Source organism: Strongylocentrotus purpuratus, unplaced genomic scaffold (assembly GCF_000002235.5).
Source record: "Strongylocentrotus purpuratus isolate Spur 01 unplaced genomic scaffold, Spur_5.0 spur5_scaffold_8, whole genome shotgun sequence".
NCBI lineage: Eukaryota > Metazoa > Echinodermata > Echinoidea > Camarodonta > Strongylocentrotidae > Strongylocentrotus > Strongylocentrotus purpuratus.
Genome location: NW_022145614.1, coordinates 9300393 through 9372481, shown reverse-complemented (window position 1 = coordinate 9372481; position 72089 = coordinate 9300393). Strand labels below are relative to the sequence as shown.

The window sequence follows — 72089 nt, the reverse complement described above, 5'->3', positions numbered from 1 at the left end:
CTTGATTGGATCTTAATTGAGATTAGAGAAACTGTTCAATTTTAGGATTCAGTGTTGAGAACATTTGTCATCTGATGTCCGGATTAAGAATGAAATCTGTATCCGCTATGTATTGAAAACTATGATAACAGTACGAAATATACTTAAATCAATAATGAAAACAGTTTGAGTGGCTGATAATTCACCAGGTGTAACACCAGGTTTAACAGCGACTGTTGACCCCACTTTACTTCCCGCCTAAAAACAGGACAAAAATAATCACCCTCCCTCACCATCAGCACTGGCACCTGCGCGTCAAAAGAGCGTGAAATCTCATTTGAGCTCGCCAACGAAGAAAAGAAAAATTAATATCTCGTGAGGCTGGTTCAAGGAAACATATCTATCTTTACATCTGTAAATATTACTCTGATTCCGTTTCTTGCTATGCCCGTCGGCCCAGCTGTTCGCACCCCGAGCTGGCCCAAGAGGAAACGTCAATGCGCCTCGAAAGGTTTTCCAATGATTGCTTTGGGCAGACGTTATTATTTAGCTTTAAATATCATTAGTACAAAGCGGGAAAAAGGGCACGCGTTCAGGCAATTTCAGGTTGTTGCTGTACGGGAAAAATTAAAAGACAAAATTATTAGTTTCCCTCTAAATTTCTGTCAAATCTGGTAAGAATTTAGAGCCTGGAGCGGGTACCATCTTGTAATTGGTCTTGTCTTTTATAATCTAGGATTCATTAACAACAAGGATATCTTGTAATTTGCTTCATATTCAGAAACTAAAACTCGTGCTCAAAACCCGCTGCTAAGTTTTGTTTTTAATTAATCAATTTGAACTAATGCGTTTTTGTTTTGATTTCAATACTACAATCAAATGATATTTCTCTGCTTGCTGTTAATCGATCGCTAATGTTTTACCTTCCAACCAGGTTTATCAGGAAACGACTTCCTTGGATTAAAATCCGTTTATTATATGTATTTCGGTATAGATCTACTTCGCGAAACTACTAAGATCGTGGATTAAATATTAATAATGGTTTTACCCGTTTACTGTGTACTGCCTATGATGACAGGGCTTAGGAATGTAGTACATTTTCGTCTCAATGAATAAGACTGCAAGACATATCAATGACTATCTTTGAAGTACGTTATCCTATAAATAACAAGCTTCTTTTTGAACAAATTTATTGAAAAAACTTAAATTCCAGTAGCCTAAAACTGCATCCCCCTGTTTCAATTTCCCTTTTTACATTTATTTTTCTATGCTAAGGCGCTTCAAGAACCTTAACAGCCAACAATGCATTTGTGATTTATATCAATCCCCCGTCATACCTTTTCATTCGTCTCCAGATTCTCCTTACCTTAATGGCACTTCAATGGCCCGAATGTTCGTAATTCGGCAAACATGAACCGAGTTTACCCCCTCAGTCAAGTCTGTTTTCTATGAAAATACAAAGTTTTGATAATTTCAAGCCAGTTCCGTTTTCATTCTTCCTTGCCCATGGAATAGATTACCATGACACTGTCTTGTGAAAACTCCACATGGCCTACACAAAGCCGAATCATATTATTACTAATTCCTTTCGTTATGGCGATTAATCTTTCTTTTCTGTCACCCATATCCTTCGCTTTTCCACTATACCTTAGTTCCTTTCTTCTATTTTGAATATGTCTGATACAGCCAGACCAAAACCACCAACCATAGTCTAATAAGCCTGTAGACGCAGATGGTGGGGTTCAAAGGGCACTACCCCCCCCCCCTCCCCCTACTCTCCCTCTGCTCTCATTACAATATTAACTGGGTATCCCAAACAGTGTATGCTTCCTAATCCCCCCCCCCCAGTAATTTTAGTACGGGCCCCTATGGTGTACTCTATACATAAATAATGTTCCCGAGCAATGTGTCCCCCCCCCCCGCCAACCCCTTCATCTTGAAAATGAAGCGACGCCCCAGACAAGATGGCTGCCTCTGAAGACACCTTGCCCGTCTTCCTCTCGTCCCTGTTAGTAAATACCATACTTCCCCCACCAGACTTCCGCCACTTCTAGCCAGGGTGCCATCTTCAATTAGAAGAGTAATAGGATGGAGAACAGACAATAATGCATGGGATGCCATGGTAGCTGTGGATGAGTAAGTCTTAGAGTGGTTGAAACCAGATGATTTTCTTGTCCTTAGAAGCACGTGGGATACCTTTCTTGAGAAAGGGACTATGAGATTGAATCACCGTTATAATTCTTTATATTTAGAATTCGTGTGACCTTAAAGCTTTCTGAATTGTATTGCCTGACAATGGATGCAAAATTATAATAAATTTACAAGTATTACATCTTCCACAGGAGTATATTATATGCGTATCCAAGGAGGTCCGCCCCCCCCCCCCCCCCTATGATCAAAATATGGAGGGAGGGAAATAAAATGTAGAATTATGTCAGAAATGTTTTTATCCTAACTCTACCATCCCGAAGACTACATGGTGGTGAAATCTAAGAATGGGGAGGTTTGAATAAGCACTGCAGCTCACCACCTTTAAAACAGTTTCTATCCTCACGGCAACACGAAAAGAAAAACTTATCACCAAGTCCCCCTTTCCAAATATTACACGTCAATCCACCATAGCATAAGGTGCAACAAGCAACGCTCAAAGCTCAGAGATTGAATTAGCTTGAATTAGAGAATTTATGCCCTCTATTACCAAAATACTGACTATGACTTCCTGATTGGAATTTTCAGCGACGAAAACTGGATGTGACGAAAGACGGGACCCCGCGAGTGCTCCAAGTCGAACGACAGAGGGTGTTCCAACTGGTGGTGGATAATTAGCGGCTCCTGCTTCGATTGAATGATAAAGGTTTCGGAGTGTAGACCTTGCCACGTATTAGGTACACCATTATATTATAATATACTTTTATCGTTGGCTCTCAGCATTTTGAATCGAGCCTTCTATCTCAATACGCTGGTAAATTATTTGTAAATCGACCGACAAGTTTGGCGATTTTTTTTTAAAATTTATTTTTGTTCAACAAGGAAAAGTGTCCTTATTTGCTTTCTGGAATTAGTCAAGGTTGAGCAATAGGACTAAAATTATCAATTTGCCGACAGAAAGTCACAAATTTGTGAATAATGTTTGGGGCGTCACACCCTATACAATCCTTCCACCCCCCCCCCCCTCTTTTTTCGAACGCAACTATATGAGCCAAGGAAAATACAGACAATTACAATCGGTGTACAATCGTGACTTGATTCAAAGATAGCTTCGTATCTCCACTTTATTACTACCGTTTGTAAAATACCACCATGATTAGAATACCAAATCAAGAAAATGTGGTGTAGTGACGGATTTACAATCAAAGCTGGCATACCTCGCAAAGCGGTGCCCCCTTCTACCCTATGCCCTTTAAAAACTTAACACCCAAAAGTCACCTGAAAATCTACATCAGGGGAGGTGACGACGTACTTGCAGCGCTAAGCTTGTCCGTATACGTGGCGTTGATGCAACCAGGAATGGGAGGGGTCCCGCTCTCTCTCTCTTCTCCCTGCATTGATAGACCGTAAACTTGGTAATAAGTCAACATTTCAACACAATCATAAGCCGAAGTAAAACCCAGTGATCAGGTATCATAATGTGTTGGTGCAACGTTAGCTTGGGGGCAACTGCTTCCCGCAGACGACAGTGGAAGTCACTGTAATTTGTCTGGACGCCTTGGTAATGACCCATTGACAACTAACTTAAAGACAGTCTCCGATAGAGACAATAGAATGTGCAGAACCATTGTATAATTTGTGTTAAACAACAACTACGTGGATCCTTGTCATTTGATTGGAGGATTGTTGGTCACATGATATTCAATAGATGTTCTATTGCACGGGCGTGCATTTTTGGTTATATTCACCGTGCATTTTTCTATTGAACTCATAACCATTATTTGTATATTATTTGCGTATGAAAACTTTATCTATGTCGACGCTGGTGCCATTTCAAATCTAGGATAAGTGCTTGCTTCTTAGGCCTTTCGATGTAGCATTTGATATGCAGTAACTGCTTCTTACCAGCTACTGTCTCTCTCGACTCCGATATAGAATGTAGTTTTAGTAAGGGAAGGGGCGGGAGGGGGGAGGTTCAGGGGGGTCAGTACGAATAACTATCCGAACACCCTAAATTTCACCATCACATGGGGCAGAGGCGTCGCTATTTCTTGATGAAAGGGGGGGGGTATTGGACCTGAACATTTTCCGAATGGTCATCAATGTCGGTGATTTGGTTACAAGCAATATAATTTTAAATCTGCCGACATCTTTTTTATGTGAGGGATGCTGCCCCCACCGAACCTCACCCCCTAATTGATAATATATTTTAGAGAGACTGAGCCAAACCTACTGCTCTCAGAAATGTCATATTTAGGTCAGCGTTACAAAGAGTTCATTACTTTCATTCTGTCTTTCCTCATTATGTTCAATGTGCCGGACCCAAAATGTTTGACAATAGATTGACGCTCATGACCTTTATATATCACAAAATAAGTAAATAAAATGGATCCCCGTGCAGACGCTCCCGATTTGACTGATGTCTCGTTTGATTTAAAACAAGATCTCAGTGATTGGATTGAATCGAAGAGGAAGGCAACACTTGTCACAATGTTCGACGAACCTGAGGCTGAGATGTATTCATAGATTGATCTGAATGACGTGTGACTTCCGAAATCCTCCGGGCACTTTCATTCGTAGTCGACGATACAGAAACCATGATCATGTTTTCGGCAAGCCTACAGACGTGATCGATTTGGTGTAATTTGCTACTAGATCATTCCACTGTAGATATATCCACAGCATAGATTTCGAGCTCGAAAATAAAGTTCGATGGGACTCAAGTCTGATTTAAAGCCCCTCTGCACTAGTTTGACCAGGAGGGATTAGACCTCCCTGCATGTTCACTGACAGGTGGTTACCTCATCAAATCAGCTCTCAATTAACATGGGGGACCAATGGTCACCGATTAGGCATTATTTGCCACATAGAGGGCGCTAGTAGCTATACGTAGTGCAGAGGGGCTTTAATTTTCAACAAGCCGTCGGCACTTTCATGCAATCAAGGAAGAAATGCAGCTATCCATGACCATGGTATTATTTTCACCAAATGTACAGACCCAGTTCGAACTATTTTACTTTGGTTTTAAAATTCGACATTTTATTTTTCTATTCCAGTGCAATCATCCAGTATAAGAAAATTGACCATTGTATTGTTTTCAACGAACCCTTATGCATAGAACCGATTTGATTTTAACCTGGTTTAATTTTCGACAATATTAAGTATTCGGTACCTGCACCTGTAGAGGTGTCGCGGTCTAACGGATACGTCGCCAGACTGTAGATAACGGGTTCCTGGTTCGAGTTCCGTCGCGTCAATATTGTCATTTGGCAAGACATTATTCTACACTTGCCTCTCTCACTCATTAACGAAGAAAGATAACCCTGGTAATATTTTGTTTAAGTTTTCGACAAAGCCTGACTCCGAGGGCCTAGGTGAAGTCTGGTATAAATTCTGCCAAACAATCTGTAGGTATACCATCCTCTTTGGACGCGCATGTAGTCAGTTTAAAGAAAGTTTCCGACCAACCCGCAGATCCAGATCTATCTAGCCGAATCTGGTATAATTTCTACAATTTACATGATTAAAGCTCTCGTTTACGGTTGGAACTTGCGTGCAATAAGTTTAAAGCACGGCAACCCTGGTAATGTTTTCGACGAACCTGCACAGACCTGGATCGATCTATCTCGTCTGGTATAATTTCCTACAATTAAGTCTTCATTACCCCGTGGTACGTGCATGCAATCAGTTTGGTCCATGGAGAGACAACCCCGGTAATGTTCTGGAGGAACCCCAGATGAAAGTCACCCTGCCCGAGGTCTGTCAGGGTCTGTCAGGGTTTCCGACAGGTTCTTACAATCTTACTGCTTGCTGGTTCCAATATCCTGCAGCTGTCCATCCATGTACTAAGCTAGTGGAGGAGGAGGTGTCGACCAACAGGGGGCTCCGTTTAGAGCTGAACATCGGGGAGGGAAAAGAACAGTTTCTAGGAGACTTTTCAATATTTTTTATTTCATCAAAATTGGTCTAAACTGAAAGATAGGGGGATACTAGTAACTATATAAGTACTACCAGATGAAGAATTTGAGTAAGAAGGAAACGCAGAAAATAGAAGTAGAGAATTAAAATGTGATACTAAGTGAAGAGGTAAAAACAGAGCATGACAGATACAGGTGAAGATGGGGAGACAGATAGAGAGAGCAATTGAAACCCAAACTTTCCAAAATTTCGTTAAGTGATTTAGACGCCTTTTTTGTAGACATACAGTAACAGTATAAGCCATACAACTTCCAAAATATCAGTTTCCTCCAGATGATGACGTATAGTTTTATTCTTGTTTCCTATAGAAAACTTATATTATTTCCATTTACCCCAGTCGTAGTATCGCTCACGACTACGAACAACAGTTCGTAGCCATGAGCGATACTATTCAAGAAAACGGTAGCAAAGATACTTTTATATTATTTAACTGAATGAGTCTCAGATTAGGATGCAGCCGTATGAACATTCTTATCCGCAAAATGCCAACCTTGATCAAACTTTCTTATCATATTTCCTCTACTGTCAAAAATTTAGTTTCAGAACTTGGTGTTTTACACGTCAAACATAATAATAAGATGCTGCGACACGATTTGGCAAATTCTCGTTGAAAAACCATTTGCATATGGGCACAATATGGCCTGGGGAGGGTGCTTTCGCCTCTTCCCCCAAAAATCAACCTTCCGGTTTACATACCAAATTGCTGGAAAGCATAAACTATCATTTAAAGATGTTACTATATTCCTAACATTTTGCTCAAAATGCATGATAGTGTTGATCATGTCTTTAGTCTTTAAACGATTGCTCCTGTATTCATTTTAATCCTGAATTATTGTTTCATTTCTCACCAATACTAGATAGCCCGCGACGCCTTCGTGACCAAGGATGTACTCGGAATTTCGGAAAACGAAGAAAAACGAAACCACTTTTCTTTTTTAATTGAAGCGTATAGGAGTTTCAAATCGTCATGTGGGCTTCAGCCCTAAGAGCCCCCCCCCCCCTTCTCCTCCTCCGCATCAATCTCAAGTACGTCTGTTGTCAATGGTTATTCTCCGTCGTGTGGTAATATTTTCCGTTACAAACAAGATAAATTAAATTATTAAACACTTACTTGAGACGAAAATATTTTGTTTCGGAAGAAGGGGGATGAGTAAGGCTGAGCAAATCACCTATGAACACACTGACCTTCAATACATCATCGTGTCATAATTATTCCAATCTGAAGTGTGTCCATTTAGTCGTGATTTACTGCTGCGAGTAATTAAGAACAATGGATGTCAATTACACACACCGTTGAGCGTACATGGGACTACAGAGGAAGATTCGATGACATCATGGGTCAGCCAATGTCCCGACGGATTTTCATATCCATTTTTTTTCTCGATGACCTAGATGATCACATTATGTAGAAGACGTAATATAGTTGTCGTCAACACCAAATTCAATTTGAGGGTGATTTTCGGTGGATTTGGAAAGGAATTCTTGGGAATTGGTAAAGCCTTGAATGTGCCAAGGCTTTGGTAATGTTTGAGTAATGAGTTGTGCTGGTGATTGATTAGTTGGTTGTTGTGTTCTTAGCCATTGCGTCATCCGATGCCCATTTTAAGTACGAAATCATCTCCAACAGATATAGGCCTATAACAGGTGTCGAAAATTCGTTTATTATCTGTATAAAATGTTATTCTCTTCATCATATCACAATATTCATGTTAATGTACTTGCCTAGCCTATACACAATGTCAACAACCCACGTATATAACGAGGAAGTTTACTCCACCAACACATTTCATGACACCATAAAATACAATGATCATACAGGTCGAAAATGCTTTTGTGTTTAAATGTTTCTATCTGACATCCAATTATAGACCTACCGGAAAATCCTTCCCCTCCTCCTCCCTCCCTCTCTCTCTCTCTCTCTCTCTCTCTCTCTCTCTCTCTCTCTTTCTTTCTGAAATAATTATGCTTTCAATCTTCTCTCTTTCTCTTTCCGTCTATCTTTCTCTGTCTTTTTTGTCTACCCCCTCTCTATATACTCTTTCCTTCCCTCCTCTGCTCCTCATTATCTCTTGTATTCCAACGCAAAATTTCATTTGGATCAGTGAAATAAGTAAACGCGAAGCTCGGCAAAAGTAAGACAATATCCTAAACCTCTCAATAGCTTGTATAACTTGTTTCAAAACAATATCTCATTAAGGCATCAGCTTTATCTTCAAGATTTTAAAAAATATCCGCGTACACAGACATGGACAGATTAGCAGCATGTACAACGTCATGACAAGCATGTAACTTTTTATTATAAAGAAGATATAGAAGCTGGCGCTGACGAGGATCGTCCTCTGTATCTTTTTGTCGACGAAGGCGCCATATCAATTTTAAAGGCCAACAGATTCGTTATCAGTGAGTTTTGTTTTAAGTAACGCCTGACCTAGAAAGCTTGAGGTCATTGACAAGTTCATCTTTAACAGGTCGAGAATAAGCTGCGTCTAAACTGTGATAATCTTGTATAATTATAATGATGACGAAGTACCAGATGCACGGTGCCATATTATGGTCTATATCCGAACTAGATACAAAATATAAGTTTCCGCAAACTTGAACAATGCGCAGTTACTTGAATCTAATTTAAATTAATTAACTTGCGAATTTATGTATCAATTAAACAAATACATAGGCCCACAATGGAGACTGAAGACTATCAATGACAATTGTGTTTGGGTGTCCAGTTCACATTTTAATTTCAGATGTGTTGTTTACAAAAAGTGTACGATGTGGGACACAATACTTCTTTCGGAAAATGTATACACATTCATGAAAAAGTATAAAAGTTTAATCATACCTACGTATGATTAAACGAGGTTACACACTATGCATTGTATGTAATTATATTCAATCCAAGTCTCTTCTCTCTCTCTCTCTCTCTGTCTCTCTCTCTCTCTCTCTCTTTCGTCCTCTCTCCCTCTCTCTTTCTCTTCCTTTCTCTCTCTCTCTCTCTCTCTCTCTCTCTTTCTCTCTCTCTTTCACAATTTCCCTCACTAGCCTATTCCTGTAATGCTGTAAGATAATTATGTGCATAAATAATTATTATACAATTGATGTGGAATATTTGTACACAACATTACATTTTAAAAAACACAGAAGCAAGGAAGAAATGTATTCTAGGACAGAAAAATAGAACAATCTTTAAGTCTTACTTCATAAATTTAAAGCATGATCTAGGATTAAACATTGAAAGGTTTGATATACTAACCAATATCGCCGTTTAGAAAAATCATGTTAATGGGTTGTAATAATTGTTATACATTTTCGAAAAGAAAGTTATGTATTCTGAAGCAACATAAGGTTAATGCCCTTTGTTATTGCGTAACTCAATACACGTCTACATTCAAACAATAAGCCCGTATAATTATGCACATAATTATTATACACGTATAAAATATCCCGCATAAAAAATAAATCACATTCATTACACGTACAGGTGTACATTAAAAATGCATTATAATCTACCTGCACATAATTTCGAAGACAAGTAACAATCATTATCGGTAAGGATAAGTACCACTAAAGGCCTCCCCTTCTGATGATTGTACACACCTGATCGGAAAACTGAGTTCAAAATGTCAATCAGACATGTCAAAGGCACAATTGTATAGATATCATGAGAATTGTAATTTGACCTTATTTATAGAAAAGATTATCTACAGTGCATTTACAAATACAATATATAATGAGTGAAATGGTAGGCATGTCAAAGTCTTCTATTGATTTTCTTAAAAATTAAATTGTATATACACTTTTATTGAAATTTTACACCATGACCCATCGAAGTCGTTGTTCAACAGCCATCTCTTGCCTACAAAAATAAAGACTAGTTACATATTGTAGTATACATTTTATGAGCATCTTCTTTATCCTCCTCTTTCGTAAATTTCGATTTCTTTTCTTGAGCTTCAAGTATGGTAATACGATAATATTATAATACAAAATGTGTCATTATAATGTTTTAAACAAAATCATTTGATAATTATGTTATTTTTATTATATGAGACGACACTTTCAGCCTCTGCTTGTGGTCACTAATTATACACCGATACATATTAATACAAATTAAATAATAGGCATATTAAATAGAAATTCATTATTTGTAATTGACCATAACGTGAAATATAAAAACAAATCATTAACGTAGCTATATATGTCATGTGTAATTAACACCCATTACGATGAAATCCCACAATCATTCATTAAGGTGAGAAATTCAACAAATGGTATACCTGACTTTCATTTAAAACGAGTATTTGTTAAGTTAGAGTCTTTAGGTTGTTTAATTATGAAAATTATGAAAAATACAGAAAATTATGCGAATTATCGATCTATTTCTATTGATATCCTGGCAAGTAAAACGCCTCTCGAACTGATATTTCGAGTTTAGAGAACTGTGCTTTTGTACAGGTGTATGATATACATGTGCTAATGATGATTATTCTGCAGGCTATAGAGGAATATCATAGAATAGTCTGATTACGTCATAGCCAGATTACTACGTAATTATTACGTCTTATATGACATCCCGACAAAATTAATGTGACTCTACAATCGGAAGTGTCACTTTAAGATTCATTTCAATTTAGAGTCAGCGGTTAAAAGTTCAAGACTCTTCTGGAAGACTTCGCAAAATATACCAGCGATTGATTTCTACCCGTTATTAGTCCGGGGTAATAATGGTCTCTTGAGATCGTAAAATAGTTCTTGATACCAAGAGGCTCTTCAAATCATCGACTATAGAGTTCGAGATGATAATTAAGATTGAATGCCGTCCCTGACAATCTTTCTCGCATTACGGTCAGACGGGCCTGGTCTACGGCAGGAATTAACTTCGCATTCGTACTCATCAATTTGGGCCTATTAGTATTCAATCCATGCCTTTTTTCAATGATCAAAGTTTAGTTTTAAAAGGGAATCCCGATGTTGACTGACGCGTGGAAGATTCATATCAAAGTTATGTTAATCCGTCATGCTTACATATTTTTGTCCAACACCTCTCCCTGATTTTGCTTCATCTTCGTTGCGAATTGAGATCTCAGGGTCTTTTCACGTCATATCTAGGCCAGAAATGCACCTGGCCCTTGTCATTCAGTTATGCTTCTTCAAATGTTATCATTTTACAGGCCTAGTCTGCAGTGATTAGGCAGATTCCATCTAGCCTAGCTATCTGGTGCTTCACGATACGCTGTCTTCTTCTATTCGTCTTCAAGAAGTCTTTAATTCAACTAGCGACCGCAACTCCGTCATCGCGGCTATTACAGCTAATTTGATCAAGGAATCCTCTTTGCATTTTGTAATTTGAAGATCACCTTGCGAAACGTTTCGACCCTTGCCAAACCGCAGAGAAGATCCTTGAAGATGGAGAGCAACAGCGCCCAAGAACTCTACCGAACTCGCCGCATCCTGGACTCAGTGGTAGAGTAGGGGTCTAGTGACACAGAAGTCCCAGGTTCGAAACCACAGTGATGCGCTAATGTCCTTTGGTAAGGCATTGATCCTCATTACCCACTCTCTCGAATAGATTTTAAAAGTATAGGTACGTCTGATTGCGTTATATTATCCTCTCTTAATCACGTTGATGGCTTAGAGGTCGAGCAGTGGCATTGTAACTGGGAGGTCACGGGTTCGAACCCAAGTTGATGCGCTAGTGGGCTTTGGTCATTATGGTTACGCAGTAATCCTCAGTATCAAGTCATTACCAAGCCCCCGAAGAGGACCGAAACCTGAAGGTCCATCTCTTTGCTTACCTACAAGCATATACTGCTCTCTTAGCAGTCAGATTAACGATGTCATCATTCAAGCGATGTCCGGACCATTATTTGAGAGGCTCCTTCTTGGTGGAGTGGTTGTTGCCGCTGACGATGTGTGTCATCTGTTTGTTGGAGATGATCCTGCGAAGAAATTTAGCAGGTTGGTCGATGTCCGCAAAGCGACACTGGATGATGCAACGGAGGACATCTGCAAGAAGAATGTCAAAGACAAAGACGAAGAAAAAATGTTATCATTATATTGGCACCGATAAAAGGAAGAAAACAGTATTTCAGTTTAATAGGAGTCAATATGATATAGTGATGTAGCGCCTTTATGCGCAAAACATGACCATGATGACGAGATGTTTTAACAAGAAGACAACAAAAAAGAACTATGAATGGACTTAATTGTACCTTTACAGTACACATTGACAAGGGGAAAGAGATATTATTTAAAAATTAAATAAAACACTTCGACTGTCTTACAATTTTGTATTGACGTAAAAATACCGATGCACTTGTGAGGAATTGACGATCTCATACTTAATGTAGATTGATTAGAGATCACTTTGTCAATAACAAACAATTATTATCGTTGACATGATTGATGTCTCAACATGGTCAATTAACCCACAAAGGTTTTCTAAATGAGTCATGACTAGCGTTCAAGTTTAACCTACATTGCTAATGATCTATAACCCAAATAACTGTTTTGACACGGGGGTAGCCATAGCAGAGGAGAAAGTAAATGACCCCCATCACAATTCTGCTTCAGGAAATTCAGTCTGGTTCATAGGGTCCGAGAGATGGACACAAGGGACCAAGGGGCTCTCCGGACAGAAGAGGAGGGGGTCATGGTTGGGCTGATTATGAGATGACCACCTCTAAGAATTACCTCCGAAAACTACTGTGGAGCCCCACAGAATACCCCCCCCCCTATTTTTTTGTATATCTTTGACTATGTATGTATGACACAAGTATATTTCTAGCCCCCATATAGTCCCTCCTCTTAGTTAATTAGGTACCCCCTCCTGCGAGAGTGGCCTCACCCACAACTAACCTAAACACACCAGCTGGGATACCAGGAGTGGCTTCTCACTTTGTTTTGCCATGCATCCTAGTCAACACCCTTCTTATTTTGTCTTCCTTTAATAGGTAAGAAAGAATCTTATATTATTCAATTGTGTTATATTCTTGTTGTTCATAATATGTGTATTTCTAAACTATTAGCTTTACTATTCACATATCTTGTATTACTGTGTAAAAAGAGATATTAATGATCTTTGCCAATGACTTGTTGGATTATATGACATGTGGACTATGAGAGGAGATATAAGAAATGCCATGTGGGAAGAGATGCCATGTGGGGAGAGATAATGTCATTGATGAACATAGTAATCACTTGTAGAAGTGATAGGAAAGTATTATCGTGTGTGTGAGATTGATGATTATGTTGTTTGATTTAGACAACATTTTAAGTAAGTTTTGAGAAGAGAATATACTTTATTACTGTCAGTATATTTGTCTTTTGCTCGATATTCATGTGTATAATTATATATATTCTTAGCCAAGGACATGTGCCATTACTATGCATTATACCAAAGCACATTGTTACCTATTCTAGTTCGAGTTAGATACAGTTTTGATAGCGAAATGAGTGGTTCAAGTCCAGATTATCTTTAACTTTCAGTATTATGGTATGAGTGAGTGTGGACGCACCATGTGTACAATACTAGTGTGTTATCGGGAAATGGCAGTGCAAGCAGTGTAAACACAACTTCTTATCAAAGTTCTTAATCCCCTCCCCCAAGCTTTGTTTGCTTTTTGACCCATGCTGGAAAATGGTATCTTAGGCGGGAATGAAAGTTTGGTAGAGTCAGCAAGATTGCTAAATGAGAAGACAAAGGATTTCTGTTGGGGAATACATTTGTTGAGAAACACATGGTCACACTGTCTAGTAGTTAGCTAGAGTTGAATTGGTTGATGGAATATTGAAGTTGAAGACTTGTATAATCACAGTGTTAAACTCACTGTATTATATTGTTAGGAATGATAATTCAGGTTAAATGTTATTGGGAATTAGTCACTCTCTCTCTCTCTCTCTCTCTCCTCTCTCTCTTTGTACCCCCCCCCCCTTTTTCCCCCTCTCTCTCTCTCTCTCTCTGTATCCCCCTCTCTCTCTCTCTATTTCCCTTCTCTCTCTCTCTCTCTCTCTCTCTGTATTGTTTACCCCTCCCCTTTCACTCCCACTTTACTTTGTATATAACCATGAAATGAATATACATGTATTTAGTAAAACTATTGGTTGTTGATATAGATTAGAATATGAACTATGTATGTGTAGATGAGATTACAGTTAGAGGAAATCGTAATGGGTTGTAAGTTTGCTAGAGCTATATAATTAGTGCAGACTGCAGACTAAGACTATTTGCCAGTTCTGTGAATATTGTAAGGAGTTTAGGATATAAGTTGTTGAAGATGTATCTTTTCAAGCTCAGTAGTCTCGCTGAAAAAGGCAGTATTAGATCAAAGTGATGCAGATGCCTATTGGAAAATACATGAGCTATAGTTAAGGAAGAGTTATAAGTTTATTCAGTATTAATGTGAATACCTAAGACAAGAAAGTGACTTGTGAATTTAGGGATTAGAGAAGACTGAGAGTAGAATTGCATTCTAAGGGTCTATGTGTACAGTGGATCCTCAGTCTTGGAGCGTAAAGAGTAGGAAGTATTAGGCAATAGTAGAGGGATGATTATGCCAACATTCTTGTATTAGGTCTATATATGTGATTTCTTGAAAGAGACGCTAAGTGAAGAGTTATATGATTAGAAGCTAAAGTAGATTGACTGATACCGCAATGTTATAGACATTTGATAAGGGTTAAGTTATTTATTAGTAGCCAAGTTATGATTATGAGATCGATGAAGAGTTGCACTTTTACATAAAGCATGGAAGTAAGGATAGTTTCGTTTAGAGATAGTAAAGTAATGAAACTAACCAGATGATGTTCTTAGTGATATAGTAAGAGAACACGGAGAGCTAATGAATTCAATGTATGCGAACAGGTAGATTTATTTGTGTTTAATACTTGAAGAGTATTGTTATGCCATTTGATCTTATATATGTTATTGTAAGAAAAGACTGTTATTGTAGAAGATTAAGTAATAAAGACTTTGTTTTGCCATGCATCCTAGTCAACACCCTTCTTATTTTGTCTTCCTTTAATAGGTATGCCCCCTCCCTCGGGGTGTGGGCGCTACAAATTTGGCGACCTTGCCAGGACGGCCATCGTCGAAGAGACACGAGGATGATGTGTCGTCCTATGACACGAACAGTTGGATAATCGAAGAAGCAGTGATGTAACGATTAGGATAAAAAGGACCAGAAGTCAGAGAGCCGGAGAAGACCATCCCTGATTGGAAATGAGGTTGGCTCAGCATCAGAGAGAATGGGACAAGCTGCAGAGAGGAGAAAAGGCTACTACGAGCGTGCAGTATGCAGCAGGGTGCTACAGCAAGGGGATAGGGCCCTGGTGCGAAGTCTGGCCCCGCCAGGTGGCCAAGGAAAGCTTCACCCTTACTGGGAGGAAATAGATGGCGGAGAAGTGAGTGGAGTCAAGGATGTCCAGGGGTTCTCCAAGCCGCCACCCTCAACAGCCCAGCCACGGCCTGCACCGTTCCAGTACCGGTATGACCCACCATTCTACCTCCCCATCAAAGGCCATTACAGATGCAGACGCAGTAGCCCACCAGCAACCAACCCACTACCAACAGCAGATGACAAAAGACCAGCTGAAATTTTCCTAGCGAGCGAGTCAATCATTGAGGAATGCCTCAAACAGAGTCTTTTTTTTTTTTTTTTTACAGTAGATGCATCGATGTATAGAATCATGTGTGTTGTTTAGTAAACCAGAAATACAAGTAACGCGAAGGAGTAAGATGAAACAAGTTGTAAATCGTTTCATGAATTGTGGTGTAATATAAGGAAACAAGCGATGACACTCGATAGTGATCAATTGATCTTTGTGATAAAGTCTTCGGGATGAGTCGCGAGCTTCCCAAGAAACCTTCACCGTTTGTCAGGCGCGCCCGTAGAATGGGTTAATGTTTCGCAAAGTTTATTTGTATGGAAGAAAAAGCCACGTAATTCTGATACGATATTATGATATGTAATTCTGAGACTTCAAGTACCTATTAGGTTTCGCTATAACAAGTTGCAACAAGTGTATATATGAACTCGATGTACTACATGTATTTCGCAGAAGAATTGGAGCACGATGATCTGTCAGCGTTGCAAGGACATAGACTTTCATGGACTTTGGTGATAAGTCTCACCTCCCTGATCTGTCCTAAGTTCATGACGACATTGAACAAGAACTATATGAACGTTAGAAATGTTATACTATAATGATGAATTGATGTAAATGTTTGAAAGTTGAAATGTCCAGGAGACATTTATTTTTGGAGGGGAAGGTGTGGAGCCCCACAGAATACCCCCCCCCCCCTATTTTTTTGTATATCTTTGACTATGTATGTATGACACAAGTATATTTCTAGCCCCCATATAGTCCCTCCTCTTAGTTAATTAGGTACCCCCTCCTGCGAGAGTGGCCTCACCCACAACTAACCTAAACACACCAGCTGGGATACCAGGAGTGGCTTCTCACTTTGTTTTGCCATGCATCCTAGTCAACACCCTTCTTATTTTGTCTTCCTTTAATAGGTAAGAAAGAATCTTATATTATTCAATTGTGTTATATTCTTGTTGTTCATAATATGTGTATTTCTAAACTATTAGCTTTACTATTCACATATCTTGTATTACTGTGTAAAAAGAGATATTAATGATCTTTGCCAATGACTTGTTGGATTATATGACATGTGGACTATGAGAGGAGATATAAGAAATGCCATGTGGGAAGAGATGCCATGTGGGGAGAGATAATGTCATTGATGAACATAGTAATCACTTGTAGAAGTGATAGGAAAGTATTATCGTGTGTGTGAGATTGATGATTATGTTGTTTGATTTAGACAACATTTTAAGTAAGTTTTGAGAAGAGAATATACTTTATTACTGTCAGTATATTTGTCTTTTGCTCGATATTCATGTGTATAATTATATATATTCTTAGCCAAGGACATGTGCCATTACTATGCATTATACCAAAGCACATTGTTACCTATTCTAGTTCGAGTTAGATACAGTTTTGATAGCGAAATGAGTGGTTCAAGTCCAGATTATCTTTAACTTTCAGTATTATGGTATGAGTGAGTGTGGACGCACCATGTGTACAATACTAGTGTGTTATCGGGAAATGGCAGTGCAAGCAGTGTAAACACAACTTCTTATCAAAGTTCTTAATCCCCTCCCCCAAGCTTTGTTTGCTTTTTGACCCATGCTGGAAAATGGTATCTTAGGCGGGAATGAAAGTTTGGTAGAGTCAGCAAGATTGCTAAATGAGAAGACAAAGGATTTCTGTTGGGGAATACATTTGTTGAGAAACACATGGTCACACTGTCTAGTAGTTAGCTAGAGTTGAATTGGTTGATGGAATATTGAAGTTGAAGACTTGTATAATCACAGTGTTAAACTCACTGTATTATATTGTTAGGAATGATAATTCAGGTTAAATGTTATTGGGAATTAGTCACTCTCTCTCTCTCTCTCTCTCTCCTCTCTCTCTTTGTACCCCCCCCCCCCCTTTTTCCCCCTCTCTCTCTCTCTCTCTCTCTGTATCCCCCTCTCTCTCTCTCTATTTCCCTTCTCTCTCTCTCTCTCTCTCTCTCTGTATTGTTTACCCCTCCCCTTTCACTCCCACTTTACTTTGTATATAACCATGAAATGAATATACATGTATTTAGTAAAACTATTGGTTGTTGATATAGATTAGAATATGAACTATGTATGTGTAGATGAGATTACAGTTAGAGGAAATCGTAATGGGTTGTAAGTTTGCTAGAGCTATATAATTAGTGCAGACTGCAGACTAAGACTATTTGCCAGTTCTGTGAATATTGTAAGGAGTTTAGGATATAAGTTGTTGAAGATGTATCTTTTCAAGCTCAGTAGTCTCGCTGAAAAAGGCAGTATTAGATCAAAGTGATCCAGGTGCCTATTGGAAAATACATGAGCTATAGTTAAGGAAGAGTTATAAGTTTATTCAGTATTAATGTGAATACCTAAGACAAGAAAGTGACTTGTGAATTTAGGGATTAGAGAAGACTGAGAGTAGAATTGCATTCTAAGGGTCTATGTGTACAGTGGATCCTCAGTCTTGGAGCGTAAAGAGTAGGAAGTATTAGGCAATAGTAGAGGGATGATTATGCCAACATTCTTGTATTAGGTCTATATATGTGATTTCTTGAAAGAGACGCTAAGTGAAGAGTTATATGATTAGAAGCTAAAGTAGATTGACTGATACCGCAATGTTATAGACATTTGATAAGGGTTAAGTTATTTATTAGTAGCCAAGTTATGATTATGAGATCGATGAAGAGTTGCACTTTTACATAAAGCATGGAAGTAAGGATAGTTTCGTTTAGAGATAGTAAAGTAATGAAACTAACCAGATGATGTTCTTAGTGATATAGTAAGAGAACACGGAGAGCTAATGAATTCAATGTATGCGAACAGGTAGATTTATTTGTGTTTAATACTTGAAGAGTATTGTTATGCCATTTGATCTTATATATGTTATTGTAAGAAAAGACTGTTATTGTAGAAGATTAAGTAATAAAGACTTTGTTTTGCCATGCATCCTAGTCAACACCCTTCTTATTTTGTCTTCCTTTAATAGGTATGCCCCCTCCCTCGGGGTGTGGGCGCTACACTACTTTATTGTAATGACTTGTAAGTGAAGTGTAATTCCTCTTTCGATTCAAAATACAAGGAGGGGTATCCGTATTTCTTATTTGTTTTAACTTGGTATTTGTCTGGCTCTATAGAGTGCAATGGATGTACTCGAGGGACCAATGGACCTCCTAATGAAAATGGATAGGGTCATGGTTGAGCTAACTTTGAGATGACTACCTCTAAGAGTTACCTCCGAAAACTGCCTAATTGGTCAAGAATTATAAATTGAGTGTAATTCCTTTTCTGATTCAAACTACAAGGAGGGGCTATCCGAATTGATATTTGTTGTGCGTCTGGCTTATAGAGTCTGACAGAAGGAGAAGGATAGAGGATCATGGTTGAGCTCATTTTGAAGTGCAGTTCCTTTTTTCATTTTAAGATACAAGGAGTGGTATCCTTATCCAAAACAATTATACTTAAAGAGAAGGTTGAGTTCTGGGAAGGGGTAAAAAAATAATTTGTGAGCGTTATCATTGTTATTATGCAAGGGTGGAAGAACATCAGATTAAACATGTTCCCTGAAAAGCATGGCTCTTCAAATGCCTTCATATTCTAAATATGACATGAAACATCGTAAAAATCGGGGGTAGGTTTTTTCGTCACATGTGCTCGTGTAGTCCCATATACATCATTCTGTGTACGTGCTTGTAACTTTGCCAAGATTTGGCCAAATTTCTTATCATTTTGATGATTCCAGAACCTTGCAATGCACACGAATATTTATATACTAGATGATCAACCTTTTCTGATAGATTCCACACCGTTTCTTTCACAGTGCAATCACATGACCAGAACTCAACTTTATCTTTAAATTTGCTTGTGCTTTAACAGGATTTTGATTGTTCATCCGTGAGAGAAATTGCAAAATGACACTTAAAGGAAATTAGTCTAACCGTAATCTTTAAACCACAATTCAATATTTTTCTTTTGTCTTTACTTTCAGTGTTGGAACTAATTAATCAAGAGGTGGGGGTGTCGCGGTTTATCACTTCTTTTTTTAAATTCCGCTTCTATTCATTAAGTCTCTTCTCCTTTTGTTGAAATGAAACAAAAGTAAACATCTTTGATACAACTGACATAAACTCTACTGGGAATGGTGACCAGGGCAAGGAGTTGCCCCGGTCATCACGGTCTTGATTTCAAAGTGAATCCTCCCTGTTTTTAAAACTAAAAACTAAAGCATATTCGGAGCAGACGACACCCGCCTCCTCCCTCCTACTTCTCCGATGCATCGTCTTCCAATATTGGAATTTCCTTACAAGACGTTGACCCCACATACACTTTCTGTGACCTGGCGCACTGAGGTGCGTTCACACTGTGCTTGCATTCTTGACTTCTCAAACTCCTTGTAACAATGTTTCAAAGTGTATGGGGTCCATCCTCACAGGACGTTTTCTTGGCTCACTGATCGAGGCCTCTAACTTTGAAAAAGTAGAACGCACTCCCACTGCGGGGTGCACAGACATTGCGACACTTTGAATTCAATATTGAATCATTCGAAATTGGGAGGTTGGCAAGTTTCCATTGCTAGCATTGTGCAGTTTTAAAAAGAAGCACTGACAAAGTTTGAGGCGATGAAGCACCCACGGCCGATGCACGAGCTGGGATGCAAAGAGGCATCCCTTTCAAAAGAAGGATGGGCACACCTTTTCACGTGTACGCCATTTTTCCCCACTCTTCCCAGACGTTCATGAATCAAAGAAAATGTTAACATGCTCTTTTCCTCATGAACATCTTAGATTAAGTGATATACACCCTTTCCTTCCCTACCAAACGCCCGCCTCACAGTGAATTCTTTATATTATGTATTATCTACAAACTGAATAGTACAATACTCATTTCTGTTCACCTCGGAATTGCTGACACCATTTTTATTATCCTTTTTTCTTCTTTATTTCATTGTTTTTTCCTTTCATATAGGCGGTCACAAATCACACCCAATCCTGTTATATTCTCACCTTTTAGCCTTTTTCTTTCTTCTCGATGTGTTTGTTTGTTTAAAACAGCACTGCGATGAAAGGATCCTTCTTTCCCAATTGTTCTCGACATACAATAATAATATTTTACATATCGAGTCCAAACTCGCGGACAGATCTTATTTTTATGACACGAAACATCTGCATTTTTCGAACGCGGGGCCGGGTTATGAATGAAAACAGCCAGAAGGGAAATATTCAACTTGACTTTGAGCCCGGCTCATTTCCCACGCGAGCTCTGATATCTAATTGGTATCCCGTATGGTGTCCTTAGCTCATGGTAGACAATTAGAAATCGAAGTTCTCTCTTTTCATGTTGTGGTTTCTTGGCATTGTGATAAGATTCCCAAGTGTGTGTCTCTCTCTTCGATGATTTGATTTGAATTTTAAAAGCACATTCATTTCCTTCTGCCGAAGTATGTTATAATAAACAATAACACAATAAACATTGCAAAGAAGGAAGCACAGATTCCCGAAAACGGAACTTCTGTTTGGAGCGCAACTCAAGATATCATTTGCATTTCAAATGGAACATTTTGAAAATAATGTTATTTTTTAAATAATCAATTTCGTTTCCTCTATATTCCCTCTTTATGCACTTTGTAATTGATTTGTTAAGTGCCCCCTTACAAAAATGCATTATAGATATTGATATTTGTATCAGGAACAATGGGGCATCTGTGTGAATCTTTGTTATACTAAGAAGGAAGTTTATCTTAACCCGCATGTTTATTAATGAGTAATTCGTCAAATACTAACTCGGGTCATTTGCTACTGCTTTTCGAATTCTGATGGATGCGGACGTTGTCCGATAAAAATCTGTCTGGGGCAGATAACACAGTCATTGAAATATTGTAACTTATTGTTCCAGAAGAAATGCATTCGAAATAAACATTTCCATTACTTCCCTAAGACATTTTTCTGTTTTCTTCCAAATCATGAACACAACATTTAGTTAAATAATCATACACAAACAATGAGTCAAGGTTTTACCCATTCCCGCGCCAAAATTGTTTCATATAATTTAATGTTGACATTCTATTGTTCAAAATACCTTTTTACCGGTAGTTGTTCATAAATTTGAACATTGGGTATACGCGCTTCGAGAGTATTTTACACATCCATATGATTCTTCTTGAATCAAGCGATTATTGATATCATCTAACGCCTTCCTTGATTTAACCATGGAAACATAAAGTAAGATAAGCCCATGAATGATTTAACGATACCAGCACAGTATATGTATCATGTCTGTGGGTAGTATTATCTTCCAAACCGTGTTAATAACCTCAACCACTACCGGTGTTATGTTCATGACCAGGACCGGTTCGGGGTTATATTCTTCTTATCTTCGATGAGTAAGAATGAGTGGGTTGGGTTATATTCTCATTAAAGATTAAAACACTAGTACAGGTCATGTGAATCAAACTCTGTTGAGGTTATTGTGAAAAGTTAGATACTTATTACTAGACATTTAAAAAAATAAAAAAATCTGTTTTCGTGTTTATTACGTTTTCTTTGCGTTATTAGGTTTGGCAATTATGACATCGATAACAAATATAATCAATCTTGCTGAGAAATCACATAGAGTGAAAAAGTTTTAACACCACAGAAATAGATATATGGGACTACTAATATGTAGTAATCATGATTGGGTCCAAAATAATTCAAAATTCAACATTACATGTACACATGTTTTGGAATATTATAGGGCATTTAAGGAAGCAATCCGTTTCATTTAACATTGGAACTAGTATACAGGTATGTGATATTTCTTCTACATAATAGGAATAGAAAGAATGTGAAAACCCCCACAAAATATTTCCCATCTTTATAAGAAATCGAACGTCTCTTTAAACGGTTGTAAAGAAGACAACAATGCTTTAACGGCAGGAAGGATGTGGGATTAATGTTGTTTGTATTTTTTTTCTGTTTGTACATGTAAGTGGGAAGGAAATGTAGGAGCTGGAAAACAACACCACTCCTTTTTAGGGTTGTAGTTTAACCTGTTTAGAGCAGCAAATTCTGAGTTCATAGTTGAATTTGGTTAAATATCTCGTTCAGTTGGTGTTATTCATATGACACCTTTGGTGCACCTTTGGTGTCATGCCCGCTTTATATTTGTTTTGTAAAAATTATTAATTAATTATTCAAGTTACATCCATCATAGGATATCATAAACACGCTATTGTGTAAATAAGTTGAGGATTACATCTACATGTATGTTGCAGATTTCTAAAATAATTATTTAAAAAAAATCAGTTTTTAGTGCAGACAAAAGGGAGGGGTTGATTCAAATGATTCACCATTTTCCTTTTAGAAAGTACGTCCCACAATTTTCAAACTATTCATTCCATCTCGTATGACAAAGAAACTGAAAATACTATAGCACCTGATTTTTCTTCGAACTCCGGCATAAACGCATCAAAGTCATCTTATCAAATCGATCAATCATATTTAAAAATGCATTTTTACGCTTTGAACCCCATCAAATACTATACTCCGAAATTTCAACTTATCTTCTCAATCTCCTTAATATTCATATATTTTGAAAGTTATTCAGTAATCACCTGTGCTTAGTTGCACTTTGAAGACGTCATTTAGCTTAACGAGATTAGATTACCATGTAAGGAGTTTACACCTCGGGGTTGAACCGGTAGGGGTGAACTTATCCCCCTGATTGGTTGCGGTTTTCTAACAACGGGGGTCGCCTCAAAGTATACCCACTCAGTTCAAGGCTTCCATTCATAAATTCTTAATAAGCGTGGCAAGCGATCTTTTTTCTTTCTTCTTTCTTCTTTTGGTTAGCATTGAGGTTATGATTGATGGTGACAGGTTGGTATAATTATGATTATAATTGTTTAATTCAGTCCATGTATCGGGGAAATGCTGCTTGTTCAAGAATTAGACCACTCCAGCTAGCTCAATGGAAAAAGGAATGTCATTGAGCTGCCAAACGACATGAAAACATTTCTGAAGTGCCGAAAATAATACGAGAATACCGTTTTCTTTATACCACTGGCGCGCATTAATTCAATTATGTTATCCATTCTGAGAGTGATTTATCACCCTATAAAGAAAAGAATGCCACATTTTGCACATTTTTGTTCTACAAAGTTAAACAAAAAATGATAAACTCATATGAGTTTCAGCGTCGTTGAAAGTTAGGAAAATGTGTACCGTGATTCGAAAAGTTTACTGCAATCATTTTAGTAAGAGTTTCCCTCTCAATCATTGCCTGATAGTTATATTACATCCATTATATTTGAACTCAACTTGATATAAATTAGTTATATTAATAGTAGGGATATAGGCCTAAATAATATTTGATAAACAAACATTGTTTCAATTATCACAATCTTGTTGGTCTAATGTTTAAACTTATCATGTCATCTGCCAACACCAATTCATGATGAGCAAGACCCTCTCCGCTGTTAAATCTTTGAAACTCGTGGGTTAAATTCGGGCAGAGTTCAATTAAAAGTAAATGACTCTGAGGCATATTGTTTAACCTAGGCCTATGTTTTTATAATAGGTGGATAGCTTCTTCTATCGGTTTTCTAGGAAACAAATAAAAGGATATTCAGGTATGGGTACTGTAATTTGTAATTAATAGGCTACTGTTTAAAGGCTTTTAGGTTTAATGTTGTATTATATTGGGACAGAAGCGGATACCAGCGATAGTTTTAAAAAAACATGATTTTTATAAACATCATCGTAGTTTTTAACAAATTGTGTATGATGAGTAAAAAAAAAAGTAAAAGAAAGACATTTGATTTTCCTCCTTCTTTCTCTATCTCCTCTCCACTCGCTTCCCTTTTCGTAATCACTCACAGCACTGAGATCGTATAACATGTATACGTCTATCATGCTTTCTTACCATATAGGCCCCTATAAAAAGGCTAATCATTTAAATGGGAAGCTACCGAACGCGAAATAAAAATAATTATGGAGAATAAATTGTTTCAATTACGATTGAGACTTACTTTTAAAGTGCGGATGTTTGGTCGCATAGATGAATGGGTTCACACAACTCCCTAGGAGGTATATAGCTCCAGCATAAGGCACCAGGTGGTCACTCCCTGGTATCATCAACGAGACGCTGTACGGCGTCAGGCACAGGAAGAAAGCGATCACGACATAAAACAAATTTCTCGTGATCTCAATCTGTCGTCTGCTAAAATGTTGCTTGGTTTGCTTCCTGTTTAAGTCCTGGAAATACTTATCACCCTTCTCCGCCGATTCCGACGTACGCGACATGGGCGGCGACGTCGCAACGGTGTCGGATGGCGTCTTAGGCGGAAAGGATGACGACGATGGTTCCGTTGATGACATCGATTTCATGTGACGTCGCACGTAGGCGAAGATTTTCACGTAGCAGACGACGATGATGACGAGAGGACCGGGGTAGAAGATGGTGGCAAGCATCATGTCGTAGATGTTGGCGTTGGCGTTGTCGGTGTGCTTTGGTCCGCAGCGGGTGTACTTCTCATCGAACCCGATCTCACCGATGGAGAACATAGGCGGGAAGACAGTGAAGACTGTCGGCACGATCCAGGTCAGGAGTGTCGTGAAGACAAGGTTGCGGGTTCGATAGAAGCTACGGTAGCGGTGACTAGGCTGAGTGACGAGGAATAGACGATTTAAGGCAATCGCAGCCAGGGTAAAAATACTGCATCCAGATGAGATGATGCTGCTTGCCGCGGCGATCGAACACGTCCAGTCGGCGATCGGGTACCGCTCCGTGCTCAAGACGGCGATGACGTGGAATGGCATGAGAATACAGGTGAACATATCGGCAACGCTGAGGTTGACGACATACACGTTAGTCGCTGTCCGGAGCTTTCTCGAGAGCGCGACACCGGCGATGACGAGGCCGTTTCCTAAGAGACCGACGATGGCAATCAGACCCGACACCGTGGCAAGAAAGATCCTCTCCGAGTAATGAAGGGGACTCTCGTAATCGTACGGTGCTTCCGTGACGACGAAGTCCGTTTCATTCATGATGACGTCTTATGTTTTGTGCCTTGATAATGCGAAAACAGTGACTTATCTTTGTTTATGAGCGATATTTAACCCCAACACGTTTTCAAACTAAGCTGAAGTACATTTAGAAGTGATAGGATGTATGGATGTCAAAGCAAAAAACAGTGTCTGCGATCTTGTAATCAGATAATTTCTCTCACCTGCTGATTTCCTGGTGTGACCTCATAGACTGACATGAACAAAACAATAAGCCTTTGTGACGTATACGACGCTCAAGATCATGGCAACTTAATCTTAATACATTGATTAACGTAACGTCGGTCGCGTTGCTCAGCTCAAAAAACCTGATCACCATTACTTCATTGTCAAAAATCGTCAATGTTTAACATAACTTATCATCTAAAATGTCAATCAGTTCGTAAAAAAATTCCGAGGTATGAACAAATTAATATTCCTTGATTGCTTCAGCCTCTTTTGAATCAAGGAAGGATATCGTTCACCTAATCTCAACACTCGAGTTCGTTAAGGCACGTTTAATTTAATGTCAGTTCCTCTTCACGACAAAGAAAAATATCTTTAACGTATTATGACACCGAAGGGTATGGTGAACTTCCTTTAAAGAGTTACAAATCCAAGTCTAGCTACAAAAACACATACATTGAACAAAATGTCTTTCCAGACTTCGTAATGTCATCTGAGATCGAATTACCAGAGGCGTCGAAGGTGACTTGGTGGGACCAGCAATAATCGCAATATTTCAACTTTTTTCAAGAATGCTGTCAATGTCCGCGATTTATCCTCTTCAGGGTTCGATGTCACTTCAAATTCCAGGTGTTTCCAAGAGCAAAGATGTTGAGGATGACAGCAAATTAGGGTTAATGAACCACGGTTGTGGAGCTTTCAAACGGATTCAACAAAAATCTGCTTCAAAATCCAGCTATCTGTAGCAAACTCGAGGCACGACCGATGCAAACAGGATCAGATCCGCCCAGATATATCCTGAATGTACTTTCAGTTCCTCTGGGGAGGTAATATGATACCTGATAATAGTAGGTTGACACAAATAAGGAGTAATGTATACTTTTGCGACTCAGATTGGTTAAAAACACCACTTTTAATAGCTAAGTATGTGCAGAGGATAAAACACGCAGTTTCCAACTCGAAACGATGACAGACGACGCGAAATAACCACCGATTGGCAACAACACTACAATTTATAGATTTCTATCCCCTTCCTCAAATACAAGGTCAACTCGAGCTCGTTATTTGCTACCGTGCGTCGGTTGACGAATCCTTTTGGCAATGAAGTGCTCCTTTCATTTCTGGCCAAGCCTCGACAACTGCGTCCGCATAACGCAAAGCCCGACTACAAATGCTACTACGCTGACAGACGTATTCGTCGGGATGGCTGTGGTGGTGCGCCATCACCGGTAAACTTCACTCCCAGCTGTCTCCGCGATTACAATGACTTTCTTGTAGCCCAAGAGTTCACTACGCCTACTTGATCAGCCCCGATCTATTTGCAAAATAGAAATATCCCTTGTATTCGAAATATTGTAAGGGGTTCTTCCTTGATGGCCCCCGAGGCTAAAAATATGAGAGAAGTGTTCGTCTGGAAATCACCGTGTTGGGTATCCATCTATTAAGTTATCCTTAGATCTTCCGGTTTTGTGGGGGCCCTTTTTACTCATAGTTTTCAAATTATAGTGAATCGTGGTATACGTGAGCCGCTAAAGCTGATTTCCTTGTTTTCCAAATTGATATCAGGGTTCGACTGATCTAACAAAATTACTGTCATTTTTTTATTTTAACCTCTCGAACTCGATTACATCTATTTCCGAGAAAAAAAAATCAACTCAAAGGCAATTATAGTCCAATAGAAATCATGTTCAGATTACGTAATACGTTTAAAAACACTTTGATTAAAAACAATTGATATATAGGAACTCTCTATCATCTCCGAATGATTGTTCTGTAAGTCGATGTATTACACAAATCTAGTATTGTCTTGTCCGAATCATCGATTCCATAAGGAAACAAAATCATTAACATGTCTTAAAGAAACAAGAATTTCACTATGTTGAAGTTAAAGTGACTGATATTTGATATCACGGATATGTGAAGAGAGAGTGAATCTTATTAAATGTAACAATGAAACCCCAATGTTTGTCTTTCCTGAAGATGAAGCCACGAATTTGAATCGTGACAAATAAGAAGAGAAATGCAAAGCAATTTAATAACGTTGATCCGTATATTGAACAGTATAATAGGAGCCAGTGAAAGCCTGGGAGAAACAGAGATAGAGATATAGGGCAGGGAGGGAGAGCGATATCAGAGAGAGAAAGAGAAGAAGAAGAAGAAGAAGAAGAAGAAGAAGAAGAAGAAGAAGAAGAAGAAGAAGAAGAAGAAGAAGAAGAAAAAGAAGAAGGAGAAAAGAAACACAAAGGAAGAATAAAAAGAAAAGAAGAAGAAGAAGAAGAAGAGAGAGAGAGAGAGAGTGGGAGGGGCATGTGAGGGAAGGGGAGGGGTAAGGCGAGGGGGAGCGGGTATTTAGATAGAAACAGACAAACAGAGATCAGAACTAATTCTTTTTGCTGAATTCCCAATTCACCTTGTACAAACCTGGTTTAGCGATGAGGCTCCTATATATTACCCAGTGAGAATATTTAGTCATACCTTGGCGGTGACGGAATAATCTAATTCATAAAAATCCAAGTTTTGCCGCCATAAGTAATGGGTACCCTGGATCTAATATCATATCGTTGACAGCCACGCATGATGACTATATTTACTGCTTGGCGCTGAACCATCTTTGTTCGTAAATTATTCATCGAATAAGTGTACACCGCAGGAATTTTCCCAGTTATCTTGTTATAAAACTTTTCATCAAAAAGAAAATGTACACACGAACGGTAACTATAGGCTATTTCGAGCCGATATCTAATGTAATTAGATAATTATAGATTAAGGATAATAATAGCATGCAAGCTTTAAATTCCGTTTTGCACGATATGTTTTCTTCGATTTCGTTTGACAGAAGCTTAATATGACTCCAACCAGGCGCGTACGCAGGGGGGGGGGGGGTTGAGGGGTTAACCCCCCCCCCCTTTGGTATTTTAATGTGTGTCTTTTTGAGGAAACCCCCCCCCCTTTGAGTTTTTGTTTTCTTTTTAATTAAAAAAAAAAATTATACCCATGGCTGACCTAAAAAAGGTGACCTTACCCCCTCCCCCCCCCCCCAACGAAGAAAAATGTCAAATTTTCAAATTTCGAGACAAAAAAAAGTGTCCTCTTACCCCCCCCCCCCCCCCCCCCCCCCGGCTGGCTGAGTCGTTGCGAAATTTTTGGCCCGATTTCAAAATGTTAACCCCCCTCCCCCCTTGAAAAAATCCTGCGAACACCACTGACTCCAACATGAATACTAAAAGTATGCATTTCATCTGAAGTCTTAGATTCATACATTTTATATATTGACCAACTAAAAATGACGATAATTATTCAAAAGAAAAGATGATCGAACACTTATATCATTATAATATTTAATATTCAATGGAAAGGAGGTGTATACTTATCAAATACTTCTTTCATTTTTTAGAGTAATGTCCTATAATATTTAGATGTGGAATAAATGCAACCCAATTATTAAATGAAATAGATTAAGATCAATTCATTTTGATCAGAAGTAGCCTTAAAAACATTCGATACATGCAAAATAGCATACAATGGCATGTAACTACCAAACTTGACTTTTGAAATACACACTTAACATTCAATTCTGTACCAAAAACTTCGTCTCACAAAGTTTTTCTCTTAAAATGGAAAACGAGACAGAAAAAAGTGACATTCTAACCCCTTCGAAATCAAATTTCCTCCAATTCTCTCCTGTCCCTCTTAATCATCGTAAACCTACATTCAGGATAAAGTCCACATCGAGGCGGTAATTTCAGTTGTCTTGGAGAATGGAAAGACAACAGAAACCAGAGATGCATTATAAGTATCCAGGGTTCTTTACGAGTGTATTAATACAAGTGTAATTGACTTAAGAGAGTAGTTCCGCCGTTGCCAATTTAATGCAGGCTTCCGACTAGAGATTGGTTTGAAGTTAAACAAACAGACTTGGAAATTATTTGGGGCTGAACGAATACAGGGCTCTTTTCCTTAGAAATAATGGGAGATTCATATATGAAACTGAGATGAGATGGGGTCTTTAAATACATGTTCTATATAATAGCAATCACTTCACATAAAATGTCTTAGAAATGTACACGACGAATGCCGCAAAATCACAAGAATCAAATGTATAATGAAACCAACTTATCTACCAATAGCCCGGGTCTCTAATTATGAATAGCTATAATATCATTTCTTGTTTTTGTGACTCTTGCGTGACTAGTGTAGACATCTTGACAATGGATATAACTAATTGAAGAAATGACAAAATTAAAGAAAATATTCAACTAAATGTCAAATGTCCTCAAAAATAAGGGCATCACCGGTTTCATTTTCACTTTCTTCCCTTTCTTATTCGCATTTATTTCACACGGAATCATGTTCCTTTCTATATTTTGGGTCTCTGTTTTGTTTTGTTTTGCATTTTCGTTGACGACCTTTCTGTTGATTGGAATTCATTTGTTATAGTTTTATTCATTCACAGGTTCTTTCTTTCTTGCATTCTTTCTTTAGTTATCCTTATAACTATTGTTATCTTCTTCATCATCTTCTATTCCTTCTTCTACTGTCTACCCCGTCTTACATTTCCCCACACTCGTTTATATCACGTGTAGCTCATGCCCCTTCCTATAAACCACCCCCCCCCCCCCCATATTTGTCCTTCACCCTCCTTCTTCTGTCCATGTTTTCCTATCCAATTTTTAAATGAAAAAAAAAATCACAATTTCAAAAGCAACAATGTCAAGGGCATAAAGAAGTAAACTATATACACTGCTTTTGAAATAATTCGTGCAAGATCTGGATATTCGATTTTGGAAACCTCGAAGAAATTGCAAGGTCACGCATCGGAAGGGTCATCTTTATCATTCTGAGCTGATACACAGATGATTTAGACATGGAAATTTGAAGAAAAAAAAGTAATAAACAAAAATGAGTGAGGTAGGACTGGGGAGTGAGACAGAAAGAGAAAATGGGAAAGCATTATGAGTTCAAGAGAGACGGTCTAGCTATTATCGTGATGGGAAAAAAGTGGGAAAATAAATGGTATAATTGAGCAATTTTAAGTTAAAGCCGGGTAGTCAGTGGCACAGAAACGGGGGCACAGGGGTTACACATGAATACCTCTTCATCATCGCATGGCGAAAATAGAGTAAAAGGGGGATAAGGAATAGGAAAAGAGAGAAGACAAGCTGACCCATCCTTCTATTTCCAACAATTCTCACTATTCGGTAGCTATCATCATTATCATTACATCCACATAGTAACAAGGCTAATCTATAGACCAATGTAATTTATAGTCATATATTCATCTATAAGATAATGGGCTAATTTTATAGAAAACATTACAAGTAAAAAGGGAAATAATGAGATGAAATGATCCATAAACAGTCAAAATTTAAAAAAATAAAGGGCTCGGTCTTCATTGTGGGTACTCTAAGTGCACAAAGAACTGGAACATTTAACAAAGTGTATATGCGGCATCCTACCAACTGCACCCGCCCTACTTTTGATCCCCTCCCTTTTTGTTGTTGTTATATTCACCTTGCATTAGTTGTTCAAGTGAGTTACCGAGTCAAGTCTGAGGGGTCGACGCGGAACCTCCCATATCGTTAAGATGTGATGAGTTTTGCATTGGGCGATTTAAAAAACAGACACACGGGTCTTAACGATGAACACATATGTTAAGCCAGAAAGGTTAAACGTTGGTCGAAAAGAAGGGGAAAGCGATGCGTTATTGCACTTTTTCTTATAATTTTGAAGACATCGTTCAAATCGCGTGTTATGGTGACCTTGCTCGCTAAACGCGAGAAACCCGAACAAACAAACAAAAAACAAGTGTTAAACAAGATGGATAAAAATTAAATTTACAGTCACATCGACTTGATCTTCTTTTTTTCTCTTCTTCTTCTTCTTCTTCTTCTTCTTCGATTGTTTCTTCTTTTTTGTTTTCTTTTTCATCCACACTAAATTAAATCGATTTTTAAACAGTGATAAATTTTGATTTAAAAAAAAACAAAACTGTGACTACCTATTTTCATTTTGCTATTTGAAATTTACATTATGATAACAAGGTTTAAATATCTAATGAATCACACAGACATTCTAGAAGGGAAAAAAATCTTGATTCTGTGTTGGATAACGCCATAACATTTTATGTACAAGTCAGTGTATGTAAACAAAAACTTCACTTTAAATGATTATCAATGACAGGAATTAAAGTAACCCCGCCGGCGGGAATTCTAATGAGAGACAGCAGATAAGAATTGAAGAATCATCATTTTGCCTCAGTCCTTCAAGATCCCACTTCAAGCAAAACAACACCGAAACTGCTTTATTAACTTTAGATTAATATAAAACATAAATAAGACATCTGAGAGCTAAGGAAGAGATAGAATTTCAGGAAATAAGCCATGCCAATCAAAACTTATTCTTTTCTTCAAGTCACGATTGAAGTGAAGTCGCTAGAAAGTACAGATGGCTTGGTGGTTAATAGTACTTTCCAACTTCTTCTCGGTATTTGCAAGTAATGAAGGGTCCGCCCCTCCCCAATTGTTCTCTTCGATATCAATTTGGAAAAAAATAACGTATTAATGGGTGATGTTGACTAAGTAAAGGTATGAAAACTATTTGATCACGATGAAATAATGTTCATTGCACACAAATGGTAATTGCGATTGCGTTAATACATGTACCTGCGCTAATTATGCTTTTGAAGGAAATTGGCGCATAACTGTGCCAGAAATTCAACGAAGTGTTTGCAGTTGTTCACTTGGCATGCACTTTCTGTACGATACGTCACTCTCATGATGGCGCGTCAAAGCCAGCGCCAATCGCTGACGCAGACCTACGCCAGCAAGAAACGCCTCGTGTACAACGAGCACAAGACCGTCAAGTATGTCTAATGCTAGTGGTTACCGTACATCTTATTACCACCCACTCTATTATTCTTCCATTTTCTCTGCATCCCTCCTCATATTTTGTTTGGAGGTAGCTGATATGATGATGTACTATGAATGGTTCTAGATGAATGAAGATATCAATTGATAATCTCAAGGAAGTTATCATATTTCAATCTTTCCCCGGTCTCCTCACTGATACTAAAGAATGGTGCTTTCGTAAAGGATTGTCCGGTATCCATAGTTCACATAGTAAATGTCCGAGGGATAGTTGTCCTGTGATGGGTGTTATTGTCCGGGTGATCATTATCTGGGGTAATCGAGAGAGAGAGAGAGAGAGAGAGAGAGAGAGAGAGAGAGAGAGACAAAGAGAGAGAGAAAGAAAGAGAGAGAGAGCGAATGAAGAAAGCACGAGGTTAATTATGTATCCAACAAATTTTGGGCATTTGAGAGGGAGAAAGGTGGAGAGGGGAGAGAACAATTAAGAGAGAATTCAAAGAAAGGGAGATGGATAGAGAAAGGCAGAGAAAGACAAAGAGAGACAGACAAACAGACAGAGATAGAGCCAGAATTAAACAGAGAGACAGACAGATACAGAGATAGAGAAAGAGACAAAGAATGAGAGAAAGAGAGAGAGAGAGAGAGAGAAAGAGAGAGATGAATAATTAGAAAAAAAGAGATTGCGCTCTCACAAATACATGGGAGACAGCCATTAGGAACGGTTCGTTAACTTAGATAAGGGGTCAGCTAGCTTCGATCAAATAAAAACGAAATATGGAAACGTCTCGAGAAATATGAATGAATGAGAATATGGGGAGGTGTGAAAACAATGACGACAACAGTAATCATGATGGCAATAATTTCAAAGCAATAAGACGTCGGCAAGTAGGCGGAAGAGATGAGTAATATTATAAAGGCACACTGTCTCAACTATGGTCGTCACTTTATTTCATTATGACATGATGATAACATTAATCATTTTTGTTTTTCAATAAGACAATCGTAAATAGCATGTTATTACGCTTTTTGTATTGTCAACCACTCGGTCATGTTTGCGTGAAGTCACAACCATTCAAAAAAACACATATCTGGGCCCCGTCTTACAAAGAGTTGATGTTAATCGCAACTGCTTTGCGATGAGTATAGAACGACTCCAAACTTGCGATTGATTTGGATCAATCATAACTCTTTGAAAGACGGGCCCAAGTATTTGCATACGCCCCCAATTAAAACATTACAGATGAATTTGAAGAAAAAGTAACAAATGCCAATAAGCTGTGATAATTTTCGAAGCTCGCCTTGATATCGAAGACCGTTTGCATTTCTGTTTTAATTACCTTATGATAAGAGAACAAACAATCAGAAAATCCGCGGTTGGTAGATTAATATACCAGAGGACCCTTGCAAATCAACTTGGTTTCGAACCCGGGACCTCCTGGAGCCAATACCGTTTATAGCCACTGATCTATCTCCTCTACGAAACAAGATGATATTCCTGTTGCACGCGATGCGTCATTTTGCTTGCGCTATTACCTGCGCTAATCAAGTATGTAAAAGCAATAAGCCCATAAATACGCATGCGTTCATTTTATTTCACATTCGTCATTTTGGTACGGAATTGTCGCATAGTGAAGCAAAGACCATGACGATCATTGACGCAGTATTACGTCGGTGAATGGCGCATGGTGTTAAGCCCGGTTGCACACGACCGGGCGTTATTCGCCTGACATAGGTCTTATAGACGAGTTATGTGGAAGTAATATTTTTAAAAGAATGCAAAATGAAAAGTACAAAATATGCTTTTGATGTCAGGCACAATCCCCCCTTTCTACGCTCGATAAGAGCATGCAATATCACAATTGAAATGACTACTCGTCGTGTACACGATGTAACTCACTTCTCTTCTTCCTTCATAAATGACCTCGATGAGGGTTGACGATAAGTTCGTGCACGGGTCCGTCCTAATATCACTTCCAAGTTCACCTTGTGCACTTTGGGCTATGTATAACATAGCATGTGTTAAGGAAATTGCATGGACGACTTCAAGAGTGGTCTAAAGAATCCGGATGATGGATGATGATGACGAATGCATTCTATTCTGCCCCAGTCACATCAATGAGACCTATATGCCAGACCGAATACAGACCGATCGAAAAAATGTATTTGCCCCCACGGCGAAGAGTCGGTTGGTGTGGAGTCGGTCGGTGTGGAGTCAGTGTGACGGTGTGACTGAGGTATGAACATGATGATCTCCCCCGAGTCGCTTGGTTGAGTTCTCACTCAATCGGGAAAGAGAAGTTATTGAACTTCTCTTATTTAATGAAGGATGCATTGCTTCGGGAAGGATTATACATAGGAACAAAATGATTTAGATTTGAAAGAAAAGAGAAACAAGGATAGATGGGTAGAGAAAATGAAACGAGATGGATAAAGACAGAGACAGGTACAGGAATAGAAAAGGGGTAAGGGGGGAATACGAGAGAGAGGAGAGGGAGGAAGAGATAGAGAGAGAGGGGGAGAAGAGAGGGAGAGAGAGAGAGAGAGGGGTGGAGAGAGAGAAAGATATTTGGTTTGCATTGGAAGGAATAAGTAATGTTTTTGATAAACTTTGATATAATCTTTAATCGTTTAAGATCTTTGGATGTCGCGTCATGCCGTCATCATGCCATAGAATTCATTTGAAAATTAGCTGTACAAGGTCTTCCATTTCAAGACAGTGTTGAAAAATCGCGGAGCAGAATAGATTAACTGAATTATAAATGAAACTCAAATGATTCTGGCTGAGGAACTTATTGTAACAATAATTAGTTGCAAATGAGTACTTCGCAATAATTTTACAGCAGAATAATCACATGATAGCTGCAGACTCCCGTGCTCTGTTTCCATTATCAGTCACCAAGGAGATTAATGATCCCTGGGTTTGGTTTTGGCAACTTTCTTCATTTTTGTCTGTGTTGAGGTGGCTGTTTTATCTCTGCCTGGCATCCATGATTAGCCAATCATCCACCTTCCTGATCGCATTTTGATGAGTCGAGCGCGACCAAGCCGTCAGAAGGATTGATTCACACAATTACCTGGTAACGAGTTGGGTTTCGTGCCATCTCATCCTGCGCGTCTGTGTGTGTTTTTTTTTTAGTTGTTGTTGCTTTGTTGTTGTTGTGGGTGTTTTTTCGGGGGGGGGCGGAGTGCAATCATACAATCTGTATGAAGCTGTAAATCAGTCCCTTTAGATGGGTATAAACGATTTTAAATCATCGTTATCTTTTATAATTTCTTATATTCTCTTGATCAAAATGCGGATGGGAAAGTGTATACATCGAAAGAAAAATTTAAAAAATGGGCCCTAAGAAATTGACTTTGTTTAACCTTAACATTTCCAAGAGATTTCTCTCGCTCGCTCCCTCCCTCCCTTCCTCTCTCTCTCCCTCTCTCTCTCTCTCTCTTCCCCTCTCTTCCCCTCTCTCACTTCCCCTTCTCTCTCTCTCTCTCTTTCTCTCTCTCTCTCTCTCTCCCTCTCTCCCTCCTTTCCTCTCTTCCTCCCCCTCTTTCTCTCTCTCCCTCGCTCTGTATCTCTTGCTTACCTTGTACCACCTACCCACTAATTTGACTTCAATAATTTTAGACAGGGAGGAGTTATGCATAAACCCATCATTTTCAAAAAATGTCGTGATAGGACTGACGTCACGACTTATCTCTTTCGCATCAGGCTGCCCCGGTGTGGTGACGAGAACGTGAACATGCACTCTTTAAAATATTGGGTAAAAATAATTGCTCAGCACGAGGGTATCCAACCAACTTTGTTAATTTTCTATGGGGTCAACTACTTAAAAATGGGCAAAATATTAACCAAATTGGTTTTTAAAAAATGCCCAAAGTTGGTTGGATACATAATTACCCTCGTGGCAGTTTTTGTTTACCCAGTATTTTTAAGGTGTGTGAAGATGTAGTTCGATAAACTCTACAAAACTTTATTTTCCTTGTTTTGCCTCTCCATGATAGACAGTGAAGTGATTTATCCTTGTTTGTGATAATACCGAAACAAAATGAATAGCTTTGATGTGTATTATTTGATGTGGTAACTAAGGCCATTAAACGGCGTTTTTTTTTTTAGCTTGATATGTTGAGAAGTAAAGACGATTTACGAAAAAAATGTTTTTAGTCAATATTTCTCGGACGTTGACAATTCCACTAATCATCACAAACCTAAATTTAGGCTGCCCACTACTTGATAAACACAAAAGTTTCCATAATATCACAGTTTTCTTAGTATACTCGATGTATTTATGATCATTTTTTTTCCTCAGAAGTTCTGTTCATGTATCATGCAACTCGTTATGTAATATCGTTCTCATTCTAGGGTTGATATTCTAGTGCTATTGTAATAATTGCGTGGTGCTCTTGAAATTATAATCTTGAAGATACCCTTGAAATTATATCTTCGAGACATTTCCTCGTATTGCGGGGTTCTTTTATTTGCTCTAGAAATCCGACATGAATTTAAAAGGAAATCCAAGGCGGATACTAAAAGATAGTCATAAACCTGAATATTAATTGTAATATAAAAATATGATAGTAAACTGTAAGTCGGTAAGAAATTGTTGTGGTTGAAAGATGATCTTTGAGAGGCTGAAGGATATCCTGAGAGTGTCTTTACAGAGTCTGGTTCAGGAAAACGATTCAGTGGCAATTAAGTATTGATTAGCTAAGTGGAATCTGCGCTTTGAATAAAAATGACAATAAAAAACAAATCGCGTCACAAAAACAAAAAAGGCGGCAAAAATTTAGGTATTTTTCATACTGAAAAACCAAATATAGCACCAAAATATTTTTACCTAAATCTCTACCTATTTCCTAGAGAAGTTAATTGGGTCAAGTACTGGAGGGGGAAGTCTTTCATTGGAGCCAGAGCAACCCTCCCCCCCCCCCCCCCCCTCCTCCAACATGGATGCCGCCACCGGTTGCATATTATAGGCCCAGTAAAAAAGAAATATATCTTACCAGTCATTCTCAAACCAACAACATCAATCGTATTCAGTTGCCAATACGCATAATATAAAATAAAACGTTAAGAAGATATCGGTGGCCATGCATTCTATTTAACCCAATTTTGTTTTGCGTCCCTGTAATATGAGATCATGTTTTATTTAAAGAACGCATGCAAGCCAATATGAGTCTCATGTTTTATATTGTGCTTATATTGTCTGCCCGTATGTAACCCGGTACTTTATGAACAGAATGAAGAAAATATCCAGGTGCGAGTTTGTATTTCTGCAGGTTATGAATGCACTTTTCTCATGTTCATTTTATTTTAATGCCTGGTTGTATTTGTGCTGGCGGCGCCAGTCATTCATTCAAGATTTTGCTGGATCGGCGTCAACGATAAATTGTCTGATTGTTATAATCATTTTAAAGTAGAGGTGTCGTGGTCTAGTGGATACGTCATCGGACCATATATCGCATGGTTTGCGGTTCGAGGCCTGCCGCGGCAGGCACTAAAGCACATGTATTTTGGCAAGATAGAAGGACATTCCTTGAGTGGTTGAGCGCCTTTTCATGGCAGCTCAGCTAATGCCTGGTGATAATTTTTATTACAGGGCCCTCAGGGAGAACAGTATTAGTATATACTGAGCACGCTACCCTGGGTGAACAATACATATTATTCTTATTATTATCATTATTATACGCAACTGTTTCATATCGAGAAACTGATGATTTGAGGGAAGCAAAACGTATCTGGAAGCCCATTGGCAGTCTCACATAACATACGTATCACGGTGCTCTTGGGGTCCTGGGCACTACCACTCCCGAAATAATAATATATATTTGTTGGGGCCAGTGGGTTGTTGGGGCAGATTTTCGTAGACATATTCATTAGACACGTACCGTAATCCCCTCCCTTTCTCTCTCTCTCTCTCTCTCTCTCTCTCTCTCTCTCTCTCTCTCTCTCTCTCTCCTTCCCCTTTCTCTCTTCTCTCTTTATTCCTTCCCCTTCCTCCTCTCTCTCTCTCTCTCTCTCTTTCTCTCCTATTTCCTCTTTTCACTCCTTTCTCTCTTTCTCTCTCTCTCTCTCCACATAATTTTAGATGTTTGGAAAATTTGGGCTATTTAATTTGTTTTAATAGTTCCACCATCCTTCCCCTCCCCCCCCCCCCCACCTCCTTGTGATTATGGGGGCGTTTGCGAAAAGAAACCAAACTGCACGTACTCTCATGCACTTGCAAATAAATAAATAATTACATTAACCAATCAATTAATTAATTCACACATAAATAGATGAATGAATATATAAATAAACAAATAAATAATTGAATAAATAGAAATTAATAAGAGAAAAAAAAAAACATTAATCAATTCCGTATAAATTGTTTTGCACTCATCTCCCGTGTAAAATGTTCCTGGATCCGCCGCTGAATCTAGGCACTTCTACAATTTGCGTGACTAGTATTAAACTATATACTACTCATTACAAAGTTTTAGAGATATGTTTGTAATTCTTTTTATCAATTTTATGTTATTCTATTGTTTGGCCTGCAAACCACAGCAGTAGTGCCCGCAGATCGCAGCACTAGAATGGCCTTGTTAATGTCAATCAAATCTACATTACCAGTAATACTACAAACTTTAATTTCACTTTCCCTATTTTTATTTCAAACAGTCTCAAACAGTGGCAATTAAAAATCAAATATACAGACAGAATCATGTTAATGGTGACCTTGTTATCTTTCTGGCACAAGTTAACTTGAACTTCCACAAAAGCATTGTAATGGGGTCATGTTATTTGTACTTGAAATCCAACTTGTTTTATGATTGTAATAGATATAGCAACAAATAAATTTGCTGGTTATATATGAAGTATGTTCAACTTGTTGTACTTTAATCTGTTAGTTCATTGATTCGTCTAACTAGGCCAGCTTTAAAAGTAAACACAAATTACACAAAATCATTCAAAAAACAGGTTTATTTTGCTTTCAGTGTTTTAGTGTCTCACATGGGCTCGGATTATGTAATTATTTGTATCAATCATACTTATAACAATTTTGGTAATAGTTACTTAGGTTTATTTGAAATGATTAAAATCACTCTCATTTTTGATACTCATAGCCTATTAACGAAAATTCTAACATCAATTTTTTTTGCAATTTTTTTTCTTTTTCATTAAAACAATAACAGATATAATAAGGAGAGATTTTTACACCAAAAATAGTCAATACTTCCATTATTAAAATGTCAATGAACTCGTGACGTATTGGAGGAATATTTGTGTTTTGTTCAGAATTCTATTTTTTAAACGATTTGTTTTTCTTCTTACAGAAGCTGTATGTGTACACATGTGAATAAATTGATCCAATTATCTATCACAGCTCTTTGTGATGATTTCTTGATGAATTACTCAAGGACAGAATAACGACAAATAGTTAATATAAATCGAAGAAAGTACAAAAAGATCATATAAAATAGGAAGTATGTTATACTATTAAACCTATGTGGTCACTGTGTTACCAAATGTTTTGACCAAAATTGGGCATAATAATAATAATAATAATAACTATTTCTTATATGGCGCTTTTTCAGGAGGGCCCTATCAAAGCGCCTTACAGATATATATACTATTACCCCGGTCATCGGATTCAAGGCTTACCCGCACACAATGTATGCACATTCTCCACTCCCTGGGGAGCATTCCAGCCAGGCGTCATTTTTACAAGCGCACACTTGCTAATCTAAGCACATTAGCTTTCACATCCTACCGGGTACCCATTTAACACCTGGGTGGAGAGTGGCAAATGTAGATCAATGTCTTGCCAAAGGACATTAGTGCCGCGGTGGGACTTGAACCGCTGACCTTGTGATCCACGGTCCGGTGACATATCCACTAAACCAAACATTTACGCGAGTTAGTTTAATAATTTACAAATCATTTTGGAGAGGCATCGCGCTCGAGTAGGTGGTTTGAACACTTGACTTTCTACATGTATTTCCGAAGGTCATTGGTTCGAGGCTCTGTACGGCACTAATGTGTACGATTGAGCAAAACATTCATTTGCATTTGCGTCTCCTTACGTTCAGCGCTTGAAATCTCATTGTTATTGTCAAGTCCTATTTTGTTGTTGTTGTTTTGTTTGTTAATGTTTTTTGTTTAATGTTTTGTGTGCGTGCAACAGGACCGTTTTCAGATGGTTCTAATGAGCGATTAAAGTAGGCAAAGTATTTGGATAACAATTAACACAATCCTAATGAGCTATTATCCCTATCACAAAGGAAGCAATCAAGCTATTTGAATTCCGATTAGAAAGAAATGAAGAATTATGACACATTCACCATGATAATTTGATCAACAATCAAGTAAAGCAGCTGTATATTCACGGTGATTATTGATACACCGATACGCATGGTCCTTAATTAACGCACTTAAAAATATAAAGGCAACACATAGACTTTCGATGCAGTATGAAGTTAAATTAAAACTTAAACGGTATCGAAGCAGGAGTTTCTATGCTCAAATTTCTCACCATGTTTCTTATTTTCTAAAAACGGTCAACATTTTACAACGGTATTTAAATAATGATAACAGTGTGGTGTTGCATTTCAGAACCCAAGTATGTAAGTATTTAGAAGTGATCTTATTTTTCAAAGATCAAATACTTGTTGGATTTTCGTGTCATTTTATAAGTGCTCATAATTGTTGTAAGACTTTATTTTAATTGTACAACGTATTGCTATACTCAAGGGGAGCCGTTAATAGTTTTTCAACGTTATGTTATTTTACTGGGTATAAATTGCCAACATTGTTTTGGACACATGGAGTACCCTTATCATATGCTTATGTTGATTTAGCCAAACAATTGCTACAATGTCTTTAACATGGAATGCAAAATTAACAGAATGAATACCATTCTCCTTCTTATTCCTCTTCAATTCACGAATTAACAACAAGCAAGTAAAATTGCACAGAGAAAACTACGCATATACTCGAAAATTAGAGAATAAGACGAAATTAGAGAAGCTGGGTTGTACAAATTACAAAACGTATACCCTGATCATAGAGTAGATTTGATGTAAATAAAAATAAGTAAGGCTTCTCAAGTTATCATTATACCCCCCCCCCCGAACAAAACTTGATTAAGGAAATTCTTAACAATGCATTGCCAATTGTAGGTCAAATGTAAGCTATAATGTTTTATGTGTCATTTATCTTGTATTTCTCCACATCCCCAGTTGTATCGCGAGTCATTGACATTGTTGATTACCAAAAGAAAAACGAACATAGTCGTAAAATATTATGACGAATATTATCTGCTGACATCCTGGCAAAATTAGATAAGATATGATCTGATATCAATCCGAAATATGAAGTAGGAAAGTTCATTGATCAGTAGGAAAGTTCATTGATCACTGTGCTCAGGAAGTTTGAAACGTTGTGAAGTAGAACATGCATGCGCTTACATTGTGTTTCTCTTTATGATTTCAGATAATATTATTCAGAGACTTTATATTACTTCAAACAATCGACACGTAGATGATACCAATGGATGCTGGAATGGATGGAACCAATGCTACTTTCCTCCTTGATGATTGGGAGAGAGACTTCCTGGCCTCCGCCTTGTTGGTCATGTTTGTTGCGGGAACCACCGGGAACGTGATGGTTCTGCTGGCTGTAGCCTTGTCCCGCAAACTTCAAACCTCCACCAACATCTTCGTCGTCAGTTTGAGCATGACCGACCTCCTCGTGTCACTGGTTCAACCTCTGCAAGCTGCAGGAATGCTCGGCAAGGATGGATGGCCACTTCCAGACTTAATCTGCAAGATCGTCGCCGACGTCGCCATTACCTGCGTCTCGTGTAGCGTCATCACCGTCTCGCTCATAGGTCTCAACCGCTTCGTACTCATCACGAGATCGAAAGAGGCATACCAACGCATATTTTCTACCAAGTTCATGGCTGCAATGATAATGTTCTCTTGGATGTACCCGGTCGTCACGTTGATTATCCCTCAAACGTCCGGACGGCATGGTCGACTGGGGTATGACCCATCAACGCGACTTTGCATCTGGGATTTCGCTCATCCGAACGCAAAGATATATGTGGTCCTAGCTGCCGTCATGTCAATGACAACGTTCAACGTGACCTTCGTCAGCTATATCTTGATTTTCAGACACGTCAGGAAGAGCGCCCTCATGACAAGGTCCAATGCTGCTATCATCCGTCGACCATCCGCTGGAGTGTCAGGTCGTAAGCGCCACCGTAAGCAGATCGAGTTAGTGATCACCAAGAACTTGCTCTACGTCATCTGTGGATTCTTTTGTTGCGTCATCCCATACACGGGGCTATTTCTTGCCCTTCCCTTCCTTGAAGGATCATGGTTAAGGGTAGGTCTCCACGTCTCCTCGTATGCTGCTGTTCTGCTCGTCTTGGACAGCTGTCTGAACCCACTGATCTACGCATGGAAGCACCCACACTTTAAAGTTGTCTTCGGCTGCATGGTGCGTCGCAAATGGCACGAAATCCCAGAACCATCAAAATACTTGACCAGATTCCCCCGCCTTGGTGGTAATACCATTAAGTCCTTGGTAATTTCTGAATCAACCCAACGTGTAGGAACGAGTATTTGATCATGGTCGATGTCATGACATGCAGTCAAGTAGACAGAAAAGATTCAAAGGAAAGTCCTCGATTTCACACATTTGGATTACCATTAATCTAAATTACAATCAATAGTTTGTCGACATTTGTTATAGTGGACAAATCCAGTATACATCTCCCCAACTCTAAAAACATCCCTGATAATATCATATCACTTTAAATGTATGGGAATTTTTTAACTTTGATCACTTCAAACGATATTGACTGTCATCACATGGACAGAATGACAAGAAGGCTATGAAGCTAGTCTTCCTCGTTTCTGGAGCAACTAAATTGCTGAACATGATTTTGTTATCTTTCTTTGAAAAGCGGGGTGGGCAGCCCCTACGATCTGTAATAGTGAGAAGGAAAATGCATGGGTACGTCCAAGCTATGTTGTCCCATGCGTTGCTGACCATATCTAAGGTTTAAGTATATACCTGATGACCGTATTAAGAATGGGGCATTCGTTGCATTAATAAACATTGGTCTACATTTGCCACTCTCCGCCCGGGTCTAGTAAATGGCTACCGTGTAGGAATGCTCTTAACGCCCTAAGGTGGCTGGGCTAAAGGCAGGGTAATGATACTATACTTTGTAGGCGCCTTGATCATCTCCTGGAATAGATACGTGCGCAATATAAATGTAGCTACTACTACTGTACTACTATTAGTATTACTATAACTAGTAGTAGTAGTGGTAGCAGAAGTATAATAGTCGTAGAAGTAGCAGTAGTAGATGTAGTAGTAGTCGTATATCTTTTCACATTGTATTTAATTTCACGAGAATTCTTAAAGCTGATGCCATTTCCTTACACTTCTTTACATATTCTATACATGAAAATGTAGAATATTAAAGCACAAGAATGAAAAGAATGTATTTTTGTATATAGTTATACGTTATGGAAAAGTCATCTTGCAATCATCCACGCCCTGTCTTATAAGTAGACAAATACCCCTTTTTTGTCCAGTCGTTGATGATTCATGTTTTGATCAGACAACGCTTCTTTTCATATCTGTCTCCCAATGGACAGGCTTATATTCATTTCTTCCAGGCATGACAGTCATAACATCATTTCGATACAAAGGCATCATTATCTTTCATCTTTTAGGTTCGTTCCTAATAACCTTAAAGGAAAAATAAGCCTTACTACATGTATATAGTTACTAAGGATACATTCATGCTGCATGGGTGTAAAAGTGTATTTATCTTAAAAAACATTGTGAGCCAATTATTTTTAGTCTTTGGACTTTTTATTTGGTATATTTGTAATAAAACCGAAATTGAATTGAATTGAATTGAATTGAACCAAAGTGTACAGTGTTCGCCAAAATTAAAGCTATGTCATAACACTAATTACCTGAAACAATCAAGCTAATCCAACATTCATACATTGTTTGAAAGATTATTATTTTACTTGATTCGATTTATGATGATTGTGATGAAGAGAATTTTCATCATCCGCTCAGATAAAGGTGATTAAACACTACTGAATTCTTCCTTCTGAGCAATGTTTATAATTCCTGTAAATATTTTGTAAATGTTTTTGTAAAATTCATGCAAATATTGTTGATGGATTAATGCAAAGTATTTGTCGGATATGTTGAAGTATGGTTTCAATTTTATCGAAATAAAAACAAAGTAATTATGAAAAAATAGTATGCAATCCCAATCCGTCAGGATCGTTTTGTGTCTTTGATAATTTGATGATGATTCCGCGTGGCTTATAAATGGTTTCTTTGCTTGAGATGTTTACGATAGTCCCATATTATTTTGCCCGCCCTCTGGAGCCCCTGAAGCAACGACCCGAATGTAGGGGTTGGCCTTTTTTTCTTTCGGTTTTTCCGCGGTCACTGGCAGTGAATTCCTCAAATACACTTGGCAAAATAAGGAGGTCAAAAGTCTCTCATATTTCATTCAAAATATGCCATTGGCCTGGACAATCTATCAATGTAATATTTGAAAGGGGATTATTTTCAGTGCAAAAATACTTTATTTCTTGGAGGGGTATTACGTTTCGTGAAGTCTGATTGTCTAAAGGCTGTAATTATTTATAGGATTTTTATTCATAACGAGAATTGATGGCACTGCGTATCCTCTATTGAAAGACATATAATACTACGAACAAAATCTAATATAATATAAATTTCCAAATAAGAAGCGCAAGATTTAAACGGGTTCGAAATGATTTTGATTTATTTTCAATAAACTTATTGGATGCCTGAAATTCCGGAGCAAAACAATAAGATATTTGTTTTTTAACGATATCTTTAAAAGAAATGTTCTATTTTCTTTGAGATATTAAAAAATTTATCGCTGTGGAATGTGATTTTAGTCTATAATTTACAGGAACTTATGCCAATTTAAAAAAATATATATAAATTACTTTCCTCTTGTTGACCCGATTTTTGTAATAATTATATTTATCTTGTTCATCCATCAAATACTTTTCTCAATATTATATGAAATTGTTCATTTGTTTCAGTGTCTTTGTGGTAGTTTATCTTTTACAGTTTATACCATTAACGAAGTTCATTTTTATCCTTATGTTTTCCTTTTCTTTCTTTTTTGTTATCTTGCTTTATCATTAATTTCTTCCTTTTAACATTGAGATAATGTACATTATAACTTTTGTATTTTTCGATAAACAAAATTAATATTTGTATATTTTGAATACTGGAATTCATTAACACACAACTATGTTCTGTGTTTGTTTGTTTTTGTTGTGTTGTGCAATAAAATGTAAATTGACAAACACTGATGATAATATTCATACGTAGCTGCACAATTTAAATCTCGTTACAAATATATTGTTATTATAACTTTTGAGCTGCTTGTAATAAATATTTGTAAAAGCTATTTCAACGACATTCTATGTTTAATTTTTCGAGATTTATTAGAGCTCGCCAAGAACAATAGCATAATTTTAATTTCGGCATGCAATGTGCAATTGAAATGAACAAGTACATTTGACAAAATCCTTAATTTATAATGATTATGATATTTATCTACCCCACCCCCTCTCTCTCTCTCTCTCTCTCTCTCTGTCTGAGTGTGTGTGTGTGTGTGTCTCTCTCTCTCTCTCTCTCTCTCTTGTTTTCTCTCTCTCTCTCTCTCTCTCTCTCTCTCTCTTTCTCTCTCTATCTATCTCTCTCTCTCTCCTCTTCATTCTCTCTTCTTTCCCTTGCTCTCACTTTTCCCCTCCGTCCCCTTTTCTCTAATCTCCTGTCCCTCCTTCTACCATTCCGTTTCTATCTAAGTTGCCTGTGCGTTCTGCTGACGAAAGAGGGCACTACACTACAAATGCTAAACATTCACATTGAACAATCTACCAACTTTTCAAAGGTCAGCAGCCTTTCTCCACGTTCTGAATGTGACACGTTTTGGTGAGGCACATGAATGAAAACCATTTATTACTTTTTTTCCCTTCTTGATATCAGATACAGTTAGTCTCAATGTGCAGTCTGTTGGAGATAAAACAGGGAATGTTGTGAAAATCTCTCGTAATCAAATTCAAAACCAATACGGTGTGTAAGTAGATGCAAACTTTAAATCAATAACGCAATGTTTGATTGTAATTTTTGTAATTTTGGTGTAGATATTGTAAAACGGTCAATTGGTAAGCTATTTTGCATGAAATAAATTTCAAAATGAAAATAGAGTAGAATTGGATCATGGAGGATGGAGGGAAGAAAGAAGGAGTGGGGGCATCTGACCGTAATTAAATACCTAAAACCCCTGAACTTCCGGGGGCTCTGTCCCCTGAACGTACCAATCAAGGGCCCTAAGATGGGCCCCTGGATGCTCATCTGACCGTAATTAAATACCTAAAACCCCTGAGCTTCCGGGGGCTCTGTCCCCACGTACCAACCAAGGGCCCTAAGATGGGCCCTTTTATGCTCATCTGACCGTAATTAAATACCTAAAACCCCTGAGCTTCCGGGGGCTCTGTCCCCTGAACGTACCAATCAAGGGCCCTAAGATGGGCCCCTGGATGCTCATCTGACCGTAATTAAATACCTTTAAAAAACCTGAGCTTCCGGGGGCTCTGTCCCCTGAACGTATCAACCAAGGGCCCTAAGATGGGCCCCTGGATGCTCATCTGACCGTAATTAAATAACTTTAAAAAACCTGAGCTTCATTGGGCTCCGTTCCCTGGACCCCCCCCCCCCCCCCGGCCAATTAGTGACCTGCCAGTTTCACAAATCAGTTATCAAAATATGCTTATTTGACCGTAATGAAATGCCTAAAACCCCTAAGCTTCCGGGTACCCCGTCCCTTGACCCCTGCCAGGGCAATGCCCCTGGACCCCACGCCAATTTACGCTCTACCTGATAGTTAATGCTCCGCTTTGAAAAACGTTCCACGCGGGGCATGCCTGTAACATATGCCCCCAAACGTGCACGCCCCTCCCCCCCCCCCAACGTTTTTGCTCATTATGCCACTGCTCCTGAAAGGTGAGCCCCTGGAATGTTTGCCTCCCCCATCCCAAACTGCTTCATGCGCGCCTGCCATCAAATTTAGAGATTTTTTTTCCATCATTAAACTTCACCTGAATTGCTAGTAATAATGTGGAACATCACTAATTTCAATGAGTTATCCGCATATATGCAAAGCGAATAATATATTTTAAGCATTTATGTAAATACACAAAGTGGCGCCGCTACGCACGGGTAAATTGAGAAATAAGAGGAAGGGATGAAGAGAAGGGGGAAAGACTCCTTCCGCCCCCCCCCCCCACTCCTCCTCAATATGTGGCCGTCTTCTCTTTTGCATTTCGCCCACCTTTAAATTAAAGACAGGGAACCCCCCCCCCCACCCCCCCCCCCCCCCCCCCCCCTGGGTGAACATACGAATGCCCTATTATGTTATGAGCGAATCTATTTTTGCCACTTGTAAACTGTCAACATTTCTCGAAAACACTATTCCCTCTCTAGCCTATGAATCAGGCAACTGACTTCAGTTCAAATATGTTATAGGTTTTTTTTTTAAATAGAAGAAGATTTTTTTGGCATTAATGATCAACGATCAACCGTATCTGAATATATCTTGGTAAGGATTTGGATTTACCGTAATATTCTTGGGGAGCAGCGCAAAACATATCAATGATTAAGTTGAAAGGGTCTATTTTATGAGACTAAATTTGTGTTTACTTGTACCCGCATAATACAGCTGGTCGACGTCTGCCCACATTGTGCCGTGGATCATGGCATGCAGAAAGGAAATAGATCTGTCTTTGCATTGTACAGTTCATAATAGATAATAGATCTGTTGTAACTAGTCGTGCAATCTGATCATGTTCCTAGGACGTTTCATGCTGTGATGTGAATCCTCCTTACCGGAACTTTAGAGGACGTGTACTTGTGAATAAGGTCAAGAATAAAGTTGAATCATTTGAGGAAGAAAACCAAAAAGTTCTCTCGAGCCGACGACGGAGCCAGACAATCGCCTTTGCACCCTGCAACAATGCGTGCATGTTCGTTCACATGGAGAAATGGAGAGCTAGTCCGAAGCAGCGATATATGCCCACCACCAGCATCAGTGGATCACCCTCGGCCCAGGCACGGCAGACATGGTCATCAATGCCTCGGTGGTTACGATTTCTGTCCATCGGGTTCATGATTCTGTTCGTGTTACCCGAAAAGATCCAGGCGACAGGTAAAAACAAATAAATTAAGGAAAAATATTCTAGTATTTAATCTAGTAGTATCATTGTTATAACCCCACCCCCACATTATGCGAATAGTGTTGAAACATTTATGCATTGTCATCATTTTGTGCTTGTTGTTCTGAATTGTACTGTAATTTGTTTGATTTGTGGCGGCTACAAAATTTCATAGATTTGCATTATCAGCAAAATTTGTTGTGCTTTATCTACAGGTTGATGACTCAACGATTCCATTTTTTCCATTGAATCTCGGAATGTTTTGTGCTTTTCAGGGAGGTGTTAACTCACATACCCTGTGCTTTTGTTCCCTTCGTCACGGATAGTGGTTAACTAGGCTTGAAAAGGGGTTCCTAACTTGTCTCCAGCTCTACCAGCACATATATCATTCTATATACTTTCTGGCTGTGTTTAATTATGTTCCTCTGTGAAAACATGGAACCCCCCCCCCCCCCCCCCCCTCTGTTAACACCCTCAAGTTATGATTGACGCATTCAAAGGGAGTCGACCTGAAAGTTTCACAGGAGGTTTAGGATAGGAACCGGTTTTGTGAGAAAAGCGGATATGATTATGAATTTCTATTTTAAGTCAACATTACTCTATATTACAGTGTATGAAATGTATATTGCCAATGCGGCCATTTTGTATCGTTTTATGATTTCATGTCATTTGTAAAAGCTCTTCATTTAAAATATAGCTAATATAATGCTGTAAATGAAATAGCTCAAATCTTCCATCATGGAACATGTTTGGAACGAAGTTATTCATTAAGAGGATAACTAAAAGTTAAAACCATACATTATAATGGAAGCATAATGTACTCCATGTGAGAGTCAGTGAAATTGATGAATTTTGAGTAAATGATGTGTACTGAAAGAACAAACGCATAGTTACAAATATGATAATACACACCAGAACCAGCTTGTCAATGGGAGAGTTACGCGTTATAAATACAAGAAGGATTTGTGATTTCGACTTTTAGTAATAATAATAATAATAGTTCGTCCTTATATAGCGCATGTTGTCATCTCAAAAGAGGAGCATATTACGTTCACTACAATGTATGCATGTCGCTGTTTTTATATTCTGTAAACGTACTATTTCGTGATAGATATCTATTATCTCACTCAGGATCAGAGTAGAAACAGTAACAAAAAACTGAATTATTCATAGCCCAGCGATGAGGGGGGGGGGGGGGGGTACTCATATATTAAGACATACGCGGATGTGCCGCTCTAACGGGTCTGGGATTCATACTTCATAGTTCATAGCCTTGTGAACTTGAATTTTTTGTGGTTTTCTTAACTCAAGAATGATAGGTGGACTGGCTTTAATTAGGGCCTTTGTTGATTACTTTGCAATATAACCTTTCATACGTCATATTCTCAAGAAACCTAAATCGGGACAACTCAATTTTTCACATACTAGAAAAATTACAAAAACTTGGTAAAGATATAAGTAATATAGTTATTAACTGTACTAGGCCTATACATTTTATTGTATTTTATTATGTTCAGCTCTCCTGAAGTCTGGAGAGCTATTGTATTGACTGAATAACCCGTTATGGTTATTCGAACTTACAGTGTTGTTTGGCATGGGCTAGATACTCATCCGTTTGAATTATACAATCTATGTTTACTTAGTTGGTACAGAGTGTGTATGCAGTTACGTCAAATAAACTTCGTTTTGTTTGAACTTTGTCCTCGTCTTGCCATTTTCATGGACATAGAATAAGATTGGAAGACGATGAGTCAACCGGTTCATTTTCTGGAGCCGCAATGCCCATTGCCCACGATGCGTTACTTATAAATGCGTTATTGCTTGCGCCAATCGAGAGCCTGTGAAGGCTATTAGCCCATACGCCAATAATGTTAACGCAGTTGTCAACCTTATCTTTGCGTATCAGTGACATAGGCTATACGTTAGGGTAATGAAGCATCGTGTTCGTGTTGCCATAATTATGTTGGGTCAGTCAGTGCACATACCAGTCATTCAACGCAATGATTATACTAGGGAGGTAGAAGCCTCCCTGATTACACTCTACATTTTCCAGTCACTTTTTGTACAAAAAATGTCACACTTTTGCGTCAAAGGGCCAGTCAAATGACACTGTGCGACGTCAGGCAATACAACGAGCGTGATTCTATCATGGCAGAAAAAGCATTGCACCAGACATTATATTATGTCTCGCCGCTGATGCTCCGATGAGGTGGCCTATTCATTTATGCCTTAATTAATTGAAAGTTCCATGAACATCTATCTATATTGTCGGACCACTTTGTTACCATGGTGATAAACATTGATGAGAAGTCACCTCTAGTGTGCATGTTTATCGAGGGGCCCATGGCTTGAATACAATTTTGGAGAGTGATATAGATAAGAACTAAATTCAATAATAAATCGTCAGTAAAAAAAATATTAAAAAAAGAAAGAATGATTGAGATAGGACCTTTGTTGAATACTTTTAGATGTAAGCTTTAATATGTCACATTCTCATGAAACACAAATGGGGACAAATAAAATGTTCACATTCTTCAAAAAACTCAAATCTTGGTAAGGGTATGAATGATTTAGTTGTATATATTCTATTTAGTGGTGTAGATTTGAAGGTGAATCCTATACCCGTGTCTGTTTGTATTCATTATTATCATTATTTTAATCGGCCACAATGAATTTCACACTTGAGCACCATTTACTGCACTCATTATAAATGGCATGAATAGTAATGAAAGATATTCGACATGTCGATAATTAAGTAAATTATGTAATGCATAACGATGTGCTTCACCCATTTTGATAGTTTTATATCTATTCCTCCTGGTATCTTCCGAAAATAGGTGATTTAAAATGAAAATTCATATGAAAGTGTTCACTTTACAGGTGTTGATTGGTTTTCTGTATTTGACAAATACATGATCTTTTCCAAAATGTCATGTTTTCTAGGATAACTGCCTTAATAAGTTATCACACAAAAATATTTCAAAAAGCAATATAAAGATGTCATAATAAAATTGACCCATTTCTAATATACTGTAGGATCATTAGCATGGAAAAATATAACAAAATTGCTTATGAAATAATGTCTATATACAGAGTATTGAAGAATGTCATTGGCAAGTCTAGGTAGGAAACAACTCCCCCCCCCCCTTCTAATCGCCCCTCCTCACTTTTAAAATATATCGCACATGACTGTATACGCTTCCTCTTTCCTGACTGTTAAAGTAGACAAAATCAAAAAATGCACGCCCTTTTGGACATTCATGCATTTGCATCTGTGTTAATGTATAACCAACAGCAATATGTATGGTTTGTGGTAATACATGTACATATCATAAACATATAAAGATTTTTTTGCTGGCACTGCATACCGTCGAAGGGCATATTCCCAACCTGCAAAATTGTATACAGTGGGCACTTGGAAAAGGTAATGTTTCTACATGTATATTTGAATGAATGTATATGTTTGTGTATCCATATACCATATACATACCACGGATTTCCATTGTTACATAGACAAATAATATGAAATTTAAAAGAATTGTGATATATCTGCTAGCATGGTGCTTCGTCATTGGTCAGGCGACAATTGCTTTGAAATTTATTTTTTTCAAAAATAAAGATTTAATGTTCAAGATGAAAACTGGGTTAGACTATAGATAGGGTTAGGTATAGAATTCGGTTAGTGTTTTTAATTTAATTGACAGCGGAGCAATATTGTCACTGGAGTATGTGTCGTAAATCCTTAGCACATTTCTTTCAAAATTGATTAATTTGTTCGTTCATTCTAATATTCTCCACGAGCCATTCAGTGTTTAGGCTGGGTCACTGAGATGCATGGAACTATAACATGAGTCTCCTTCAGCTTGATGAAAAACACGTAATAATTTAACCGTCCCTTGAATACATTTAAAAACGCTCACATAATTTTTCGCTGTCATTCCAGTCTTATTAATTTTGGGGCCCACGAGGGGTACATACTTGACTGATACGGGCAGCACTGGAATTCAGCACAACAAAATAGTAATAAACGGTTTATGAAGATTTATTATCTCTTTTTACCCTCATGTATAGTGTTACTGTTATGACATATTTACATAATGTGTGAGCCTCATTAATCACGATAGAAGAGTCTGAGGGGATGGGGTTAAACCAGGGAGAGGTCCAGTGTTTTTTTTTTTTTTTAAATGGGGGGGGGGGGGGCCGGGGGGTATCGGAAAATCACTGACAAACTATAACAACATTAACAACAACAACAACAACACATTTGTGTGTGTGGGTTCTTAAGGAAGGCAAGACCCCCCCCCCCCCCACCCATAATGTACACTCTAAACGCCTTCATTGTTAATCCCGGTTCATTAATTGTGGACCTAATTATATTGCCTCCCACTGTTTTATATCCAACCTTAATTAAGATGAAAGATCATTACAGAACGTTATAAATTATGCGAAACGATACACATGCCTGATACGAGACGAATTTCCGCATCATTTCTGTTTTATCAAGAAGATGACTCGATTTCGTAGCGAAACCGAGCATAATCTGTTCATCAAAATAACGTGAGCTGCTTTAACAAGATAGCAGGTGATCATAAAATGATTGTTTATATTTCATACCCGTGCCCTTTATTATCCGATGCCGTTAACAAAAGAGTGCGTCTTAGCAATTGTTATTTTTGGCTCACTTCGTTAGCTGTATACATGGTGTATTGTGATGCCAGCTGTCATTTTTATTTTTGCATAGAACGTTATGGTTATGGGAGTTTCGTCGTTAATACACTGGTTATTACTTAAAGGTAAAGACCAGTTATGGTCATGCGATTGCATTGTGAAATAAACGTTGTGGAATCGATCAGAAAAGGTTGATCATCTAGCATCTAGCATCTGCAAGGTTCTGAAATCATCAAAATGATAAGAAATTTGGCCCATTCTTCGTAAAGTTACAAGCACTATACACAGAAAGATGTATATGGGACTACCCTATATCTCTCACAGACCATGAGAGAAACAAATTTACCAAATATATGAATTAGTAGGCGGTTTCCCGGCAAATTTTTTTATCATCATGTATTAGTCAAAACATATTCTTTCACATGATTAGTAATGAGAGCTTCCATTTCATTTTTTGAAATTGGGGCGTTTCCAATACTGGTCTTTACCTTTAAGTTTGAACATGCAGATGTAGGATAAGCTTTTATGCCGTCTATGCGATGTTTTGATGTTGTTTTTCTGTTTGTTTGCTTTGTTTTATTCTCATTTTTTTTTATTGTGAGTATGTTTATAACGGAGGCACACTGACCCGTGGAATGAAATGGGTCCACAAGATCTTGTCAGTCTAGACTTGCACCTGTATCAGCTCAAGCCTACGTGTCTCGTGAATCATAAGACAATCAAGGACTATTTACAAATAAACTTACTGTAAGCAGTTATGCACGTTTAAGGTCGCTTTAATGTACGTCTCCATACAACATATTATACGGCCCGGGTCTTGTCAGGCATAATACACTGAGCTAATGAGATCATGCCTTAACCAAAGAGATATATACCTTTAATACGAATACCATTTCACAATCGTGATAGGCCTCCCCATATCATACACATATCAATTTGCAATATGTACATGCCGATATATGTACTGATATCATATGTCATGAGCGGCCTGTGGAAGAGGTGAATAAACTGTTTGTTTGTTTTTACCTGACTATATATAGTGTTAAAAAACCATTGTGTATGCTTGTGAGTATTTAACCAGGGGACTGACGGTCTTAAGTCCTCTCCGAGGGACTCGGTATGAGGATTAATACCTTACCATGCAAAGGGCACTCGGGCATCGACTTGGGTTCCGAACACGGGACCTCCCGGTTACGAGACCACTGCTCTACCACTAAGCCATCACGCCCCTCCTCCTATTAATTAGTATTATCATCCGAAAAATATTGACTGAGATGTGAAGAAATATATTTATTTTTGTTAGTACATGAAATTAGATCTATAGCCCTAGATTTTAAAATGTGCTAGCAGGCCCATACCGTAACCACGGTCATTATTGAATACCATAACAAAATGAAAGTGTAATATTAGGACTTTTGCCGATATCTCTTCTCGTCGTGGGATGTTGTTGTTGTAGGGAGTTATCACGAGGCTTTTAGTATGAATATTCATTAATAGTTGTAGACAATAACAATTATTATAATTAGACTATTTATATGGATCGACAACAATATTTGGTATTTCTCTCACTCGCGATTAAATTATGAATGTATTGATGATGCATTCATTTTAGATTCGTTGCTAGATTTGTCTCTGTTTTTTTTTTAAATTCCTGTTACTATTTTGATTAAGACATGTGTTTAAGGGATACCCCCTTTTTTAATTTTCCGTTCTCTCTCTCTCTCTCTCTCTCTCTCTCTCTCTCTCTCTCTCTCTCTCTCCTCCTCGTTCTTGCCCCATTAAAGACGACTTCATTAAAGACGACTTCATCACGCTATGGCTGCTATCATGGATTTACTATAGCACGATCCATGCCGCTATTGCTCGACTATAAATCAAGCATGTCTCATGATTAGGTCTCACGAGCTAGCTTGATATCCAAGTCACACCAAAAATACGACATCAGACCGAAAAGAACATAACATGACTTTCCTCCCGAATCGCCAACATTTGGTCGGTCTGAACTCTGAAGTCAGTTTGGCGGTGTGACTGAGGTCTGGTACTTCAGCCACACCGCCAAACCGACTCTCCCGACAGAGTCCAAACCGAACCATGTTGTTGTTGTTGTTGTTGTTGTTGGTAATAGTTTAATGGCATTCATTCAGTATTGAATATATACGCCATAATTATCTTCAATTTCATAAGAAAATCAGTTATACATAAGAAAACTGAGAATAAAAATTTGTAATTTAATTATAATTAATTAATCAGTAACGCAATTTATTAGGAGTCTCTGGATGATTTGCAACGTCGTGTTTCTGCTTCTTTTTTTTTTAAAGTTCAATCTGGTCAGCCCGGTTAATCTGGTCAGCCCGAACCATGTTTTGCCGTTCGGGTTAATGTAGTTACTCTGTTCGATCTTTTGCTGCCTTGTCGGTCTACAGGGGACGTCGTTTCACAAAAACGTTTTACGTTCAAGCTCGCCGACAAATAACTCTACTGAAACGCTAATTATTCGTGTATAGATTGGCGACGAAATTGTACTTTTTAATGGCGGTTTCGTGAAACGATGCCCTGATATCGATCTCGTCAATGTGACTGGGGTATGTGATTAATGTGAAAAAAAATATTAGTGCTCGTGCGCGATTGCGGAAGACAATATCACCTATCACAATCATGATGCTAATACTATTCATGTGATTGATCGCTGTATATTATTCTGCTTTCCGGATTGGCATTAGGTGTATTTCCTTGTAGGATCATGGGGACAGAGCTTTAACAATAATTAAGCTGACTGAGACATATTCATAGCTATGCCGTACGTAGATACCATTCCATTTTATTTTTAGAAGAGAAAGAAAACGAAAGCGAGATGAATATAACTTTATTGTGGATTAAAATACAGGCTTGTTGCATTCAACTCCCAGGGAAAATATGTTATCATTTATCTGTAAATGTTTTAACTTTCCTTTTAAATCGTCAACAAAATGTAATTGCTATACATGTTTTAAAAAATACACTTTAGCCACTATAGACTGATATAGATGAATGTGAGTTAGCTAACAATATATATTCATACACATTTCCCCATTTGGTTGTTAACATAATATTAAGCGTCATGTTGACATACTAGCACTTAAGGTCATCACGGTTAATGATGTTAGGTGTCCAACAATAATAATGCGACGTGTCATCAGAGCATTCATTGTATAATGTAAATATTGCATAAAGGGGAAGTCCACCCTGATATTAAATTGGTTTTGATAGAAGCAAAACATTAGATATTTAGAGGAACAGGTCAGCGAAAGATTTAAAAGTCCGATTAAAAATAAGAAAGTTTTTAATTTTTGCAAACGCGACCAATCAAATACAAATTTGGCAGCTCTGACGCATCTTGCGAGCTCCGCTCCCATTTGCTCTGTACTGGAAAGAATCAGAAATTTGTATTTGCACTGAAGAAAATTATCAATCATGCATGCACCTTAAGTACAATAATGGCAAATATGTTTCTAAACATCCCCTGTTTGGAGGGAAAAAAAGTTTATTCCGTCATCATAAGGAAGGAAATGAAATTTTATGAAGTACGTACAGAACACATTAAATATCAGGGTGAACTTCGCATAATAAGGATGATTATGTGTCCGAACAATCCCAATACGGGTGATTTTTCTCATTATGTAGTAATAATATGTCTTCGTGAGTGAGTGAATTGTTGGTCGGACTCTTAGCGCCTTCATGCATGTTGATCAATTTCTATCCAATATCTTTGTGGAAAATGAACAAACAAAAGTGTCACATGAAACAATATCTATATATGCACACTGTTTCCACTGGCTTTCATTGCATGGGTATATGAATGTAGGTAAATAATATCATTATGTTATATCCTTGATATATATGCTTGATTGACAAAGCATATACGTAGTCACTCCAGTCCAGTCTTTACTAAATCATCATAGTAATACCATAATGATGAACATGTTGAATTAAAAGGCCCAATTAGCGTGATGGATTTTATGCCTCAGTGGCGTATCAGAACCGGAGGGGGGGGGGGGCAGGGAAAAAATACACGGGGGCTCAGGGGGGTATGCGCCACTTGCATCGTTATTGGATTTTGTTAGTGACAAAATAATAACCTGTAAAAGTTGACGCAAAGTACGAACTTGAATAACCCCTTAAGACGTTGGATTCAGATTAAACATTATTGTTCAGTTTGAATGATAGCATCAAAGCAGTCCAAATACTTGCTGACTGCAATCATTGTCAGTACTGCGTACCTTGATATTTCTCGGGCTCGGTGTAAAGTCTCTATATTTGTTTATTCATATTACTTCTTATCTGTCAATCAGTCTACTGCATTATGTCGTATTTCTTATCTATAACTCACGATAACTCTACCTGCTGCTTGTATGCAAGCATGCTGATAGCAATTTTTATCATCATGAACTTTGTAAGGTCGAATGGTGCACGTAGAGTTGGTTCAAAGTACTAAACTGCAGTTCAAGTTGGTTACTCCTATAGGATGTGCACAGTGCTTAGGAAATTTTTGTAAAATGACAAAACTGATGAAGAAAAACAATTCAGAATGTCAGTTCGAATGACAAGTTTCACAATCATAATGCATACTCATGTTCATGATAATACATTGTTGTTATTAATGCAATGGTCACCTTACGATGATGGATTGGCCAGTGTATTTTGACAAAATAAATGAATTATTAAGAAGAAATTAAAGACTTGTCACCTTCAAGATGGCGGCACCTTTGAAAGGTTATTTTCTATTTAAAGGAAAAAAATCGCGCATATTATTTAGTATATATCTAGTTTATCCATCCTTCTTGCAATAGTGATTAGATCATGAGCCGTAATGCGCCAAAGTATTGAATAGTTTGAATGTTAACGTCACCTATTACAAGCGAGGAAACGATGTAGGAGATGTGGAATAAGAAGAAAGGGGAAGAGAGTACATGTACTAGTAAGGGCAGAGAGAGAGAGAGAGAGAGAGAAAGAAAGAGAAAGAGAGAGAGGGAGAGAGAGAGAGTAAGATAATTAAGGAAGATGTGTGGAGAACGATGCAACATTAGAGATGTTATCTTTTTTGAATAATTAATGTCCGAAAGTTTTACGTAAAATCAATATGATTGTCATTTGATGTTTCATACGGTTTTATTGTGAGAAGGAGATTATATAATGGGCGAGTGAGTCTATCCAAGTTACTAGCCCAAATTGACAATACAACATATTATATGAAATCAAGGAGTTCTAAATTTAGGTTTATAACTCCTTGACGAAACTGAATCCTATGTTAACAAAGTGCAAGAGAAAATAGAAGAACAGAAGGCAATGAAAGGTGGAAAAGGGACAGAAACTCGGGCGAGAAGAAAGAGGGGCAATCGAGAAAAACTTGTGATAAAAACCCGAGAGAAAAAGAAAAGGGGTAGAGAGATAAACATAGATTTGAGGTATATGGGGGAGGGGGGACTTACAACGCCTTTCAGATTTCGTTGTGCGTGATTGATTTATAATCATTTATTTATCATTGTGACGTCATTTGGTTTGAGAAGATTGAAAGGGGTCAGAAAGTTGTGACAATACGTCATCCGTTTGTAGCTCCTGGCATCATTGAAAATAGATAGTGAGACATTTGTATAGACTTTAGGTGATATTAACAGTTTGACCCCCCCCCCCCCTTCACACCACCCCCTCCACACCACCCCCTCGAGGATTAAAAGACACAGTATGCCTTTTCGTTTCTTCGTAACTCGTTCTTCAGTTTTGGCATTACATGTATAAGGTGGGCCAGAATGGTTGCACACAAAAAAATCTCCTATCGCCAATGATGTGTTTTCCTCCTTCTTCTCTATACCTTTCCTTCCTTTTATTTTTTTTCTAACTTTTTTTTTCTCTAATGGGATAAACCTTAATGTAGGCTTTACGAGGACGAAAAGCAGAGGAAGATAGAGTAAGAAGATAAGAGGGGGACAGAGAGAGGAGTGAGAGAAATGAAGGAGGGGATGCATACTTTGAATGGGGAAGAGCGGAGAATGTGGGATGCACGGAAAGGGGGAGAAGGGTGTTTTTTATTAGTAGTAGTAGAGGAGTGGGGGTGAAACATGGAGAGAAGTGAGAGAGAAGCGAAGGGAATGCATTATAAAAGGACGGCTTAGGAGAAGGGACGACAAAGAGGACAGATATGGAGAGAGAGGGGGAGTGAGAGAGGGGGGAGAGGGGGTAGACATGAAAGAGGTGAAGATGGAGAGGAGCATCGAAAAAGTCGTTACAACGTCATCTGGTTTTCCATCATCAATAAATAATGATATCACTCAATCATTTTTGCTCTTCATCTTCTATATATACAGCCCTCTCCTTTTTCATCTTCGTCATCATCTATTTCCGAAGTTTGTCATCGTTTTTTTAGATTTTTTGCATTTATCACCAAACCACTGTTTGTCCTCAGATTTCTACGGATCATAGAAATGAAATGCAATTCAGAAAGAGGGCCAAATATTGCGAAATTGTCATGGTTGCTCTGCCTTTTTGTTTTGTTATTTGGACAAAATAAATGTGAACAACAATCAGATTTAGTAGATACTACACAGCATAATGTTTTAATCCGTCAGTCTGTTGTTAGTCGGAATTCGTTTCTTGCAATAATTGTTTTTTAAGTTATTATTATCTTTTGTGAATAGTATGCTTATCTGCATGCTTCAAATATTACAGTTTTTTGTGCTTCTCCCTGACCACCACCCCCTCTCCGTGTGAAATTATTATCGAAATGCTGTATAATGTAAGTATTTGTGCCCCCTTCGTTATTATTTTCATATGATATGTTCAGGTGCCTTCTGTTTTGTCAGCCTTTTGCATTTTCTTCTACAGTATTCTTTTTGTTAACCAAGTTATGAATGTTTTTTGTTGGAAGGTAAATGAATTGAAATTGACATTGAAATGTATTTTAAAGTGAAGAAATCGAATCTATTCTATGTACTTTTATATCCTACATTACTTTTTTTGCCATTGACCTTTTAAATGCTGTATGCATGATCATGCGGCGTTGTTTAAAAGTCCATCAAGGGCTGCCAGCAAGCCACTTATCCGGGTTTTATAGAGACTCATTTTAGGGTGCGTTTAATCGACACTTTTTCACCCTAGAATCACGGTTACTAAAGACGTTTAGTTTAAAACGCAATGCGTTCAAGCGATTTTTTCGTCGGTCGTAAAAATAAACGTGTTTGAAAACACAAACATGAAACGCTGAAAAAGATGCGTTTTGTATCATGATTCTGCAGAATCACGGTCGCTAAAATTCGATTGAACGGACGGAGTTTTCAATCATGATTGTATGACGGAGCCTGTTCCGGTTTGGACAAAAACCGCGCGCCTGCTTTTCATGCAATTTGCGTTTACTATACCATGCTCTTTATCGTGGCCTGTTCCGTTATGTTATACCTTGTTTTCCTCTTTTTCTCTTTCTGTCTTTCCTCTGTTATTCTTTGTTTCTTCCTTCTATTCTTATGTTATTCTTTGTTCTTTTCCTTCTATCAGCTTTCCTTATGTAATTCTTTGTTTTTATAATTCTATCACTTTCTCTTCTGTTATTCTCTGTTTCTTCTTTCTATTCTTATGTTAATCTTTGTTTTTTCCCTTCACTCACATTCTCTTATGTTCTTCTTTGTTTTAATCATTCTATCCCTTTCTCTTTCTGTCTTTCCTTATGTTATTCTTTGTTTCTTCCTTTTATTCTTATGTTATTCTTTGTTTTTCCTTCTTTCACCTTCTCTTATGTTATTCTTTGTTTTTATAATTCTATCACTTTCTCTTTTGTTATTCTTTGTTTCTTCCTTCTATTCTTATGTTAATCTTTGTTTTTTCCCTTCACTCACATTCTCTTATGTTCTTCTTTGTTTTAATCATTCTATCACTTTCTCTTTCTGTCTTTCCTTATGTTATTCTTTGTTTCTTCCTTTTATTCTTATGCTATTCTTTGTTTTTCCTTCTTTCACCTTCTCTTATGTTATTCTTTGTTTTTATAATTCTATCACTTTCTCTTTTGTTATTCTTTGTTTCTTCCTTCTATTCTTATGTTAATCTTTGTTTTTTCCCTTCACTCACATTCTCTTATGTTCTTCTTTGTTTTAATCATTCTATCCCTTTCTCTTTCTGTCTTTCCTTATGTTATTCTTATGTTATTCTTTGTTTTTCCTTCTATCACCTTCTCTTATGTTATTCTTTGTTTTTATAATGCTATCACTTTCTCTTATGTTATTCTTTGTTTCAATCATTCTATCACTTTCTCTTTCTGTCTTTCCTTATGTTATTCTTATGTTATTTTTTGTTTTTCCTTCTATCACCTTCTCTTATGTTATTCTTTGTTTTTATAAATATCACTTTCTCTTATGTTATTCTTTGTTTCAATCATTCTATCACTTTCTCTTTCTGTCTTTCCTTATGTTATTCTTTGTTTCTTCCTTGCATCACATTTCCTTTTTGTCTTTCATTATGTTATTCTTTGTTTTTATAATTATTCTATCACTTTCTCTTTTGTTATTCTTTGTTTCTTCCTTCTATTGTTATGTTATTCTTTGTTTTTTACTTCTATCACCTTTTCTTATGTAATTCTTTGTTTTAAGCATCCTATCACTTTCTCTTTCTGCCTTTCATTATGTCATTCTTTGTTTCTTCCTTATATCACCTTCTCTTACGTTATTCTTTGTTTTAATAACTCTATCACTTTCTCTTTTTGTCTTTCCTTATATTATTTTTTGTTTCTTCCTTCCATCACCTTCTCATTCTTTGTTTTATTATTGCGATCTATGCTCAAAACAGCAGTCGACAGTCAGCCGTAAACAATTCCAAAAAGCGCGCGCCGAAGTTGACCTATACTTCCTGGGTCAAATTGCGAGGGTGATGCGCAGTGGCTGGGCTCGAAATGAGCTAGAATCAGTGTTGATGAAAAATCGCTTGAACGCTAACCGCAATGACCTTGTTTTTTGTAACGGCGTTTTGATTTGTGATTCATGTTTGTGATTCTAGCTTCGAAAATTCGATTGAACGCACCCTAAAGCGTCTGTATTATCCTGTTACAAGATTTATTTCATTTGTTAGTGGGGTCACATGGGACGGGGTTGAGTAACATGACGAAAAGGGAGGAAGATGCGGAAAGAGGATGGAACATTAAAGGAAAATATAAAGAAATAAACAAAAAAACATAGGGAGAAAGGGATAGAAGAGACAGAGGGATGGAAATGAGGGAGAGAGGAGTAGAGATAGGAGATATAAAGAGAGAGAGAGAGGGGGAGAGTGGGGTAAGAATAATGTGGAGAAAGCCTTTTTCGGAACCCCGTTGATAAGCTCTGTGCATGTGGTGCTGTTTAGTATACTGGTTTATTAAATTTGTTGTTTGCTTGTTTGTTGGTTTATTGCATGTTTATTGTTTACATGTTACATCATTTTGTGCTCCTCCCCCTCGCCCCCTCGCCTGCATTGCCATATAGTACAGACTCACATCTATCTACATCATCATATAATAGTGAAAGGTCTAGCGTCATGACCGTCAGAGTTAATTCGTCTGGGATTCTCTAATTGATAGTTAATTATGTCATAGCTCTTCGAGATCGAGATAGAGAGAGAGAGAGAGAGAGAGAGAGAGAGAGACAGGGAGACAAAGAGAGAGAAAGAGAGAGAGAGAGAGATGACGACTGATAGACTGTGACCTACAAAAAGCCTACCAATTATTATTGATGCAACCTTGATTTGTTTACATGTGTTGTGGTCTGTACCATCCTCATCACCGTCCCTCTTCATCTGTGTTGGTTGGCTGTTATCAATACAGGATACTTTCACATTTGCCTCGTAATCATATCTGTAATACTGAAATGATTTTTTATCGATTTGTGTCTTTTGTTTATACACCTCCATCATCTTCCTTATCGTGGTGACACCATCATCAAATTCATGCGGTAGACTTCACCGTCATCATAATCCATTAATCATCATGTACTACCATCAATATCATCATCGTCATAATTATCACCATCGTTGATTTGGTCATCATCACCACCACCACCACCACCACCACCACCACCACCAACACCAACAACAATTTCATCATCGTAATCAGCATCCTAATTCCTCCTTATGGAATTCAATTCAATTTTTCCACTTTAAAAACAAATTAAAAATCAATATCATATACATATGAATAATAGTGGCGGATCATGAAAAGCACTAATTGGCTTATTGAAAATGACCCCTTAACAATTATACACATAACCTATTATACATTGTAAGAAAATATCACAAATTATAACAGGAAAAAACATAACAAAAAGATCAAAATAAAAAATATCATTATCTCATCATCAGGTTTTACTTCGAACTCTTAATATTTAGAAAGTTGCGCTTCATGAAATAGCAGTGTTACATCACCATCTTGGGAGATGACCTTACGGGGACTTTCGTTTTACCAGTGATTTTCATAGTTATTTTCACTCTACGTTGTACTATGCAGATAGCTTGCGCGCCTTCAAAACAAGTAAACAACATTTCCAAAATATCACTGCATGGCTCAATCATGTGATGCTGACGTAATGCATCGCTTGAAAGAGACGACCCCATTCTTTGCCCCCCTCATCTAATAAATTCTTGAGAGTTCAATCCATCCAGCTCCTACATTGCTGGCATTCACCTTAATGTTCACCAGTGTTCACGGCTTTGCTTTGACGGTCAAGCCCGTATGTACAAGCACGCCATCACTAATTTTGTGAAGGGTACGACGTCATTTTCTACATGGGGAAATGAGATTGTCTCGTAGAATTGTTATAGGATGTGACAGGTAAAATGGTCAGGGTCGCTATAGGGGCACCCCCCCCCCCCCCCCCGTCCATCAAGCAACTGGCGAAAAGGAGAGAGAGAAAAAGAGAGATAAGGAGGGAAATAGGGGGGTGAAAATAGGATTTCTCCCCCCCCCCCCCCCCCCCCCATCAACGCTTCCCCTTTGTCCGGACCTATAGTTACACAACGCCAAGGATGAAAAGAAATGTCGTATCCTGTATTTCATATCAAGCGCTTTCTTTGAATCATAGTTCATGAGGAAAGAATCATTTTGACCTTTAGATTTATTTTTTTGCATCATGTATTTCAAACAGTGGAGACAAATCGCGAAAGTCAGTGGAAAGCAATACTCGAAATGTACTGATCTGAAAGTTGATTGTGTTATGAGATAATATATTGATTCAGAAAATAATTGAATCCCTTGTCATTAAAATTCCAAGGCAAGGTTCAGAGTATGTGCAAAGCTATACCACTTTAGCACACATAGAGGTATAGATGTTTACCTTTTTTTTCAATGAGAAATGATCTTCAGTTATTCCGTTTATATAGAATCACGTGTTTTTGCTAAAGTTATAAAATGCCCTTATTCTGAATATTTCAGAGAGACCATTCTTCCTGACCAAGTTATAAAAATGCATTTCTTTGTAATTATTTTTTAATATGCAAACGCTTTGTGTTTCTCCCTGAAACATTTCCTATTGGAAAAAATGGCTGAAATAGACTCTTTTAGGTGATGTTCCTGAGAAAACTTACGTAAACGCCAGATCAATCCCCGTTAATCAATCATTATCCAGGCTTCCGTCTTTTTGGTCAATGCCCATTTCCTCTAAAAGATAGACAATCGGAGATCTATAATACATTGATAAAATGTGGATTGTTTCCGGTTGTAAAGTTTATTATTATGACTAATCTGATAATAGCAAAAGTGATATGTGATATAGGTTTAGCAATAGACTTTCATGTTAATAGACCAGTTTACCTTATGGATATGGTGCCTCCCTTAACCATTGGTAATGAACGATCACTGTCAGCCACTCGTTGTGGAGAACTAAATATCATTTCAGAATTATTTAAGCATGTATTAGTATAATTTCACATGTGCCTCAATCATTGTAGTTAATTTGTTTTTACTATTTTTCATGACAGTCACATTGAGCATTTCTTAGGATGGGTAATGCGTATTGCATGTTCTTGTGTTCATCTTTTTGGATGTAGGGGTCATTACCGTCATTTCAACTTTCCAATTACATGTGCTTTTCTATCCCTCCAAAAGTTTCTCCCCACCCCCTAGCTCCCTCCCTCTTTCCCCTCTGTCTTCATTGATAAATGTTCCTGAAGGCGCCTAAAGTGATCCATGTGCACCCCCCATCCCCAAAAGACTTTGGCTTCAGAACTTCAGACGATTTTTACAAGCCATTTCGAATGATAATATAGACGTGAAATATCGTCTCCATAAAGATTGTTTTCTAAGAAAAGTTAAGTCTTCCTCGTTTCTGAAATCCTAATTGGCACAGCCTTTCGCATGTCATTTAGTCACGACGGATGTGGAAATTGAGAAAAGAGAGTTAACCGAAGTTGGGAAACAAAATGTGCTGTGTAATGTAGATTACAGACTGAAATTGCCATGCTATAATAGTTTCTCAAAGGAAAAGTGGGATTTCCCCCAATGTGCGATTTAGTCATGATGTTCGTCCGTCGAATCTTCTGGAATGGCTGGTGCAATTTGTTGACGTCATTCGTAATAAATGTTCCTCGCAAGAAGCAGCCTCAAATTTCCCCGAAGATTATGAACAATAACCGCTAAGATGAGCATCAATACATGGGGGATGCAGATTTCCTGAAGTAATTAGTTCTTTTGAAGGGAAATCAGAGCCCCCCCCCCCGCCCCCCCCCCCCCCCCCCATTCCACTCCCCAGACAGTGTTTAATATTCTCTGTTCAATGATTAGAATAATAATTTTCTCATCGTGAAAAAAAAAGAAGTGGTTTTCAAGAGCAGGCTCCATCGGCGTTGCAATCTACGATTTCTCATGATCTTTCTCCCTCGAATGTTTATCTGGTAAAATATTTAAGGAAAAGGTTACTTTGATTTGAACTTGTTGAACTGGTTCTTCATTATTTTTAATACATGTGTATATCGAGTATTTGTAAGGGTTTTACATTTCGTTATTTAAATTCCTTTTTCCATTTTGTTTAATATCACTTCATCGTTTTCTTCTCGTTGTTTGAAACAAAAATGAATAACTTTGACCTTGGAATGAATTTTGAAACAAAATACCTAGCCATCTAACTGAATTAAAACAAGTTACGGTTTGAGAACAACCACAATAATCTCGAGGAAAGAGGATCGTCTCTCTCACTTTCGCAATACCATGAGTCATCCACCCATCCCTTCCCAACACAACCCGTCTGCCCCACCAAACATTCCTTCTCTCCAGCAGAGAGGGTTTACTCAATGAATTTCTTGTTTTCTTCTTTCAGTGAACATGATCAACCAGTGCGGGCGGACTATCCACTCAGCAGGCGACATGATCTTCTCACAGGGCGGGCTCTACTACCCTCCCAACATCAACTGTACGGTTACCATAGCAACGCCCAGTGGTGACGGTCGGGTACTCTTACAGGTGAGTGGACAAAATATATCACTATGTTTTAATACGATGAAGATTAAGAATGATGGATTAGTTAATTGTAAAGCATATCGATGAACCCATAACCTATAATTATTATTGGACCATCTTTAACTCAATTCATGACTGTACTTCATCAGAAGAAGAAGAAGGAGGAGAAACAGAAGAAAAAGAAAAAGAGGAAGAAGAAGAATTTATCATTTTAAGATTGATGGGTGTGGGATACTGGAATTAACGGAACAAAGCAAAATAGCAATATAACGATGGTTCCAATCTCTTGTTCTAGTGTATTTTAAGAATTGTAACTTTTCTTTCAGCTTCATGACAGTGAGCTGATGTCGGATGAAGACTGCAGCGATGACTACCTCGAGATCAGTGACATCAGAGCAAGGGATGACGACGGTAACGATGTCGACTCTCGGAGGATATGCGGTACGACGTCCCCCATGGAAGTGGCGTCACAGGGCTCCTCTCTCCGCATCCATCTGGTCTCGGATGGGGTCGGGAGTGGGCGTGGCTGGTCCGGGGTCTTCACGAATGTGTTACCAGCAGGTAAGCTTCCATTGGATAAGGAAACGGGTTTCAGACAAAGGGAAAAGGGGTCAGATGTGTATACGCTTTGGCCTACGTAATTCAAGAATGCAATTGGCATTTTTAACTTGGTAGGCCTAAGATTATGATATAATTCTGTGGATGTCCCGAGAATATTGTCACGGTTTTAGAATAAGGCGTTAACGAGCTATCAAAATTCAAGATACAACTCTGATAACAAAATATTTCTAGTGAAGAATTTGATTGGGATTAGCGTGTCCAATATATATCCCTGGTTTCATATATTGCTTTTCATTTTGTGGTTATGATAAAATCAAAAATCCTAAATCAATTGCGACTTGTTTTTCCCTTCCTTGTAGATGGTTCCCTGTGCCTAGGTTACAAGAAGTTCCTATGCAGCAATGGTCGTTGCATCCCGGCTGTTCTCAGATGTGACTCGGTCAATCACTGTGGTGATAACTCCGATGAAACGGTCGGATGCGAAGGTATCTGTTTATTATAGTAGATCTATAACTAGTATACCACAGAGTTTCTCTTACAAATCAAATGTGAAAGTACAAGCAGCTTTAACAAATACAACGAAAGAATACCTGTTTTTAAAATGATGACGTATTAAGTCAAACACCATGGCTTGATACCGTTTCCAAATTCTGACTTCAATTGTCCATTCGATTGTCCGGGTACATGTGTAGTTGCTTGTCAGATACCCAACTTGTAAATGATGACTTTTCTCTGTTTAGGGTAACTTGCTTCACTTGTAAATGTCTGTCAAAGAAATGTACATGAACCGTTACCATCAACGACGGACTGAAATAAATTTGAACACAGCATTCTTTTTTTTCCTATTATGATTATAATACAGATAATCTTTAATATCATTGTTGGTTATTGTATTCTCGTGGATCTTCATAGGTTTTATTTTTTTTCTTGTTGATTACCAGACGGCCTACCATATTACCTGGGCGACAGGGTGCTGGAGCTAAATGAGACCATTTACATTGGAATAGCCATCGCTTTCACCGCCGTATTCGTCATCTATTTCGCCGCTGTCTGCACCCGGGACTCCTGTAAGCAAATCAAACGCAGGGTTAAGAAATTAATGACCCGAGATCAGGAAGAAGACAGTGAACCGGAAGAAGAAGGATTGGAAGCAGAGCTCCGGCGAGCGCTGATGGCTACCTCGTTGTACGACCGACGAGTAAGCCAGCCTTACGATACCACCCTCAACACCATCACCGGCGGGGAACTCGCCCGGCAGCTCAAGTTAGAGCTTCGGAAGATCCAGGAGAACGCGACGGACTCTGAATACCATCGGCCAAAGTCCCAGGCCTCAATGCAAAAGTCGATCAATTACAATTATGATAAAATCAACAGCACCAGTGAATTAATTCACCTTATAGACAGGGATAATAATAATCATTCTGAGCATGGTAATGATAATATTCACTTCGTTGATAGCCCTCAAAGCGAGCACAGAGTATCTTTTGAATACATTCCAAGTGTTGTAGTGAGTGAGGACGGAGATGAAAGCACAACGGCAGTATTGTACGATCCAAATGAAGCACTTTCCAAAGGTGTGCCCAGGAATTCCGTGCGGGGTTTATACCAGAAACGGTTATCCAGGACCAGTGTTTCGTCGATTCCTGAGGAGGAAATGCCTTTGAAATCAGAAGGAGCTCCTACGACTGTTCGAAATAAGATAGGAACACCTTCCAGGTTTAATGTTACAGCGGTTTCCGCAGAACAATTGCCATCTAGATCAGACGGAGCTTCAACATCTGATCAAAATCGGAATAAAAGTGTTTCCCGTTTTGCAGTTACGACAGTTCCAGATGATGGATTATCAAAATCAGGACGGGATGGTACGTCCGTTCCTGTGAAATCCACCACACCCAGTAAGCCGAGGTTCAGTGTGTCTAAGGTTCCTGAAACAGAAGTCCAGTTACCGCCCCAAATTCAAAAGTCGGTCTCGACGCCTACCACATCTAGATTCAGTGTAACTTCAATTGATGAAAATGAACTGAAGAGGAAAGAAGCGTCACAGACAAGAAGAGGTAGTGATATTCCTGGTAGAGATATACCAGCAGACAAATACCTTCGAGTGCCGTCGCATCGGAGAAGTTCTGCTGGCGTTGGAAAAACAGTATCATCTGTCTCCAAGCAACCAACGAGCCGCTTCAGTGTACAGTCAGTGAAAGACCCTCTTCAGGATAAACAAAATGATCCAAAAGATAACCGCCTTAAAAATGACTCGGCAGGACAAACGGTGATTGACTCTGGTATAAAATCAGACGTTGGTGAGAAATCCGGAAAGCCAGTAAACCCTACCCCTAGTCGTTTCACAGTACAGAAAGTAGAAGAAGAACCACAGGATACAGTACCAAAGAAACTCGTAAGCATTTTGAAGAAATTTGAAACCCTATCCGACGGCACCCGGTCGTACACCAAACAATCGTATCGACCACGCTTTCGAAGGGCTAGCGAGGGTGCAACATTAGACCGTCCTGATGACGATGCGGATGACCTGCCGACCTCAGCTGTTACCGTCCACGGGTATACGAGTGTCAAATTCTGGGATGAAAAACGGGGGAGATACTCGCACGCAACTCATCTATGACAACAGTGCATTTCACTTTGATTATTTAATAATCAAGTTGTTTAATTCGATCTTATTAAGTGAATTTAGGTGTGTGACCATGGGTGTCGATACTTACGTAATACCTATTCATCAGGGGGGATGAATGAATAGATCATCCCCCCCCCCTGATGAATAGGTATCAGTTACGGATCGACACCCATGTGTGTGACTATACTTTGACCTTTAATAACCAACACAACCAGAAAAAATATGATGATGATATCTTTTAATATGCAAATGATGCTCGCCATGTCTGTGTCAGTTAAACTGAGAGGTTTGATTTGAGGCATATTTCGGTAACATACTTAAAATTATAACATTGTCTGTTACATTTATCAACAAGAAATATTGTTCGTTTTGAAGGTATTCTACTGAATACTGATTTTTTTTCGCCTTATATTAGTTTAATGCAGTTATCAATAAATAATGAATAATTGTAATGCTAAGAAATCTATGTCAAGTCGGGGTTGATGGGATGCACTAGCTCTGTTCCTATATTATGCTGGTCATGAGACTTAGAATCCCGGTTTGAAACAAAATAGTGCGGAGTTGCTCTTAGGTAAAAGAGTTAGTAATAACTTTGAAAAAGAAACTTTTCTCATCAGAATTTATGAGCAAAAGTAATGGAAAGATGCCCAGATAAAGGGGAAATGTGAACAAAAAAAAACGATTCTTGTATTTATTTAGAACTCTTGTCCATCTTTTATGGTTTATGAAAATGGTTTTGAAAATTGTTTTGTCTGATTTTAATGAGAAGGGTTGGGTAATGTAACCGCAATGTAACCAAATCCAATGCTTACGTCTTTGTGAAGTAACTTGATGCAAATTATTTCATTTGTCTGTCAATTAATAATTGTATTTCAATAGTCACAAAGCTTGAATCCGATAACCGGGGTAATAATAAGTCTGTAAAGCACTTAGAGACATCACATCATCGATTTATTAAGCGCTGTATAAAAGCAGAATATTATTAGTAGTAGTTGTCAGGCACTTAGCCACGGGGGGGGGGGGGGGGGGGCACGGGGGCACGTGCCCCCCCCCCCCAAAAAAAAAGAAAAAATCAAGATCGGTTGAAATTTTGTAGACCCCTTTTTTTTACCTCGATCGATTACATGTATGTGCCCCCCCCCAAAAAAAAAAAAAAAAAAAAAACATCAAACTCTGGCTATGTGCCTGGTAGTTGTTGCTAGGTATAACAACCAATATTTTATTGGCTTGCTCTACTTAACAACATGTCATTTATGCAATTTGCATACTGACTGTTGAAATACAATTATTTGTAACAGGTGTATGGAATATTTCGTATCAAGGCACTTTACAAAGACGTATGCGGTAGATTTGGTTACATTACGAAAATGGCCTTTATGTGCATCCTGGTTCCTTAGTTATATTGAAATGGGAACAATAGCAAGCATCCTTTAAAACAAAAGACGTCTGTGACCTCAACGGACGGTCACTGTGACAGGTGTGGAATCCCTATGTTTTCTATTTGTTTACAAGAGGTGAAATTTCTCACGTTAAATCTGAAATAATATGTATATGAATACAGTATAATAATTTATTAGTGAAAGTGGTATATAGATTGGACGACTCAATGCAGTAATGATATTGATGTTAAACGCCTAAACGCCTATCAGAAAATATAAAATTTTTGATAATAAATGAATAATTTCTTATATGGAGAAAAGTTACATTTTCGTCCGTGTGTCATTTTTATATGTGATC

The 72089-nt window shown here is 38.1% G+C and overlaps 3 protein-coding genes across 3 annotated transcripts; 2 read left to right on the top strand and 1 right to left on the bottom strand.

Annotated features, from left to right (window-relative positions):
- Positions 1–11113: 11113 nt before the first annotated feature.
- On the bottom strand, positions 11114–27106 carry LOC579899 (opsin Rh5). The gene is made up of 2 exons (XM_030975326.1): positions 24718–27106; positions 11114–12108 (listed from the first exon to the last, which is right to left on the bottom strand). Exons 1-2 carry the CDS (start codon positions 25733–25735, stop codon positions 11966–11968), a joined length of 1161 nt encoding a protein of 386 aa, XP_030831186.1. The 5' UTR covers positions 25736–27106; the 3' UTR covers positions 11114–11965.
- A 15204-nt stretch (positions 27107–42310) lies between these two features.
- On the top strand, positions 42311–43393 carry LOC100890209 (melatonin receptor type 1A-like). Its single transcript, XM_003725265.1, has one exon. It carries the CDS (start codon positions 42311–42313, stop codon positions 43391–43393), a length of 1083 nt encoding a protein of 360 aa, XP_003725313.1.
- A 5259-nt stretch (positions 43394–48652) lies between these two features.
- Positions 48653–70416, top strand: LOC100889148. The gene is made up of 5 exons (XM_003725263.3): positions 48653–49061; positions 67026–67168; positions 67492–67726; positions 68086–68211; positions 68668–70416. The coding sequence occupies exons 1-5, from the start codon at positions 48878–48880 to the stop codon at positions 70341–70343; spliced, it is 2364 nt and encodes a 787-aa protein (XP_003725311.2). The 5' UTR covers positions 48653–48877; the 3' UTR covers positions 70344–70416.
- Positions 70417–72089: the final 1673 nt, after the last annotated feature.

Excerpts from the sequence above, each read along its gene's own strand:
- LOC100889148 (XM_003725263.3), top strand. The coding sequence starts at position 48,878 with ATGTTCGTTCACATGGAGAAATGGAGAGCTAGTCCGAAGCAGCGATAT. Across the intron at positions 49,062-67,025 it reads CGAAAAGATCCAGGCGACAG|TGAACATGATCAACCAGTGC; the intron begins GTAAAAACAAAT and ends TTCTTCTTTCAG. Across the intron at positions 67,169-67,491 it reads ACGGTCGGGTACTCTTACAG|CTTCATGACAGTGAGCTGAT; the intron begins GTGAGTGGACAA and ends CTTTTCTTTCAG.
- LOC579899 (XM_030975326.1), bottom strand. The coding sequence starts at position 25,735 with ATGAATGAAACGGACTTCGTCGTCACGGAAGCACCGTACGATTACGAG. Across the intron at positions 12,109-24,717 it reads CAAACATCCGCACTTTAAAA|ATGTCCTCCGTTGCATCATC; the intron begins GTAAGTCTCAAT and ends TTCTTCTTGCAG.
- LOC100890209 (XM_003725265.1), top strand. The coding sequence starts at position 42,311 with ATGGATGCTGGAATGGATGGAACCAATGCTACTTTCCTCCTTGATGAT.